Source organism: Tachypleus tridentatus, chromosome 13 (genome assembly GCF_004210375.1).
Source record: "Tachypleus tridentatus isolate NWPU-2018 chromosome 13, ASM421037v1, whole genome shotgun sequence".
NCBI classification, from domain to species: Eukaryota; Metazoa; Arthropoda; class Merostomata; order Xiphosura; family Limulidae; genus Tachypleus; species Tachypleus tridentatus.
Genome location: NC_134837.1, coordinates 179,073,280 through 179,145,368, shown reverse-complemented (window position 1 = coordinate 179,145,368; position 72,089 = coordinate 179,073,280). Strand labels below are relative to the sequence as shown.

The 72,089-nt window shown below is 34.7% G+C and overlaps 1 protein-coding gene across 1 annotated transcript; it reads right to left on the bottom strand.

Moving 5' to 3' along the window:
- Nucleotides 1–22,343: 22,343 nt before the first annotated feature.
- On the bottom strand, nt 22,344–54,031 carry LOC143239458 (uncharacterized). The gene is made up of 3 exons (XM_076480541.1): nt 53,933–54,031; nt 26,898–26,992; nt 22,344–24,531 (listed from the first exon to the last, which is right to left on the bottom strand). The coding sequence occupies exons 2-3, from the start codon at nt 26,989–26,991 to the stop codon at nt 22,697–22,699; spliced, it is 1,929 nt and encodes a 642-aa protein (XP_076336656.1). The 5' UTR covers nt 26,992; nt 53,933–54,031; the 3' UTR covers nt 22,344–22,696.
- Nucleotides 54,032–72,089: the final 18,058 nt, after the last annotated feature.

The following is a 72,089-nucleotide window of genomic DNA, read 5'->3' as shown; positions in this document are numbered from 1 at the left end:
CTTCCTTTTTAATGTTTTTCATCATTTATTTGTTCATTCTGAATGATGTATCAAGTATTTGTTGAACACACACCTCTAATTTCGTCTTTATGTTTCACTTTAATGTATTAAGTGATATATTTTTAATTTATCGTAAGAAAGCTTTCTACGGTGTCTTATAACCAGATAGAAACCTGGTGTTAATAATTAAAATTACTCAAAATTCATGTTGTGGTGCTCTGTATTACTCACGATGTCAATACATTCCCGAGATGACCAAAATTCTACTTGTATGAGTTTTGTCATGATGGGGTGGTGGATATATAATTAATTATTACTGAATTATCAAGGCTAGACCTTATATTTCCAAATACTGTTATTTTATTATAGTTATTTAAAAGATGGAGTTATACAAATGCAGAAATATAGGATGGTTTATTTCTATTTCAATAACTCTTTGTTATATCAAATTATTAGATGAGTGACTGTCTTCCAACATCTGTATACAGACAGCGATAGGGAATAGGAGTTGAGACGTTGTGGATTAAAGCAATCAGCTTCTAACCCTTACACATAAATTTACAGTTCCTTTTGGATTATATCTGATATATGGAATATCTCCAACGTTTTAAGTTGCTATGACCACAGACGTCTTCCGTTATGAGTTAATGAATAACCATAGAATTGACAACAAAAAATAGTTAATACTTCTAGGTTAAAATTCCATAATACACGTGTCGTTTTCCTTACATTAACTTTTATCATTGCTACATAGTACTAACTGAGTTGTCAAATTAAATTTGATGTAATTTACAATATTAATACTATTTAATTACTTATATGATATATATATACATATGTATATGTTGACCTATCGTTATTTCATTTGTTTCTTTACTTGTATAAATAAAAACATAGTAGTGCTATTCTTACTTGAATATTCATAATTTTTATTCACTTACGTAATAGAACATTTATTTCTATCATAAGATTTTTATTAGCTCTGGAACCAAAATTATAGAACCATTTCTTTTTATTACGTGATTTTTGTAGATATAGAACAAACATTTATTAGTGTGTATTTTCTCTCATGAGTTTTTATTTTCCACAGTTCTAGAACAAAAATTGTAGTAATATTTATGTTATTTATTATATGTTTTTTCAAATAAAAAAACCAGTACCTATAAGGACGATGAATTTTTCACCCGTGTTTTTCTTTTTTTATTCTTTTCGTGTCCAGAAACTGAGGTATCACAAAATTTATTTTTCTTATCAGTTTTCTTTCGTTTTTAGCACAAAAAAACCTCACTTGTAATACCAAAAATAGAAAAAAATTTAATAAGTTTCTAGATACAAACATAACGTAACAAAGCCTCTGAATTGTCTTCAGCATTAAGAGAAACAAATTTATATCAAAATGTTATTTCTTAATATTTTTATGATGGTTTAATATAAACCAAAATCTACATATTTTTATTCTTTATGTAAATTAGTAAGATACTGAGTTTCTTGACACGCTGCTGATAGATGTTTTTCTGATGTTTCTTCGCATTTTACTAATATTTGTTTTAATAAGTAGTTTTTATCTTAACGTATAAAGTTTATATATCGCTAATCCTGCAGTTTTATCGATTATTTTGATTCAGTCACGTCATTGGACGTCTTATCACAAACAGTAAAGGTTGAATGATGCTGTCAAAATAATGAATGGAATTATTTAAACTTTAACGTAACTGACGATCCATCAATACTAGATGAAAATCATTAGATACTGTCTCTATAAAAATAATAGATTCAACAATCTGTAATTTTCGGAGTTCATCTCTAGGAATTTCAAATCAATTTTTTTCTACAGAGAGAGCTGCAAAATCGACACATAAATTCTGTTCATTCAGAAACATCTAATTCCTCTGAGTGAAGAAAATGAGAAAAATCCCTAATAGATACAGACTAAAGCCGTTTATCGTTTCAGTCCACATATTTTGACTGACTGGATTCAGATTTTAAACTTGTTAAATAGCAAACTAGTTCTTAACAAAATTCACAGATCTCTATTAGACATTTGTATTATAAATTTAGTTACTTTACCATCTTTTGGTTAGCTGAAATTCTTAAAAATAGAAAGTTTTATTTATTTCCCTACAAGTACGTTTTTCAGGATAGATTCGCCCTCTTAAACAATCTAATCCTTAACTGCCAATACAACAGTGTAAAGTTGTTGTTGTTGTTGTTTTGAATTAAGCCCAACCTACACAATGGGCTATCTGTGCTCTGCCCAGCACGGGTATCGAAACCCGAGTTTTAGCGTTGTAAGTCCATAGGCATACCCCTGAGCCACTGGGGGGGGGCAGTGTAAAGTAGACGAACCACCTTGTTAATATTTAAAAACAATTCTTCATAAAGAGACGCCAAACGATAAAATTATTTAACGTACTTCTGCGTTTTGTAAAATAACAATTGATATTGTTACGTTGTTGGTAACAAATCACTGTTGTGAAGCTTTAGTCTTTAATAAGAAGGAAAACGTATAGTTTTATATTGATATAATTTAACGATAGAACATTGAACTAAGATAAGACTACACTACATTAGCGGCCTCGAGACCTTGTTTTTTTTTGTTTTTTTTTGTCGGTAATGCGATGTAACGTAATCGAGACTCGTCCACGTAAAATTCTTTATCGGTATAAACTTTCCAGTTAAGTAGAATGTCAGAGAAGAAACGAAAATAAACATAAGAAAAGCGTGGATATGTGGTAGATCTTGTTACTATAACTATCGTGATCTGAGTGTGAAGTGTGTGGATATTTCGTTGCGCAATAAGGGCTGTTCTTTTACAAGAGTCAGGGGTAACAAGAGGTATTCGTTCAGGATAAATAACTCACTTTTTAAACAAAAATTTTTTTATCATATATTTGAGTATATTTATAGAGAACCATGAAGTGGATTTGTTGGTTGTTTTGAATTAAGCACAAAGCTACAGAATAGACTATCTGTGCTCTGCCCACCACGGGTATCAAAACTCGGTTTTTAGCGTAGTAAGTCCCCAGATACACCACTGAGGGGCGCATTTGTTGGAATGAACAAGTGGGTAAGCAACTAAAAGAGATTTTAGAAACATTTCAAATAGTTACCTCGATGAAGAGCGTAATCATTACAAGTTTATCTTATCACTATTACATGGTACGGCATTTTGTACGTAAACATTAAAATATAGATATTTATGAAAGCGTATTTATTGGAATGAAAACAAACGTTTATATGACTGAAGGAGAGAATAGAAAAATATTTCAAAATCACGTTTGGAAAAAAAATGTTTTTTTTACAAGCACGAATATATATGTTAACATTTAAATATGAACCACAACTAAGAATAAATAAATAAATACTGATTGTGAATATTTTAATTTTATTTCTATAAATGCATTTTTTATCGCTTTTTCTGACCACCAGGGGTATCAAGAATACAACAAATTAGGGTTTTGTTGGTTTGACCTGTGTACGTCGGTCTAAAGATGTTATTGTGACATGAGTCCATACCTGTCTTCAGGTACCTTTTATCAATACATTGTGTAAATGTAATGTTTCTATAGGTTAAGTGGTTGAAATACTACCTTTTGTTTCAGTGTTTTTATTGGTTTATGTTAAAATATTAACCTTTGTAAGATAGTTTAAAGATACTTTTCAAAAACAGTCAGAAGTTATGTACGACCGAAATATTTTGCTAAGCAAATTCATTAATAATCTGAACAACGTATAAGTAAATCATTGCAATGTAAATGATAATATTAGTACTTTCGAAGATTGAAAATCTTACTTTTCTATTTTTAATTTAGTTAATAATTGCTGTATATTTTTAACGGATACAAGTAAAATTATTTGCACACTGTTACCGTTAAAATGTAAAAGATTACGTATCTGATAAGTAGGTCAGAGGTGGCCAGAGGGTAAAAAAGTTCAGGGCTGAGTGTCAGAAGGTCAATAATTTGCCCTGCGATGCCCCTTAATGTGCTCTACACTTTCAGCTATGATTGCGTTTTTAATAGCGACTGTAAATATTGATATATTATTTACGGAGCAGGTACTGAATGGCAGAATTCCGTCTGACCAGTTGTTGAAAATTAGTGATTGCTGTACATAAAATGTGGAAATCTGTGATTGGCCGTTTAACCAACGTGCGCCTACGGTATTGTTCAGTGATGTCATAATAATAAATTGAGTTTAAATATATAACATGTCACAGAGGGACTTCGTTGTAGACAAACAAACGAACTGGATACTGGTTTATCAGCAAAATTGATAATTAAATTACGCATGAGACAGCATGAACTATGTGGACACGGGTTACCAGTCGCTGTTAGATGGACACGATGTCGTCATCAAACTTGCACCTCTGAGTTTACGTAGTGAGTTTCAGTTTCTTTGAAGTTAAGCACAAAGCTACACAATGAGACATCTAGAGTGTTTTAGCCACAGCAGCCCGACATGGCCAGGTGGTTAAGGCACTCGACTTGTAATCCAAATGTCGCGGGTTCGAGTCCCCGTCACACCAAACATTCTCACTCTTTCAGCCGTGGGAGCACGTTATAATGTTACGAGCAATCCATTTATTCATTGGTAAAAGAGTAGTCCAAGAGCTGGCGGTGGGTGGTGACGACTAGCTGCCTTCACTTTAGTCTTACACTGCAAAATTATGGACGGCCAGCGCAGATAGCCCTCGCGTACCTATGCCCGAAATTCAAAACAAATTAAACCACTACCCGTTGTCTGTGTATTACCGGAATAGAGGTCCGACGTTTACCTATTTTGAGAGAATAGTAGATGTGGTTACTGTTTCTGCGAAATGGTCGTTCTGGGCTAATCTTGGCGCTCCGATTGACAATCATAATTGCTTTTCAATATTTCCCTCTGTCTCCCTTTCTAATGGACAGAAAGATTGGTCTTATTTGTCCGTAACACGAGGACTTTCTGGCTAGTCGTCCCTAATTTAGCGGTGTAAGATTAGAGGGAAGGCAGCTACTCTTAGGCTACTCTTTTGCCAACGAATGGTTGGACTGACCGTCACATTATTACGCCCCCACGGCTGAAAGGGCGAGTATGTTTGGTGTGACGGAGATTCGAACCCGCGACCCTCGAATTACGAGTCGAACGCTTTAACCACCTGGCCATGACGGGACACATTTAATGGATTTGTATTTTTACACTAGAACAGCAGCGCATCTTTCTATGAAGTACACAAACGTTTTTCTGTCGAAATCAGACCAAAAATCACATCTCTGTCTACTGAGGACAAAATCAGATTACAAGGTATTCATTAAGAATAAAAAATGTGACGTCACAGACATTAAAGAAAAGTCTCTTCAGGCCTGGGACTACAAGTTGACTTGAGGACTACAAACTGATGTACAGATATTTGTCCGCTCTTCTTAGAATTGGTAATACTGTGAACTACTATGATTTATAAATCTGTTTGTGTACCAATCAAAACAGTTTGTTATAAATCAAACATGTTCAACAGATGTCACTGCTAGCAATTTTTTGTCAACAATAAACTTACTTTTATTGACATCGTTATGACTTAGTAAAAAACATACGTGATAACTGTAGCAGAACTTTATGCCTATTTGTCAAAACATACCGGTTACTTGTATGTACGTCACGTGCTTGTTATCAAGTCTCGTCTTTTGTAACACGGGAAGAGATTTCTAACGTATATACTTTATATTCTATTCAAAGTTTTGAATACCTTAAATAGCTTTGCCCATTGCGTTAAAGGCGTGAGTTGATAAAAAGTTCGCGACAATTGTATATAATAAAGGAGGAAATAAGTCATGATTAATAGACGTTTCAAGACATTAATGTGCCTGACTGAAGTGATTTCTGTAAAGAGTTATTTACGATTTACAATAATGAATAAACATTTCCGTGTTATAAGCTATTTACTTTCGTGTCGACAGCCTTAATAGCTTGTACCTAATTAGTATAATGACTGGTCTAACATGCATACAAATGTGTCACAAGAAACATGGCTAAAGAATGTTAGCTTATACTTGCATGTAAATTTATTTGCTGTCTGGCGTTTATACGGAAAATTTTAAAAGCAAACTGTAGGCTATGTACCCTAAATCATAACCTGGTATTTATCATAACGGTCATGCGCACAAACAAATTATATGGAAATTGCTTGCACTCAAATTACGCATATCTACATAGAACTTTAAAAAAAATCAAATCCAATGTATTTTATAATCATTTGTCCTATTTTTAGTATTAACAATGGTTTATTAATGTATATACATAATAATAATAGCTGACTTAGTTAGAGTTAACTTCTTGTTCTTAGAATAATGTAATTGTAATTAATATCATACTCTAATGTAACTCTTACTTATATGATACTGGAAAATCGTATTTATTACACGATGTGCAGCCCCCAACTTTGCAAAATGTTTATCCTGTGTGCATTTATATTTGCAGCAGGGGTCATGATTTTTCCTGTTTCGCTTTCGTTTTCTGTCGCGGAGAACTTTATTGATTACGTCACACGTGGATCAATTGTACAATCTTTATAAATATCATAGTATTGTTTGTCGTATATCCATGTAAATACTTCGTAGGGTGTGGATGGGTCTTTACCAAAATGGATATGAAAGCTTATTAGGTCCACGGAGAAATACACATAAATTTTCAATTTTGCATATTACGGTTTTCACGAGTCTTTTTGCGTATTTTTTACCAATACTTTGCCCCTATTGATAGATCTTCGCCATATTTTGGCATGAAGGTTTGTTGGGCACATGAAGAGATGAATACAAAGCTACGGCTTCAAATTTTGTGTTTCGCTGTTTTTATGGGAGATTTTTTTTAACTACATATAAAGGAAACAACTTCTCATGTTCTAATATAAACTTTCATTCTTCATGAATTTACATAACTTCCATCCACGGTTAGGGTGCCCCAACTAATATCTATAATGAAGTAAACCATATAGCTAGTTAGTTGTAACTAATTCAACTATTCAACCATATAACAGGACAGCGCCCTCTTGTTCAACTTATAAAATTTTTCCTGATGTCATTCTTACATTTAGTGACAACTTCCTTGTGAGCTTTGACCCCAGCAAGGTCACAGTTAGTAAGTGACTGGTGCCAGAAGTACAATTATCTAATTTTCGCACAAGGACCGTCTACGTTCAGCTGGCCATAATTTTAAACGGATAGACTAGACAGAAGGCAGCTAGTCTTCAGCACCCTCCGCCAATTTTTGAGCTACTCTAATCTAATCAAACTGTGGGATTTGGCTGTTACTCGTTTCGGTAGATTCAGTATGTGAACTTTGTGTTTGTTTGTTTTTGCTGTTGTTTTTTGCGCCAACAGATTGTAGGATTCACATTTGGACATGTTAACTACTTAGCCAAATTCGGCCTATTAAACGAAAATTACTAACGTTGTTATTTTTTGGTATTGGATAAGGAACATAATGTGTAATTTGTAAAACAGTAAATGAGATGATTGGTTCTGCTTGTTATCTCAACTTTCCAGTCGAACTTTTATATTATTTTGGTTGTTTTAACATTCATGCGGAACTCAATTTCTCATTTGGAAAGCTACTTAAACTTTGTTATCTGAGAATCGAGATGCAAATTGAGAATGCCTCATGATGAACTAATTTTTTCTTTGCTTTCTGGGGTTAGTTTTAATCAGAACGGTGACTACTTCAGAGGTAATTGTAATAATACACCACTTTCTGGTTACACAGTGATCTGAAATGTTCAACAACTGACAATCTAATATGTTGTGGTTGTAACATGGAATCAAACACGGGATGTTAGCAGTGTACGTCTGTAAACGTACCACTGTCTTATAAAGGTTATAATAATAATTATTGGTGTTATTTATATTGATTACAAACGCGACAAAAACGCCCAGCTGACACACATTAAAATATAATGTATCATAAATTGTATCATTTTCATTACACATAAAAAATAACAGATAATTGACATTTGTAAACTCATAGGCACGCCATGGAAACCAATGCTATAAAATAATATTAATCACTGTCCCTCCACTTCAGCTCCTTGTCATTGAAATTAGGCGCCTCATGGAAATCCATACGATGTGTGTAATAAATAATTTATGACCTAGCCTACATTATAGAAAGTAGTGTCGCATAGTCTTGATACATGCTTCACTTTGGACCAAATAAACTTCACATAAAACATCTCAACGATTCTGTTACATCGAAGGCTTTGAATGTTGCAAATGATTCAAAGTATCGTCTGTAGAATGTTTAACCACTTCCGTAATAATGGTTTAGTTGTTTTAACAGATGAGCAAGGCACATCATTGGAATATGTAACCACTTCCATAATAATGGTATAGTTGCTTTAACAGATGAGCAAGGCACATCATATGATCATTTACAACATAAACAGACCCGCTATCTATGGATTCAGGCTTATCTCAATTGTAAGGTATCTACTCTAAGACTGAACCAGGTTTTCCCAGCCGTAACTGGACGCCTTTTATTAGAAACAAACTTCACAAGGTTAAACAATATTCCATTCTTTTCCTAGCAGTTCGCTTTCAGTGATGGAACAACGTTTCGTGAATCGTGACAACGTTTCTTTTAGGATTTATTTTTTCAGACGGGTCACGCTTCCGTCTGTAACCAAATAACAACAAACATATTTAACGAACAAAATAAACAATCGTAGAACTAAATCAAAATTCATTTTTTATGCAGGAACATGTAGTATGTGAAGGTAATGGAGATATAGTATGGTTACGAAGAAATAACCATTTAATGCGTATGCTGACTGGTACCTTCTACAAAATGACCTCTTTAAGACCCTTTGTGCTGGTGCGATTGGCTCGACATTTATATCAATGAACGATGGCATTAAACCCACCAGCTAGTTACCATATATATCAACGGAGATGCCAACACGTTCGGTTCCATTGATCATGTATGGGAGGATACATAGAGTGACTCCAGACAGTAAATGTGTCCTTAAAACACATCTTCTGATTTACATACGGTTTCATTGTTCTCCATGACGATCATATTTCACACCAACATGGCCTCCAAAGATACAAAGTCCAGGATGGAACATCAATCACCTGCATTTTGTGTGGTATGACCAATTATTACTTCTTTTAAAAGAAAGTGGAGCACGTGAATTACAACAGAAGCTATTGCAATATTATGTATTCCAGCTGATTTTTAATTGGTTTGTGCAATGTGTGTAAAACCACATTCATGAAAATTAATAAATTTTTCATGTCCGACCTGGTGTCTGTGTTTTCATTTATAATTACTTTAAAATAAGCTTCATATTTATTAAGGAATACATCAATCTAAAGAGCTTTAAGTTAACGTGCTAATAATTATATAGGATATTATCATTTGTTAATCTGACTGACACCTTATAAACACAAGGTTAAATGACAAGACCAGACATATCTAAGTTTCGAATGTGGAGCAACGTTAAGTCTATGGAGTTAGAACGCTAAAATCATGATTTCTTTTCTTTTCGGTGGGCACAACAGATACCTCGAAGTGGCTTTGCTCTGATACAAAGAAACAATCAAATAAACACGACTATCGGAATAAGTTTGTTTATTTGAAAGCAAATGCACATTGGGCTATTTTCTGGGTGCTAAATTAAAGACGGCTGATAGCCTTCGTGTAGCTTTGCGGAAAATTAAAAACAAACAAACAAATAGAACAAAATACTAACCACTGCATACATAGTACCGAGAAGTACGTTAATACAAATATTCAAACATGCCTTACAAATCTGACAGACTACAACATATGACAATGAAGTACTTTCTTAAAGATCTTTAAAAAATAACCATGTGACAGAAATTGCAAAATATCTCACACATGATGATGTAGTACCTAAGTATTTCTCCGGTTAATTTATGTCATAAATAAACCACTTATTGTTTGCTATTAAAATATATTATTAGGTTAATACAGCATGAGTGTATGTTAGGGTATATGTGTGAAAACATTCCTAGTAAATTAACCTGTGAAAAGTGTGATTATTTGGAATTAAGCACAGAGCTACAGAATGAGCTCTCGAAACCTCATTTCTAAGAGTGTGAGTTCACAGACAAGAGGGCCTAGCGATAAGAGCGCAAGTGTTTGCAGAAATGTTTGTGAGTGTGTAGAACGATCGTATTGAGAGAATTTGAGAATTGTTCACCATACATACATATTAAAAGTGTATTATATATGGACGTGGTCTACGAAAAGAGTCCCAAAAGCTGTCTGTTAGAAAACTAACCCAGGTCCTCGTATTAATACATCATTAACATTTACAATAATTAAAACAATCAACTCTACAGGAGGAGGGAAGAGGTCACAAGTGAATATGGCGACCCGCAAAAGGTTACGACCTAAATACCGACATTGATCGATTGATTTATTGTCACACATAAAACCAAAATTTTGCAGAACGAACTACCTAGAAGACGAATTAATGAATAATTTTTGGGTGGCCATATGTGTAATAGTTCTGTTTTACTGTCGGTCACATTTCACATGGCCTGGTGGCTCGCGATCTGAGGATTGTAGATTCGAACCACTGTTACCGAACTTTCTCGCCCTTTCAGCCATTGGGATGTTATGATACGACGATCAATCTCACTGTTAGTTGGTAAAAGAAAAGCTCAAGAGTTGGTGGTGGATGCTGATAACTAGCTGCCATCCTTCTAGTCCTATCCTGCTAAATTAAGGGCGACTAGCGCAGATAACACTCGTGTAGCATTTCGCAAAATTCGAAACAGTCCAAACTCTGAAAACAATTGCGATACTAAATTCTTTAGTTTGCTGTAATAACTCATGACTGAAAGCAAAAGAGAATACGTTACTATACGTCAGTCACGATATATGTGACACATCCAGCTTTGACGAGGTCTTATATATAATGACAGAGAAAAATCAACCTCACTAAGATATAATACGTAGAGGTGTGTTATAGGTACTCTTAACGTCAGCAAGAACGATCGATGTGTGTGAACTAAGTTAAGGTGTGAATTGTAATTAATTGTTTAACAACGTTAAACCATATAGAAATCACATTTTTAAGGTACGAGTCATATATTCATTTTATTTTCAATATCGATTATTTATTTATTATTAGTAACGTATTTGAATTAGATCCGGCATACCCTGATGGTTAGGACTCTCTCACTCATAATTTGAGGGTCGAGGATTCAAATTCTTGTCACTTCAAACGTGTTCGCTCTTTCAGCCATGGAGGCGTTATAATGTGATGGTCAATCCCAGTACTCGTTGATAAGTGTAGTCCAAGAGTTGGCGGTGGGTGGTTATGACTCTCTGCCTTCCCTCTAGTATTATACTGCTAAATTATGGACGGCTAGCGCAGATAGACCTGGTGTAAGTTTGCGCAAAACTTCAAAAAACAAAAATAAATTATATGAAATAATTTACTCATTCCTGAGAATTGACAAATTAGTAAGACAGTGTTCTTGTGCTGGAGAAGCGAGTAAATCAAATACAGTTTCATCTGACAAAAGACGCTGACATTAAGATTTTGATACCCTTCGTAGGATGACAACAGACAATCCATTGCGTAGTTTTCCACCTAAAAACAAAATCAAAATTTGTTACCTACTTATGCTGCCATCTATTGGTAAGACAATAATACATTCTGTGTTAAAGAATGATTTTTTTTTATTTCAAAAATTACAATTTGTTTTAATTAGTTAAATTAGTCATTTTTAGTCATGTCCCTCAGTAGCTCAGAACCTGGCAGTTCCACCTCTCATCGGCCTCTGGACAAACAAACCAATAGCAAAATATCCAGTTTGTAATTAGAATAATTGTTGTTGTATTGAATTAAGCACAAAGTTACACAATGGGCTATCTGTGTTCTGCCCACCAAGGGTATCGAAACCTGGATTTTTGCGTTGTAAGTCCGCAGACATACCGCTGAGCCACTCGGGGGCATAATTAGAATAGTTACAATCTTCGAAACAGTGTTTCCGCTAGATATTAGAAAATAATTAAATGAAACGATAATGTTATTCGTCTTCAACGGCAAAAATAGTGACGTATTTGAAATTAATAAACCTAACTTAATTTCTATCACTATTATTATGCAATATTTTAGTTTCTATTAACTAATACAGACTATAATAAAAATTACTTGTGGATAATAAGTGTCATTGCAAACATCGTGTACACAAAATACATATCACAAATAATTATTATGTTCCATATGTAACTTGTTATCATTACTGTAAAGTTTCACTCTGTTCTTATGTCTTTAGTTTACTTTTAACATTCTACATTCAATTATTCACTTTAATATGTGGGAAAGGTCATTAATACCATTAAAACATGCTCAGTATCACCAATGAAACATACTCAGTATCACAACAAAAACATACTCAGTTTCATAACTACAACATACTCAGTATCATCGTTAAAAGGTATTCAGTATCATGACTAAAACATTCTCAGTGTCATAAGTAAACCATCCTCAATGTCATCATTAAAACATACACAGTATCATGACTAAAACATACTCAGTATCATCATTAAAACATGATCTAGTACCATGAGTAAAACATTCTCCGTTCCATGACTAAAACATTCTCAGTATCATGACTAAAACATACTCAGTATCATAAATAAAACATTTTCAATGTCATCATTACAACATACTCAGTATCATAACTAAAGCATAGACAGTATGAAAGTAAAGATTCAGAACGGATATTGCTTTAGTACTAAAGTATACCGCTTACTATCGGCGAGGTCCAAATATTGTATTTGCAGTTTTATTTGTTTACCTGTAACCACCTCAGAGGAAACATGACTGAAACATTGGATTAAAGGATTCATTTTGTGAATAAAATAAGTAGGAAATTCCACAAAATGTCTTGGGATTGAGTGTAGTATGAATGGTGGTTTTGTTTGATTTTTGTTTTCTTGAGATTCGTAGGTCATTAAAACTTGTTTGTTTCTTGAATGTTGCCTAAAGCTATTTGAGGGCTTTCTGCGCTATCTGTTCCTAATTTCGAAGTGATATATCAAACAGAAGGCAGCTAGTCAACATTATACCCACCGCCAACTATTGAGCTACTCTTTACCGATGAACGTTATAAAATCCCAACGGCTGAATGAGCAAGCATGTTCGGTGACGGGGATTCGAACCAGCGACCCACATAGTGTAGGTCGAGCACCCTAATTACCAGGCCATGCTAATTCCTATTTTATGTAACAAATCATTAAAAAGTACGTAATATTATGACTTTAAACAAACTAGAACTTATGCTTATTAGATCGTAAAATTTACTATTTTAACATACCGGATTGTAACACAATTTTCTGTCGTAACCCCAATACTTCGTAAATGTAAAGGAAAATAATAATAATTTTTAACGTTGTGATTTGTCATTAAATCATCAAGAAACACATAATTCATAATTCAAAGCGTAAACGAAAATTACTTATTATACAGCACTTTAATTTAAATAATCACTTATTAACAATTTTGTCGTCAATTAATCACATAACATGCAAATAGATAGTACTATAATAAGTAAAACCTGTCTAAGCCGGAAATATCAAACTTTGCAGCATTATCTTAAGATTTTTCTTGTAAAACGCCCTCTATATGGTGGAACCTGAGTAACGCAGACGGAAAACATACTCAGTATCATAACTAAAACATTCTCAACGTTTTCCAAGAAGCAGAATTAAAACCTGAGTAAGGCGGAAAAATGTTTTTGATTAAATATTAATTTTTATTTAGTTAATATTTTCATTAAATATTAATAAATTATCATACATTTTGTCACAGTAAGTATTGGTTAAATATATTATGTTATATTCTTTGCTGTCATTATTTTTGCATTTAAACTAGATTCACGATTTGTAGATATATATTTGTCTTTTAAGTATAAAATCCCTGTTTTTCCTAATTTTAAAATTTAGGGAAAATTTACTTAATACCCTCATTTTTAGAAAAACTACTATATACCCTCATTTTTTATAATTGTTTGTTATGTCGATTCTAGTGAAATCCAAATTCTGATAGAGAAGATTGATTCAAATGATTCTGTGAACGCGGAAAGTTTTGTGAACGTTGACAAGAATGTTTTAACAGAAACTGATGAAATTGATTTAAAATCTATAATAGAATCGCAAGACGATAACAGTGTGAGAGATTCAGAAGATGAACAAAATGGAAAAGATAGTGAGGAAATAGAAATTCCTACTTCATCGCAAGTGTTAAATTATATTAACTTGTATGCTAAAATGAAGGAGGAAAATGAACTTCATGAGAAGGCCGTAGAATTGACGTTCTCTTTTAACTGCATGAGAATGTCCGTTAAAAAAACGAAACAGTTAAAATTGGACACTTTCTTCAAGTAAATTTAAGATTTTGTGTACTTATGTGTATTTTGAATGTCTGTTTTTGTCCTTATTCTAATAAATATAATATAAACAGTATAATAACTTTATTCACAAACGTCTTACTTCCCTTGAGTCAAGCAAGTATAACGTTCTGCTCAAAAATGTATATATAATTAAAGAAATGCATGTTGACTGTCTAGGCCGGAAAACCTGCTTCAGCCGGAAATTTTACTCAGTCCCGTGTGATTCCGCCTTAGACAGGTTTTATTGCATTAGGTTACAACCTCATTTTATTGTTTCTTCTCCAGACAGAGATGGCGTCACGATCTAACTCATATTTTTAAACTTGAGAAACTGTAGAGCATGCTCTTTAACATAACTTTTCAGTAATTTTGATAAAAAAAAAATGGTCTAAGAGTTCATTGTTCGCTTACTAATATCTGAAAGGCTGCTGAGCCTAAAGTTTTAGAAAAATTATTTTCCATCTTATGTGGTTGGAAGTCGAGGGAAAGTAAAAACAAATACTAGTAAGGGTTGTTTATTCAAAACTAAGTTGATTCAAAAGTCGGAGTTTGACAAATGATAAACAACACTCATGATTGAATAGTATGTCTGGTGTTAGCATATTCTTATTTTTTTTACATTATTTAAAATATAAAGTTTAGCCCCAAGGAAACTTGTTCATGTGTCCCTTAAAGTTAACTTGCCCAGATTGAGTGTTCGAGAACTCGGGGGTTTCCGAGCCGTTGGTTTGGTTTTGTTTGTTTTGAATTTCGAGCAAAGCTACTCGAGGGTTATTTGCGCTAGCGTCCCTAATTAGGCAGTATAAGACTAGAAGGAAAGCAGCTTGTCATTACTACCTACCGTCAACACTTGGGCTACTCTTTTACCAACGAATAGTGGGATTGACATACACACACAGGTTGCAAATAATAGCTTTCTGAACAATAACCAAAATGAATAAAACTTCCCTTCTTCAAATATAAACTATCAAATTTTGATTTTTCTCTGGGACTAAATATTTATCATTATTCTGCCCAGCGATCACATTCATATCATTTTAAATGGTCCGACGTTCGACGCGGATTTGTTGTTTCTGATGTTTCGTGTCCCTAGTCTTCCCTTTACACACACTTGTCATAGACAATCCCCAGAAAATGAGATCCATGGGACTCGAGTCTGGAGATCTTGGGGCCCATAACTGGGACTAAACGTCTGTCTATCCACTGTGCTGGAAAGGAGTATTTCACGAAATCTGGAGTCCTCTCCCCCGTGAGTCTTCAGATTTACAACGCTCAAATCAGGAAATTGATTCACCTCGATGTACATAGCAGAGGGTGACTTTGCTATATAAAGCTACACACAAATTTGACATTAAGAAAAGCTATAAATTACCCAGAGTTCCAGACTTATTCTTCATCCCGTAGATGGCTGTAAATGGTTTTAAAAACTGTGGTCTCGACGGTTGGAATAATTTACAGTGAAATATATTGTTTTTATTAGAAGAAGAGATGTCTACGTCAAAATATCGAGTTCAAACCATTGAACTTATTTCTTTCTTATGTATTTGATATGAAGAAGTTATTTATAAAGGCGAATACTGTGCTCCTTCTGCAGCAAATAGCACCAGGTGACTTTGCTGAATGCAAACTCACTCACGTGATCCTCTGACAATTTATTAAAGCAAAATAACTCTTTTTGTTAACCTGAAAATGACCTAAGTAGGTCGAAACCTTCTTCTCTGCTTTATTAGTAGAAGCGTTAATACCCGTACCGGCCGTCGTGAGATACAGTTTAACTTCAAGTGAGTTTCTTGTCATCACGAAATTATTAACTTTGTTGTTTTTAAGAATAAAATTATATAAATGGCTACCTGCACTGTATCCACAGTGGAAAGACCAGTCCTTGGTTTTAGTATAAAATTTCAGAGAGCATTTTTTTAATGAACAGTTTGAAGTCGCCCTCAAATAAAGACCAAAACACACTTAATGATCCTTATATCACTGGAAAAAACTTGATAAAGACAACGCCACTAACTTACTGTTTTTATAAGCATTTTTGATATTTTGTAGATGATTTGAAAAGAAATCGAGCTCGATTAAAATGAAGTGTTTAACTCTTCTTTCTCGCATGTGAACCGAACCTCTCTTTAAAAAAAACTGTCAAGCTTATAGGTCATTTCTTCATGAATAATTTGACACCTCTGATACGTGTAGTTATCAGATTCAGAGAAGTAATTGATTCTTTTGTTTTTCAGCACATCCTCTAACTAGTCAATTCTTTTGTTTCCCAGTATTTAACTAATTCTCTCCTAGTCCAGTGTTTCCTGTGGCTTATAGCGCCCCCTGAGAACGCCCGTTGTGACAGTTTTGTGTTTAACGCAAAACCAACAAGCGAACAGACTGATCGTTTCATTTCCCACATGTTCCTGTGACTAAACAGTACTATCTTTTCTCAGTGCTTTCTATGACTAATAACTTTTTTCATTCCAGAGTTCTTTTGTGACTAAAGTGTTGTCTCTTTCCCCAGTCTTTCCTTTGACTGATTAATTATTTCCTTTCCAGTGCTTCCTGTGATTGAATGATGCTTTCCTTTCTCAATTTTCCTTTAACTGCAGAATCTGTGCGGACTTATTCTGCTAGAAACAGATAGCTCATTGTGTAGTGTTGGGATTAACTGCAAACAAACAAGCCTTTAACTGAATATATCCTTCACCAGTGCTTTCTGTCACTGAATGTTCAGCACGTTAATAAATTATAAATAGATTTGTTTGAATCATAAATGTGATTGTTGGTAAAACCTGGTACGATAATAAGTTTTTTAGTTTGGGTTTGTTTGTTTTTGAATTTCGCGAAAAATTACTCGAGGGGTATCTGCGCTAGCCGTCCCTAATTTAGCAGTGTAAGACTAGAGGAAAGGCAGCTAGTCGTCACCACCCACCGCCAACTTTTGTGCTACTCTTTTACAAACGAATAGTGGGATTGACAGTCATATCATGACACCCCCACAGATAAAAGCGCAAACATGTTTGGTGTGGCGTAATGGTAATTCGAACCCACGACTCATATTACCAGTAAAGCGCCCTAACCACCTGGCAATGCTGGGCCTTAAGTGTAAATATGACAAATTATTATGCTTATATTTTAAGTAATATGGACGTCATGGTTGAATTTTAAAATAATAAAAAATACGATAACTAATGACGCCTTTTTTATGACTAATGTCCAAAGAAGATGACTTTTGACCAAGTGAAAATGGTTTTATGAGAGAATCCTTATTTTTAACATAGTTTTTTTCTCTTAAGCCTATTTATGAAATAGAATGAAAGTAGTTAATAAAAGAAAGACGTTAGTTCAAAAACTAAATCGCATTTTGAAATATTTGTAGAATTAATCGCACGTTATAAAAGCGACATTCCATGTTCTTTGCGTCTCCCTTCCTCGGCCGTTGGCATTGTGTTCCACTATTCACTGATACCTCAATTTTCACTGTAATGAGCGTCTACCCAGAACAATGAGATCAGTCTTCCCAACGACGCAATCTTCACACTGAGACATTTCTTTCAAGGGCGGAGAGGTAATTCTCAGAATGGGCTCTTTTTCTATCTTTCTACACGCCTTCAACTCTGTGTAGACATTGATTTTTAAGACCATAGTTGAGAAAATATTGGATGAAGAGTTACATGACATCGCGGGTACGTTGGAAAAGGGGATAGGAAGAAGATCATAAGAACACCATATGGATGCAGACGTTTTATTTGATGCGTTTTCTTGACGCACCTATAATTTTTTTAAGCATCCTAACTACAAAATGCGGGAATTGCATCTCTCATGATTGACATCAGCACTTTCTTATGATGGTAACCATAGTAACAAATTTTCATTTTTGCATCACCAGGAACGTTTGTGAAGTGCAATTTCTTGTTATATGAGAAACATGTAATAATCATAAAATAGGATTTCTTCAAATTGTCTGCACTGTTTTGTTACGTCCTTACCGCCTCGCGTTTAACATCACATCTCACCCATCTCGTTAAATGCTCGCATCGAGTGTGGCATCAAACTTTGCCCTGCAACATGCAACATATTCTTCTTCAATTTCCCTTTTCTCTGATTTTTCTGTTTGCTGAAGAGATTGCACGTAGGTCTCTGTAGGTCATCTTGTACATAGAATGTAGCTGCTTAACAGTTCGCCCTTGATGCCACCGCAACGTGCATCTACTGTAACACGCCATTGTATTTGCACATCTGTATCTTTCATTAAAGGTATGGTTAACCTTTTAAAAGTATGTAGCAAATCTTAACAAGCCAATGAAATAATGTTTTAAAACTTACCTGTATAATATGCTTCTGGCACGTGTAAGTACAAATTTTTACATACGTAGGAAATACTTACAGTGCAATAATAATTCAATTCAAACACATTTAAACATATTCATCTATATAAAAGCCATAGCGTCATATAATGTATACGTCTATAGGATTAACATTTTTACGGTACACGGATAGAAAATTACACACAAGTAAAATATAAATAGTTATGAACGTGAGGAAAACGGATTATTTTCATTAATCGTTTGTTTGATTTTTTGAAGCTTCTGCATTTCTTCAAGGAACAATGGAAGTGACATTTCATAATAAGTTCTACTAAAACAACGTAAGCTCACCAGCGATGGTGTAAAATGAAAGATATTTACCGAACAAGCACACCTTGGCCCAGGCATGGCCAGATGGTTACGGCACTCGACTCATGATCTAAGAGACGCGGGTTCGCATTCCCGACACACTAAACATGCTCGCCATTTCAGTCGTGGAGGCGTCAAAACGTGACGGTCAATTTCACTATTCGTTGGTAAAAGAGTAGCTTAAGAGTTGGCGGCGGTGGTGATAAGTAGCTTCCTTCCCTCTGGTCTTACACTGCTAAATTAGAGACGACTAACGCAGATAGCCCTCATATAGCTTTGCGCGAAATTCAAAACAAACCAAGCAGAGCTTAAACCTGAACAAATGCTTTGGATAAATAAGGACATCACTTAGTTGTGCAAATTGTCGCCAGGTGTGAATGATTAAAAAAAAAAATACCGAACTGGCTTAGATTTTTAGGAGAAGTAAAATTTTGAACCGGCAGTTCAGTGACGTAAATAAAACAAAACAAACCATTTTGTAATTCTTTTTATTTTAGTAATTTTATCAGAGGTTAATTAATAAAACAAGTTGGAGAACTAAACACGCCAATACTTCAAAAATGTAATTATAAAGTCCTTATTAGATTGTGATTTATCATTACTAGGCTGCTCAGAAATATGCTTCTTCTAAACGACGTGATTCAAATATCATTCAAGTTTGTGTTTTTGTTTTCGGATTGGCACGTTTAATGCACTTCAGTTCGAACACCATTTTCGTCTCTTGCATCCATGCCACGTTTCATTTTATCTCTCAAACAAGGTTCTCATTTTTCTCTGCGTGCTGCCAACACACACATCATTTTATATCTCTTCAGTAAAGCATATTTTTGAACTTCTAAAGATAATGCCTTCTTTGCGTAATAAATGATACATGGTTACTTTTGTTCTTAAACATAACGCGTAAAACGTGTTACCTTAAAATGGTGTCAGGAATGGTGAAAGTTGGAGCGAGGACTTTGTCTCCTGTTTATGCATGTTCTGGATTCGGTGTCATATTTCAAAAGTTGTTTCTTAAACTAAATGGTAAGTGCAAAATATCTTGAGACAAAAACTAGAAACAGAAGGGGACAAAGAACCTAAACATGTACTAAGTTCTTATTGTAATGTGTTTGAAACAGGATTCGTGTTTTCTGACTAAAACATAAAAAATCTGGATTTTCTTTCACATAAAAGTTAGAAGAAAACTGTTTTCTTTAACTTTGCAAACATGATATAAACAAACAAAGATGTCTATAATTTATCTATATATATATATATATGTATATACACGAAGATAGACGTAAATATTTTCTAGCTTGTTCATACTTGGAAGATCTTAAACACTTTTATGCTTCACTTACTTAAATAAAAATGTTATACCTTCCTTTATTTATATCGATGTATTTATTTATTCTCGTGTCCATGTTTAATGACAATATACAAAGTTAGTTTTAATTGGCACCCCCCTCAACCGTGGGACATGGCATGGCCAGGTGGATAAGGCTCTGGACTCGTAATTCGAGGGTTGCAGGTTCGGATCTCCCCCACACCAAACATGCACGCCCTTTCAGCCAAGGGAGCGTTATAATGTTACGGTCAATTTTGTTTATTATTTTGCAACCTATTCAAATCACCAAAACAAACAACACATTTTACAACTTCAAAGAACTAACATTTCACATTTTATTATTCAAAGGAGAAAAGCCTGTCGCTAGTTCAGTAGTACCTCTATGAGTTTATAACGTTAAAAATCGGATTTCGATACTCGCGGTGGGCCTGTTGTATAACTTTGTGTTTAATTTTTTCAAACGTGGTCTACTCTTCATATTAGGCCCGCCATGGCCAGGTGGTTAAGGTACTCGTAATGCGAGGGTCGTGGGTTCGAATACCCGTCGCAACAAACATGTTCGCCTTCTTAGCCGTGGGAGCGTAATAATGCGAGAGTCAATCCCCCTATTCGTGACTAAAAAAGTAGCCTAACAGTTGACGGTGGTTGGTGATGACTAGCTGCCTTCCCTATAGTCTTACACTGCTAAATTAGAGACAGCTAGTTCTAGTACAGCTTTGTGCGAAATTAAAAAAACAACAGCAAATAAACAATCAATCCTGGGGGGGGGGTTAAAGGTATGAAAGTTAATCCTTTTATTCGTTGGTGAAAGTGGTGGCGGTGGGAAGAAATGACTAGCTGCCTTCCCTTTAATCTTTTACTGCTAACTTATGAACGATTAACGCAAATAGCCTCGTCTACCTTTACGCAAATTTGAAACCATCTTTTATTTCAGACTCTAATTATCATTCAGGGAATTTTTTTTTCTTGGGGAATCAAAACTTTGTCAACTGTTAATAAATTTTGCAGTAAAATTACGGGTATTTTTATCCACCTAAAAATTGTAATAAAAATGTTTATGAAGTAATATAGATATTCAAAAAGGGTTTCCAACTTAATTACCTGAAACTGCTTCAGGTAATTACTTAATGAAACCTATAAATGTGGCTATGCTTTACATTATCTTCATGTATAGATCTAAAATTTGTTGAAATCTCCAGTTGCACTGATTTCATATTCACGAACTCTTTCTTATCTCGAAACAATACAATATGTTGTGTTGTGTTTATTTTTCCAAATACTTTAATGTACGTTTATATGTGGGGATATTATATTTTGTCTACTGTTAACCTTTGCCATCAGATATGGCTGTGGATAGACATGTAAACATTGAGGAGTACGTACTACGCAATGCTGACCCTATTGTAACGTAATATTTAATTTTACAGTATATTTCAAATTTTAATAGAAGTACAAATTTCAGTAACCTCATAGGACACCGATAGATTTGAATTATTGTTTTAGCTCCCATATGACACAACGGTATGTCTGCTCACTTATACCGCTATAAACCAGGTTTCGATTACCTTGGTGGGCAAGGCACAAATAGTCCATTGTGTAGCTTTGTGTTTAACTATAGAGAAACAATTTTTGTTTCTTCCTGCAATGAATTTTGAATGTTATCTTTGTCGTATTAAATGTAAAGATGTTTTATACCTTGTCCAAATTATACACTTTAGTTCCTTTTACCTATATTTTAATAATGTCACATTTTCATATATAACGTATTTACGTTTAAATAAACAATATAAAATAAAAAGTCTACTTTTTAGTAATAATTAATTTGTTTCACAGTTACAGGCATATCTCTGGCGGAAAAAAATCTTAAAAGTTATGATTTTATTTCAGGGTTTATTTGATAAAAGAGGAATTCAATCACAATTTCTGTAAAGCTAAACAAATGCAACACGAATAAAAGATCTATATTTCAAACAATGATTTCACTTTTATTTTACACGGATTTCCACGACAAGCAAGAACCCAATATTTGAACTGTGAGAAACATTTATATTTTGAAAGTGTTTGAACTTATATTTACCACTGGGTTCTACCATGCAAAGTTTTAAATCTTTTAGTTTGTAATAAATTACAAATAAATAAAATATGCAAAAAAAGAACAATTCACATTAGAGACAAATTGAAGTTCTAAATCTCAGTAAGTATTTCGTGGGTTACAATTGGCAGAAGTAAAAATACTACTTTTCCAGGTACACCTTATGACGTCACTTAGAAACACCTTTATATCTGCAGAGTAGCTTTACCTTTTAACCAAAGTGAAGAAACACGTTTTTGTTGATTTTTCGCGGAGTAGGGTTTGGATTACCTCGATCCTGTCTGTAATAGGGAGGTGTCAGACTTGCCCACAAATTCGGCCATTTTTCATCAATTCCATTTTCCACCTCTTTTGTCAGTTTATCACCATCAGTGAAGAATGGAAAATCTCGTAAATTTGAGGTCCTCAAATCTCCTTCCAGAGCAGGTAATTGTTGAATTGTTGGTAGAAGCAGCTCATGGTGTGGTGACAGGTATTTCAACACAATAAGGTTTAAGTTTTCGATAGAGTCTACGCTCCTTTTCTGTCGGTGTTTCTTTCCTGCCTCCGCACCCTGAAAAGATGTAGACCCAGTTTCACTTGCAGCGTCACCTGGAGATATCTCTAAGGGTTGCAAAACAAATGACTTCCCACCTTTCTCTGGATTAATTGCGAAGGTTCCAGCGTTTTTTGGAAAGACACGAAAATCACCAAAATTTACTGAACGTTTTCCGAAATGAATCACTGGATGTGCATTCCTTTTATCCTTAGTCTGGTTCACTGTAGGCGTTAACTCTTTCACAGAATCGATACAATTTGAATGATAGAAGACATCACTATGGAATCGCTTTCCAAAGGATATTATTTGATATCCATGAGTTGGATCTTCTACAGTTAGCTTTTTACCAAAGTAAATTATTTTTCGACCATCATTCTTTTCCTGTATTTTTGACTTTTTACCAAAAGAGAGTACCTTATGCCCTCTAGCATTATTTTCTTCTTCCAATTTTTTCACAAAATGTAGAATATTGTATTTATTACCTTGATTTTCCTCTGATTTCTTACCAAAGTACAACATTTTGTGCCCTTCTTGTTTCTCGTCATCGTCAGACTTTTTTCCAAAAGATAGTATTTTGTGACCTTCGTGTTTTCCTTCGTCGTCAGACTTTTTTCCAAAAGATAGTATTTTGTGACCTTCGTGTTTTTCTTCGTCGTCAGCTTTTTTACCGAAAGATAATATTTTATGCCCTTCCCATTTTTCTTCGTCGTCAGATCTTTTACCGAAAGATAATATTTTGTGCCCTTCCCATTTTTCTTCGTCGTCAGATCTTTTACCGAAAGATAATATTTTGTGCCCTTCCCGTTTTTCTTCGTCGTCAGAGTTTTTACCGAAAGATAATATTTTGTGGCCTTCCTGTGTTTCATCACTGCTTACATCTTCATTTTTAAGAAGTCGTTTTCCGAAAGATATAATGTTGTGACCACTTGGACGTTTCCTGAAAGACTCAATAACATTTTCTGGTTTATCACTGCTTGAAGTATGATATACATCTTCAAATTCTGATACAGATGGAGGTGAAACATTGGTTTGATCTGATCTTTTACCGAAGAGCATAATTTTATGTTCACTGTTCTGTTTCAGACCTTCCGGTAACAGTCGTTCATAGGGTCTATTTTCGAGTTGGTTGAGTAAAAATCGGAAATGAATTCTAGGCTCATAGGGTGCAATTCCAGAATGTTTGATACCACCAGGGACGCGACCACTTTTCCTGTAACCGTTTGATTTTGCAGTATCTGTCATAACTTTAATAGATTGGTTTGATTCATCCCGTTTTCCAAAGTGAAGCAACTGGTGACCTTCATTAGTCGACTCCTCTGTCGTGGCCCGTCTTCCAAAGTGTACAATTTTGTAGTTTCTTTTGCTGGCTTCAGCTAAAGCTTTTAGCAAATCAGCAAGAAAGATTGAAGAAAAATTCCTGTACTTTTTCTGTAGCTTCGAAGTTAAGTGTTCTGTTTCTATTACTGGTATTAATGTCACAGTTGCCGATTCCAGTGACTTTGTATTTTCTGAGAAAACAAAACGAAAAAGGTGTTATCAATCTTTGAATTAAAATACACACAAAAGAAAAGTGTTCCATAAACAAAGAGACATTTAATAGTTTTGAAATATAACTATTATATGTTAATTTGAATTTCTTAAAATTGTATGCGATTTTGAGATTGAATTTGATGACTGTCAATAGCGAGAAAATCCAGAATTATAAGGTTCGTGGTTTCGTACTCTTAAAAATATTTTTTATGTTATTTACATGTTTATATTGATGTTTCACGTGTTGTTTGCATTAAGCCCCTTCTCGTGACATGCCTCAGAAACCTAATAGTAGTAACTAAAGTAAGTTTATAAATATATTTTGTATGTTATTCACATGTTTATACAGATGTTTCACGTGTTGTTTGCATTAAGCGCCTTCTCGTGACATGCCTCAGAAACCTAATAGTAGTAACTAAAGTAAGTTTATAAGTATATTTTGTATGTTATTTACATGTTTATATTGATGTTTCACGTCTTATTTGCATTAAGCCCCTTCTCGTGACATGCCTCAGAAACCTAATAGTAGTAACTAAAGTAAGTTTATAAGTATATTTTGTATGTTATTTACATGTTTATATTGATGTTTCACGTCTTATTTGCATTGAGCCCCTTCTCGTGACATGCCTCAGAAACCTAATAGTAGTAACTAAAGTAAGTTTATAAGTATATTTTGTATGTTATTTACATGTTTATATTGATGTTTCACGTCTTATTTGCAATTAAGTCTCATCTTGTAAAGTCCCTTCGGTGGACTCAGCACATAGCCCGATATGGCTTTGCTATAAGAAAACACACACACACGTCTTGTAAAGTTTCTCGTAAAACTAGCAATGATGACGTAACTTAGTTCCTAAATATATTTGATGCTTTTGTCATGACTACAAATAAAAGAGTTGAATTCAAATAATTTGATGCTACCAACTAATAATATGATAAAGTTTTTCTAATCAACATAGAATCAGTTTAAGTGCGTTACCTGGACTCTTCCCTAAATTAGTTACACTTAAAGACAAACTACCACTTTAGTTAACCAACACACATATTATTTTTCTATTGTATAATTAAGTAAAGTATCCGTTAGAATTCAAAAGATTATATAACACGAGTGAAATCGAGGTGGCCGAAAGATGGTTTGGTTTGATTTGTTTTAAATTTCGCGCAAAGCTACACTAGGACTATATGCGCTAACCGTCCCTAATTTAACAGTGTAAAACTAGAGGGAAGGCAGCTAGTCGTCACCACCCATCGCCAACTCTTGGGCTATTCTTTTACCAACAAATAGTGGGATTGACCGTCACATTATAACGCCACCACAGCTGAAAGGGCGAGAATATTTGGTGCAACGGGGATTCGAACACACGACCCTCATATTACGAGTCGAACGCCTTAACCTACCTGGCCATGCGGGGCCTCATACAAATGAAGCACTAAAGATGTAATCACAATTCACCATTTCTAAGATTGGTTATTTTCACACAAGTCTTTTATTGTAATTTGGTGTTTTTAACTTGAGCCACACTGCAAGCTCTACGCAAGCCAAACGGCTGAATCAGAGAATATAAGGCTCAGACGTAGTCATATGTATAATTTCTGATCAGGAGTGAAGCAACCATTCACTAATCTTAGTCAAATGACGAATTTGAATTCATTTTCATAACACGTTTACGTCTAAAATGCAAAACTGTTTCGCATTATAATCAGTGATGTCGAGAAAACCCACTTGTAGAGAAAAATATATATGTAAAAACGGCTTGTTTGGGTTGAGAAAATTTTTTACGTAGAGGAGCGAACAACGTTTCGACCTTCTTCGGTCATCGTCAGGTTCACAAAGAAGGAAAGAGGTAACTGACCGGAAGCTGACCACATGTTTCAAAGAGGTCATGTAACTGAGTATCGGAATATATCTTTGAATATATCATTTTCGCTCCTATACGTAAAAAAATTTCTCAACCCAAACAAGCCGTTTTTACATATATATGCTTAGCATTATATTGTGGGCTTCAGCCTTAGATCTTTCGATGCTTAACCCAACATGTTAATTTCACAGGCAACGTCGTTGATAATTTCCACCACCAGAGGAGCTGTTCTTTCGTTACAAGGTAAGATACGATATTTTCATTTTTCTTCGAAATAAATGTTAAACGAGTGTTATAAGGGTGTTACAAGTACTTCTGCAGTGAAAATACTAGAGTAAAACTCTATTCTTATTCAATATTTTGGGAGGGACAGAAGGATGGTTTTTACTGAAATAATTTATGTTTAGAAATCTTCTTACTATGTAATAAGTTACTTGCACTAAAAATCTTTTGACAAATTCATTCTTTTATTACATAATACTTACTGTCACTTTCTTTTGGAACTTCACTAGATACTACGGCTATGCACGTGCACAGGAGCATCACTATAGAAGTTCCTGGGACCATAATGTTAGCCATGCTGTTAAAAATAAAACAAGATCATTGCTTTAGTGTAAACATGTTGTACAAACTTACGAAGTACAAATATAACCATTATTGTTAGGCCTAGTACACTTTTAACGCTATATTCTTGTTTTCAGTTCCTTAAGAATTTTCAAGAATTAGAAAATTGTATAGTAATAGCATTCTCAGCACACCATATTCAACATATCCATAGTCCATGACGCGTTTCGCTCAATTCAGAGCCTTTCAGATCGGTTGGAACACGACAGACAAATGGCTTATATAAATAATGTTCTAACCACTACTAAGTTTTTAGTACTCCAGGTAACTTAAAGAATTCGTCGCCAGGTGTATAAGATCAATATAATGCGAGTAGAATACTATTATTATAAACTCTTCTAATTTTTGAAAATCTCTAAGTAATTATATAAGAAATGCAGTTTTAAAAAATATAATAGGCCTAATACGAATATCTTCTGAGAAGCATAATAGAATCACCACATAAGTAAAAATAAAGTAGGAAAACAATGAGACCAGTTCATCGTTAGTTCTTATAATATCACAAAATGACCTGTAATCGTTTTATCAGTTCTTTCTCTTGTTGACCTCATGTGGGGATCTCAGGAAGAAAAATATTTTTCAAATGCACACTTGACATACGTTCCTGTTATTTGTCCATTACCGGACCTTGTTATGTATTATAATTTATCCCTGACGAGCCCTCATTTTCCTGTCACACCAAATATGCCTACTCTTTCAGCCATGGGAACGTTATTATGTAATGGTTAATCCCATTGTACGTTGGTAAAAGAGTAATCCAAGAGTTGGCGGTGGGTGATGATGACTAACTGCCTTCCCTCTATTCTTACATTGCTAAATTGGAGACGGCTAGCGCAGATAGCTCTCATGTAGCTTTGTGTGAAAATAAAACAAAAAAACAAACAAAAAACCCCCAATTTATGATGTTACGTACTATAATTTTAGGTAACTGTGAATTTGAATTTAGAAGTTAGTTAAATGTTAATATGTATTAAACTTATATTTGCCAACAATTTTTTACTTAACATATATATTTTAATATAAGTCAACAATACAATTTATAGTAATGGTTATTACAGATAACTATTCATATACAAAATTTTTACTAACTTACAAACAATACTCAGTCTTCTATCTGCTTGAGAACTGAATGTTTTATTAACGGTCCAGTTCCACAATGCACAAATTACATTTTTGTTGACACACAGATACACTTCATTTGATGGGAATGCTAGCTCACTCTATTCTTCACACGTGAGTTTTTTCCCTGAGACAATATATAATTTTCTCGTTGATATACTAACGTTCGAAGTTAATTCATTAAAGCTGAACAGTTTGTAATGTTCAAAATCTATAAACTAGTCAAATCTGTAGTTTTCCAATTAATAAGATTTAATCATAATTATAGCTCCCGAGGCTTATAATATTCTGAATGTAGTTTACCAATAATATTCTTCTCTGCTTTCTGGCACGTTGGTTTATACAGTTTAAGGCGTGATTCTTGAATTTTCAACAATGTTCGAAAACACGCTAGCGTTTTCGTAAAACAAATATTGTTGATTCTTACTTTCGAAAATCTTCAACAAACTTATAAAATAGACTGGACTTGCGGAATACACATACAACAATATACGTCATATGTATCAAACTGAAACAAGCGTAGGTATTAAAATAAACGTATAACGACAAATCCATTACAACTTCTAGATATCACCTGGTTATAACAAAGATAATATAATGTAACGTTAGGAAACAATAGGGGCATACTGGCCCATCTCGGCTGTCCCATTCTCTAAGCTAAACTAAAACTATTTTAAAATGTTTTAAAGGTAGTTCTCATCATTTATACATCTCTCAATGTCTCTTTTAAACTCACGCAAATTTACTGCTTGCATAACAACCAAAGGCCATCTATTCCATAGGTCAACTACCCTATTTGAAAAATTAAATTATCTAAGCTGAAGACGGCTTTTACCTTGTTTAAACCTATGTTTGTGTTCCCTAGTTCTTCCTGTTACGTATCATTTTACCTTGTTTAAACCTATGTTTGTGTTCCCTAGTTCTTCCTGTTAAGTATCATTTTACCTTGTTTAAACCTATGTTTGTGTTCCCTAGTTCTTCCTGTTAAGTATCATTTTACCTTGTTTAAACCTATGTTTGTGTTCCCTAGTTCTTCCTGTTAAGTATCATTTTACCTTGTTTAAACCTATGTTTGTGTTCCCTAGTTCTTCCTGTTAAGTATCATTTTACCTTGTTTAAACCTATGTTTGTGTTCCCTAGTTCTTCCTGTTAAGTATCAAAATTAGTGCATCAACATTATAAATTTTTTTCACAGTTTTAAACACTTCATTAATATCTTCTCAAGGGTTTTTTTTTTCAAGAAGTATTAATTATTAAGGATCTTAATCTCTCCTCACGTGATAACTTCTCCATCCCAAGTACCATTTTGATAATCCTCCTCTAAGTCCTTTACAACAATTCAATGCCTTTCCTAAGATAAGTCGCCCAATACGGAACACAACGGCCCCCAGCGGTACAGCGCTATGTCTGCGGACTCACACCGTTAGAAAACAGGTTTCAATACCCGAATTGGACAAAGCACAGCTACTTTTGTGCTCGATTTTAAGCAACAACAACTGAGCACAATATTTCAAAGGTGGCTAATCAGCGGCCTATACAATAAAATTATAATATTTTTAGACTTGTATTTAGCATTTCTGTAGATACAACCTAAAATCCTATTTACCCTATTACTAGTAACAGGACAGTGCTTGAATGGTTTAAGAGACTGATCAACCATTACACCAAAATCATTTTCTTTCATGACACATTTAAAGCTATTTCTACCCAAATTAGGGGCCCGGCATGGCATAGTGGTTAAGGCACTCGACTCGTAATCCGAGGGTCGCGGGTTCGAATCCCGATCACACCAAACATGCTCGCCCTTTCAGCCGTGAGGGCGTTTTAATGTTACGGTCAATCCCACTATTCGTTGGTAAAAGAGTAGCCCAAGAGTTGGCGGTGGGTGGTGATGACTAATTGCCTTCCCTCTAATCTTACACTGCAAAATTAGGGACAGCTAGTGCAGATAACCCTCGTGCAACTTTGTGCGAGATTCAAAACAAATCAAACCAAAACCAAATTAGGACTCAGTAGATAGCTCGACGTGCCTTTGCTCTAAGGAAACAAACACACACACATTCAAATTATATTTAAAATTATAATAATCTACATACAGTATGTTGCATTATTTGTAATTGTGTATGTCTGTTTTCTCATGACAAAGCCACATCGGACTATCTGCTGAGCTCACTGAGGGGAATCGAATCCTTGATTTTAGCGTTGTAAATCCGTAGACTTACCGCTGTTGTTTTTTCTTCAAAAATCTGCTGTTTTTTAGTTTTTGGCATTAGTAGAAAATGTTAAGTTACAAAAGTCATTTACAAAAAACTTACATTTAAGTTAGCATACAGTGATTTTACAGGAAAAACAAAACGAAAACCACAATAATTCAATTATAGTACATTCTTACCATATTTACATTCGTCATACTAAAATAATTAACAATTAGCAAAGAAAAAACGCCACCTACATTATCTTTCTTGACAAGATTAAATCCTGATTTACAACGACTCTGTTCTACAGAATTTTAATTCTGACATATCGGTATAAGTTGTCATCTCCAAAACGGCAGTGTTTGTATTGAAAACATGTGTGAGTAAATATCCTAATTACACTTCCTTCAATAAAAGTAATTACACTATCCCATGTTGAGGTTCGTCTGATAAATAAGTTATATTTACGGGCAGTGTACGTAGGAACGTGGTGACGCCACTGTGGGTGACTTAGTTCGTGAGAAGCCTAACATGGCCGCGAAATGTCAATGTGTCATCAATAAGTGGGCCTGAGAATTAAACGTCTTCATAAAATTAGAACAACTTTAGTATTTTCATGATACGTATCGTGACTGCATGCTATAAACGAGCCATAAACTGTTAAACATCAGTTTTGAAAGTCTTATTTCTGGCAACAAAAAAGCCAAAAACGTAACCATTGTCATAAAAACGATTTTTCTTTTTCACACTTCCGGTCATTAGTTAGCGAATTTATTTAGCCTTTCGTGATACTTCCCTGCTATCAGACCACCTTGAACTAAAATAACACGTTATTAAAATATAATCGAAAGGTGTTATTTTTTTATTCAGTGATCCATAAGAGTAAATTGATAGTTGATTTCGAGAACAAAAGGCATATTCTTGAATTTCTTAGAAGAACTGAGCTTAAAAGGTTTGAGATTATATCCATTTCCAATATATTTGGATAAACAGTTTATCATGTAACATAATAGCTGTTGAACGCCTGTGTAAAGAGATCATATATAAATGTTTGGATTTTGATTCTCGAAAGATGTAAGAAAAGTTTCAGATAACGAACAATATATTTCCTGTGTTTGCTATGTTTGTGGGTTTTGTTTTTAAATCGCCTCTCCTCTGAGAATCCTCGAGTTAAGACGTTTTTAGAACAAACTTTCTTGATGCATAGCAACCACATTCTTCGACAAAAACATTTCAGCGCGTGCTTTAGGAAAAGTCGAAACGATTAGATTTTCCGTTCCAATGTGAAAAACATAATTTAGTATTGTTGTTTTTACCGCTCTGTTGAGTATCAGAGAATATTAAAGTGAAGAGATGTTTTTTAATCTATTTATCAATACATAGTCTCTACACGTGCGTTATTCAATGTAGTATTTTTTGATCCCTTGTACTGATACAATATAGAAAACCAGTTTCACCGGTGAAGCATTAGCTAATTACCTCTCAAACGTCGCTATCAAAACGTTTTGCTATCGTGGCATCGAATATCTGCAGAGTATTACTATTGTGTTTCCAGGAGTTACATCACTAAGAAGATATACTTTTTAACTTTTCCTGTTATAACGTACAGATAATTACACTGCACAACAATTTTTTTGAAAAGTTTTCCTTCCTGAAAAGTCTTTGCTGATTGTGATAGATACCTGGTGGGTATGCACAAATATAGTTTTGGTTTTGCTTCATCACGTAGGAACGATGAGAAATAGACAGTTAACTGTTTACCGGCAATAACGTGTTTAATTTAGTTTATGTTTCATTGTAGTGACAACTCAGCAGTGTCACAAACATGTGTTTCACAGCTTTATAAAATGTGATTAATTTTAAAAAGTTAACATTCTCCCCGTTTTTACCTTCGGCTATTCGATAATTATAGAAGTATGGTAATAACTTACGTTTCTAGGATATGACAAATAAATGTATTGAAAAATAGATACACAGTATCGAAAGTAGTTATTGGAATATGACTATGAATATAATACGAGAATGTCACGTGTTTATCGTGTGTAAATGAACTAAAGTAGATGAGAGTTACGGATTAGTCTACACTGTTATTGGTTGTCGTCCAGTAAATAAGAAAGAACTAACTTTATTTTAAAGCCTATGAGAGCACATGCAGTAGTACTATAGTCAGTAGCAGTAGTGTATATACATTCATTGGTCCATGTACTAAATACCGCATGCGCAAATCTCTCAATAAAGACAGAGCTGAAACTGTTGACAGCAAAGACGGTCAACGTAGAAAGCCAAGACGTTTCAAAAGTGACGATAATTAGCCCAGATCACGTTCTTCACAAATGCGGGTCACTTCAAAAGCAATAAAACACATATTATCACCGACTGCTCTCAATATGTAGCTACTCGAAAACCACTCCATAAAAACAGCAGCTAAACCAAAACAATCAAATGAACATCGAACTACAGGCAATGGAATGACCGCATCTGGAGATGTAGGCTCTTTACAGGTGAATCCCAGTTTACATTATTCTACAACAATGAATACCTATTCATTTGATGGAGCTCACCTCCAGTGGACTCACACTGCTATAAACCAGGTTTCGATACCCGTGATGGGCAGAGCACAAATAGCCCATTGTGAATCTTTGTGCTTAATTCTAAACGAACAAACATCATTTGATGGTGGGGGAGGAAATAAGAGAGTAGTCTAATAATCAATACCCAACATCAACATCTACAGTGGACTATGGTTGAGGATTAGAACAAGGTTGGAGCTGTACATCCGCCAGAAGTATCGGTAACCTACACAAGACTGATAATACCCTAACTGCTGTCACGTACATGCAGATCCTGGTCTCTCAGGAACGAGATTAATCGTGCGATCATCCGTAACCATGGATTGGTCTGTATAAGTCTTAATATAGAGTGTGCTTGTGTGAAGAATGGGAAGTTAGGAAGATGTTGAAAGAATTTTGCTAAATTTTGAGGTGTAATATCAGGCCATCTCAAAAGTAATGTCCGAACATTTAATAAAGTGCATCATAATTTCTGTCATTATAGAAGGCTTTAATGACTAAAATATGTAGTAGGGCGTGTATAAAAATGTTCAGACAAATAAAAGAAACTAACCCATTTCAACTTTTTCATATCATTAATCAAATAAACCCTTATGAAGATGTATGTGTCTGAGGAGCACATTAGGCATATAATGCTTTATTACTTTAAAAAAAGACATTACTGCAGCAGAAACTACATGAAACATTCAAGGTGTTTATGGTGCGGAGTCTCTCAATGAAAAAAAAATGTCGAAGGTGGTTTCAGAAGTTCAGATCAGGTGACTACAGTTTAAGTGATGTGCCACATTCAGGTCGTTCTGTTGAGTTTAATGATTACTTGCTGTTGGCTGCACTTGATGAAGATTGTACTGTAACAGTTGAAGAACTAGCACAGAAGCTCAATTCAACAACTTGGAAAAGTGTCATCTCATGAACGTAACTCACCTTTTTTGGACAGGTTAATGACTAGAGATGAAAAATGGATATTTAATAATAATGTTAAGCACCACAGACAATAGCTCAGTGCAAGTAAACTGGCTAAAGCACAGCTCAAAATGGACCTCTACCCCAGGAGTCTTGTTAAGCATTTGTTGGGATATTGTTGGTGTGATCCACTTTAAGTTGCTGCCACTCAATGTCGTTACATTATATTAGACTTCTACTGTCAATAGCTAGAGTGACTGAACGTTGCACTGAAAGAAAAGATGTATGCTTTGATCAATCGTAAAGGTGTTGTGTTACACTAGGATAATGCACGGCCCCATACAGCAAGGATCACATCTGCAAAGATTGAAGAGCTAGACTAGGAAAAACTTCTGCATCCTCCTTATTCTCCAGACCTTGCCTTATCTGATTATCATCTATTCCAAAGTTTCCAGAACTATCTTGATGGAAAAGAGCTTGGAACACATGAAGATGTCAAAACTACCCTCTCAACGTAGTTTTCCTCCAAACCCCAAGCATTTTAAAGAAGTAGCATTCAGAAGCTTGTGAATCGTTGACAGGAAGCAATTATGAAACTTTGTAGAGTGGACGGCAACTGCCTGTTGTGGAGACACAAGTGTAAAGGACGACGTTTCGAAAGTCTTCCGCCTTTCAAATTCAAATACTCTGCCTGAACAATCTATCAAAGGAAGTAATTAATAATGATGGAACATACATTATTGATTACATAATATTAAAAGCTTTTGAAATCCTTTATCTTTTTTAGAACCTAAAATCGGATATTACTTAAGGGTTAACCTGATAAAAGACATTGGTTATTTTCTCCAATCGTACTTCATAAAACTATGATAATAAGTACACAATAGGACTCATTCACTTTTATTTTGTGTTCTGAGATTATGTTTTGCACCATTCATACACTCAACATATACATAGGCTGAATACATTTAATTAAAGTGATGTGGATCCTCACCACGTCGTTATAGTCCATGTCACTATGTCCAGTTCTGCACTGTGTGATGATTGATTATCTTGACAATAACTCTGCATCATAGTTTTCATTCCAAGATACTCTGTCGTAAGGCTTTCATGTCAGAAATACATAACTATTTCCTGCAAGCTTTCTGTAACACACACAGTGTACAAGAACGATTATTTTCAAGTGCCTATTTCACCAGTTTGATCACACTGAAATCTATACGCGCTGCGTGTGGTGACTTGACTGTTGTTTCTTTGTATGAAATGATATGAATATTTGTTTAATTTTTCAACTGTTAGAAAAAACACTGACGGTTGAACTCATACGTCGTGAAAGTAACTAGTGTACATATGTGACTTATGTTGCTTTTCCAGACGGAAATCCTTTCTGATTATGCTCTGCATTGCTTCCTAGTGCAGAGGCCAACAGCTTTTACCAATTAATTTTGTGCTCGTGAACAGGGCATAGCAACTGTACGACTTTTTGCAAGTCCATTTCTAGATGTTCTTGACACCTCAGATTGATCTATATTAGTTTGTTTCAAGTGATATACTTGTCTTGAAAATTCTGTACACCTGATCTTAATATATTTGAGTTAAATATTGTATTCTAAAGATGTCTGTTATGGACATTAAAAATTTATTTTAATTAAATTATTAATACACATGCCAGCCGTCTTTAGAATACATTATTACTTCAAGTAGGTTTCTCATAATCACGAGTTAAATATTGTGAGCTGGAAAATAATGTTACACATTATTTCCAAAAGAGACCATTTTTACTTGAACCATACAACCCAAAAGTCGCCCCAAAAAAGGTCAAGATAAAGTTTAGATACATAACATTCCGCTGCGACTTTACATCACTGTGTTTGTAGAGCGACTTGCTAACTTTTAGTTGTCATTATTCATAGATATGTGTGTCGTGTTTTGTTTTCAGTCATTTACATTACTGTATATTCGAATTTTGTTCTTGAATCAGCAGCTTATTGGCCCAGCATGACCAGGTGGGTGAGACACTCGACTCGTAATCTGAGGGTCACGGGTTTGAATCCCCGTCACACAAAACATGTTAGCCCTTTCAACCGTGGAGGCATTATAATGTTTCGTTTAATCCCAGTTGACGGTGGGTAGTGATGACTAGCTTCCTTCTCTCTAGTCTTACACTGCTAAATTAGGGACGGCTAGCACACATGGCCCTTGAGTAGCTTTGAGCGAAATTCAAAACAAATCAATTCCTCTAGTCTTATTATATAAAATTAGGGACAGCTAGCTCAGATAGCCCTCGAGTAGCTTTGCGGGAATTTCAAAACAAACCAAGTCAGTAGCTTCTTACCACTTATTTCTGCTTTTCATTTTTAGTTCCTACTCACTGATGCTTCTGTTACCATTAGCAATGGCTGCTCGAGTAAGTTACAAAACAGAGAAAATACCTTACTTTGTGATATCTACTAAAGCACATTATTAGAATTTCCTACAATAGTTGTATACACTTTCAATGGTAGAAAATCCGTTTAGCTAATTGAAGATGGCATAAGTTTGGAAAAAAGCTATTAGTTGCAAGTTACTAATTATGTCTCTTTTCCTCAGTCTTCTTTTCCTTTTATTTACGTAAAGTATATGAAATGTAATAATTTACAATATTAAAACAAATTATTATTGAAATCTTCAAAGAGTATTAACACTTTTATTTAAAGAAATTATCTTTGAGAGCATCTCATATGTTTTATGTAAGGATTAATATTCCTCTGAGACAGAATTGTAATATCATCTACTGTTGTATATCCCAAGAGAACTTTAATGCATGTGCGGTTCACTATTTCCTTTGGGGAAACGCTGTATTAAAATATGCAACATCAACTTTTGTGTCAAATATGTATAAACCTGTTTCGTGTTCTGGTATCCAAACAGGTTTCATTCAATAGCCATGCACGTAGCAGATTCACATGCTAACTGCACCATGTAGAACAGACATGCTTCGGGTATAACTCTAAACAACGATAAATACACTTTTTTCATTCTTTCATGAACTAACAAATAGAACTTGAAGTTAATAGTGTCTACAAGTATTAACGATACTAGAAAGGAATTATAATGAAGGATTAAAAGAAGGAGAATATATTAAAACTAAAATGTTTATGCAATGTGAAGGTTCTTTCCCTTCTGGGATGGATGAATTAAATACATATCTCACGTATCACTTGCTAGAAGAAATCAACTTACCGTATTGCAGCTAACACTAACTAACCCTAAAAAGCAAACATTTCCTTACGTTATATCATTAACAAATATTTAGAATGTAATCATAAAACATGTCGTTATGTTTATAATATGCATGAACAGCTTCCTTCCAATTAAATCCGTTTTTCCTTTTTAGTTTGATGATAGAAAATATGTTTTCTTTATCGAAGACGACATGAGTGTTTGGTATGTTTGAGATTAATCATAAAGGCTATGTGTGCTCTGTTCACCATGGGTATCGAAAGCCGGCTTCTACTGTTGCAAGTCCGCAAACATACTGCTGTGTAACCGGTTGGAAGGTGGGGCACGTAAGTGTGAAAAAATTCTTTATCTTGGTACCAGGTAGAAATGTCTTCTTTCTGTCTGTCTCTATTCCTCTGCCTTCTTTTCCTTCTATTCATCAGATATGTAATGAAATATAATAACCTTTACCTTTGTTTAGAGAAAACCACACACATATATGTGTGTTTGTGAGAAAGAGAAATGACCTCGTGGTTAGAGTGCTCAACCCGCAATCTGTGGGGCGTGAGATCGAAACCTTTCATCAAACGTGTTCAATTTTCAACCGCGAAGGCGCTCTATTATGACGACCAACTTATTTGTTGGTAAAAAATAGCTCAAGTGGTAGCTATATTTCTAGACTAGCTGTTTTCCTATGTGTTTATTACTCGAAAACTAGGGACAATAAATTCAACAAACAAACAAAAGACGTGTGTTTGACCAGGAACAGCAGAAAGTTTGAACATAATAAAAATAGTTTAAGACTACGGTTTGTTTGTTGTGAACTTGGCGCAAAGCTACACGAGGGTTATCTGCGCTAGCCCTCCCTAATTTAGCAGTGTAAGACTAGAGTGAAGGCAACAAGTCACCACCTCCCACTGCCAACTCTTAGGCTACTATTTTACCAACGAATAATGGGATTGACCGTCACATTATAACGCCCCCACGGCTGAAAGGGCGAGCATGTTTGGTGCGACCCTCGGATTACAAGTCGAATGCCTTAACCACCTGGTTATGTCGGGTCTTACATCAGGAGTTAAATGTTGGAATTTTTACTTGCAACTTTTAATATTAATAATAAACGAAATCAGTGTGTATGTGTGTTTTATTTTCTTATAGCAAAGCCACATCTGGCTGTCTGTTAAGTCTACTAGGAAGTACAATAGGAAAGTAATAATACGAAGCATTTCTCAAATATTTCTGAATCTTTAAAATCCCATCTTTTGTAAAATATAATTCTGAATATTCTGACATGTTTAACAAATAATTCTGATTATAAAGCTCGTGTTTTACTTTATTACTAAATTATATTTTCCGAAATATTGTTTGTTTTGGAATTTCGCACAAAGCTACTCGAGGGCTATCTGTGCTAGCCGTCCCTAATTTAGCAGTGTAAGACTAGAGGAAAGGCAGCTAGTCATCACCACCCACCGCCAACTCTTAGGCTACTCTTTTACCAACGAATAGTGGGATTGACCGTCACATTATACACCCCCACGGTTTGGAGGGCGAGTATGTTTAGCGCGACGCGGGCGCGAACCCGCGACCCTCGGATTACGACTCGCACGCCTTACGCGCTTGGCCATGCCAGGCCTTCTTTCCGAAATATAAATCGATAAATTTTAAAACTCTTTCAACATCGAAATTAAAAGAATATCTTGTCGTTTTACAGTTTTGTGTTTTACTTCACATGACACTTTAATTAGAGCTATTTCAACGTACATGTGATTAAATAAAATAAAAAATATGAAGATTCAAGTTATCTTATTAATGACTTATATTACCATACAACAAAATGTTTGTTAACTGCTTCTCCTTCTGATTATGGCCCAGCATGGCCAAGCCTGTTAAGGCGTGCGACTCGTACTCTGAGGATCGCGGGTTCGAATCCACGTCGTACCAAACATGCTTGCCCTTTCAGCCGTGAGAACGTTATAATGTGACGGTCAATCCCACTACTCGTTTGTAAAAGAGTAGCCCAAGAGTTGGCAGTGGGAGGTGATGACTAGCTGCCTTCCCTCTAGTGTTACAGTGCTAAATTGGGGACGGCTAGCGCAGATAATCCTCGTGTAGCTTTGCGTGAATTTCAAAACAAACCTTCTGGAAACTTCTGCAGTATGAAATTACTTGCAACCGTCAAAAATAAGTAACAATATTTTCTTATTCTCTTAAGTGTTTGAAGATTCGTTAATCATTTACGTGTTTGTTTGTTTTTAGTACAAAAAACTTCAATATTATAACGCGTTTTCTAGGTATTTGCCTGATTCGCTTCTTCGAATGTTTAAATTATTTTTACCTCATCCTTTCTTGACTGAGATTAACTTATCAGTTTTAGTTTTTCTTTAAAGTGAGAGTAACAAAAATGATTTGTAGTAGAATACGTTCATCTTTTTTATAAAAAAAAAACACATCAAAGAGCAAAATGGCTTTGATATATAGCTTCTTTTCTGATTAAAGAATGTATACACGAGGACAAAAGGGTTTCCTGAGATCAAAGCTAAGGACAAATTAAGTTAATGAATAATTAGGAATACAATAGGAAATATCTTAGTTGGAATAGTCGTCAGAAAAACTTTATTGATATAGAAGGCGTAGAGTGCACAGTCAGAAAACAGACGTAAACAGTAAATTGTATCAAAACTCAAGTTACACCTACACTGAATTCATCTTGAATAAGTCTTTTGAATGCCTGTGAAAAATGACGAGGCGTGTATTTGCTAGAAGAGAAAAGAATTTCATGAAAGAGACAACAAGAATTCACTAACGTCGATAAAAGGAAGAAAATCGGATGCTGGCAAATATTTAACTCTTTTGATGAAACAACGTGAGTAATGGATCGCATTTGGCTTTCCAACCTTTCCTTTGAACACTGTTTATTACATTACACATGTTAAAGCCAAGAGCAACTAGAAAATTAGTTCATTATTTAGTGGCCTGCACTAATTATTTCACAGAAGGTTTAAGATCTCTTTCATACCAAAGACTAGATATGAGCTTCACTCATAAGTTAGTAGTAATGTTTAACAAATGAAAATCTGAGAACTGTTACGTTATATAGCAAAAATGTGAAGTAATTGGCATCGTTTCACTTGGTTTATTATTTTTAATATTTACTTACATACAGCCGAAGGATGGAAAGCCACGTGTACCGGGCCGAATCAGAAGCCTAATGTTTATTTTAATTTGTGTGTGCTACAGTTATACTATAAACTGCAAGAATGTAGTCAGGAATCATTGGATGTACTTGTGAATGTAATGTGTTAATGAAAAACGAGAAAACTAGAGATCTTTTTGTAAGTATAAACAAATGTTTTTCAATAAATTCGTTAATAAACACGTTTGTCAATAAATTTGTTCCTTAACACGTTTCTCAAAAATTCCAGTAATAAACCAACCTAGAACAAATATAACAATAGTAGCAGTATGTGGTACATTTGTAAACTAAGTTAGAAGAAACATAACAATAGTAGCAGTATGTGGTACAATTGTAAACTGAGTTAGGAGAAACATAACAATAGTAGCAGTATGTGGTACAATTGTAAACTGAGTTAGGAGAAACATAACAATAGTAGCAGTATGTGGTACAATTGTAAACTAAGTTAGGAGAAACATAACAATAGTAGCAGTATGTGGTACAATTGTAAACTAAGTTAGGAGAAACACAACCATAGTACCAGTATGTGGTACAATTGTAAACTAAGTTAGGAGAAACACAACCATAGTACCAGTATGTGGTACAATTGTAAACTAAGCTAGGAGAAACATAACCATAGTACCAGTATGTGGTACAATTGTAAACTAAGTTAGGAGAAACACAACCATAGTACCAGTATGTGGTACAATTGTAAACTAAGTTAGAAGAAACATAACAATAGTAGCAGTATGTGGTACATTTGTAAACTGAGTTAGGAAAAACATGACAATAGTAATAGTAGGTGGCACAATTGTAACTATCTTAACAGGAAACCTGTGTCGTATCTAAAGCAGTGTTTAAACATTAGTGATTTTAATAATACGAAATTAGTATTCGTGACCTAATAATGATTATCTAGATTTTATATATAAAAATATCGCTCTTGAAACAACACGGGAAGATAAATGCGACTACGATAACTGAACACAGCTGTTCTGGAACATCCTTGTTTAATTATTTTGTGACAACATTTTCCATTTTCATGTCAAAACTGAACTTGTAAATATAAACATGTATCCTGAGACTTATATAAAAGCTAAATCTTTATCATTACAGCATTGTTGCTATAAGTGAATCAATCAAAATTGGAAAATATCAAATGATTAGTTTTCATTAGTAGTAAGTCATTAGCATCGGTTTCTAAAAATATTGTAATATCCTTCATATGTCATATATTCATCTGCTATCTCTAGTGGGTGAGCAGTGAATCTAAAACTTATATGACTAGTAATTGGATTTAAACGCTTCTAGTAGACACAGGTGTATCTTAAGATGTGTGTATATATATATAGATATATATTAAAACTTAGTAACACTTGGATATCATAATATCATTCTGTATTGTCGTATTAAACTACACTAAAAGTAACGGATTTCAATTTTTCTAGTTTGGTTTGACAGTTTGTTTGTTTGGAATTAAGCACAAAGCTACATAATGGGCTATCTGTGCTTTGCCCACTATAGGTATCGAAATCCAGTTTTTAGTGGTGTGAGTCTGCAGACATACCGCTGTGCCATTGGGTGACAGGTATGACAGATCTAGAAATTTTTGTGAAGTCTGTAAATATCATTCATATTTCAAACACTATCTACTATTAGAGGTAGGTATTAAAAACATATGCAAATGTTCCTAGTTTTCAACGCAAGGCTATACAATGGACTGACTACCCGCTTTCTGTCCACTTCGTGGAATCGTACCCTGGATCTTAGTTATGTACTAGTAAACTTACAGTTGGTCCATCTGAGAACTTACATTTAAGATTTAGATATATAACTTTAAGAGGTTCCTGACGACAAAAATATGAAATAGTTTGAAAGATATACTGTAACCATATATGCGTGTGTGCGCATGCACACACCTATTATACTGTAACCATATGTGTGTGTGCGCGCATGCACACACCTATTATATATATATATAATTAAATGTACTAACATTTGTAAAACAGTTTATTATTTAAGTTAAACATCTTATTAAGTTACTAGTGAAAGACGTGATGAACTAAACCAGATCCTCTGACACAGAAAAAAGCATTCTGTACTCTTGTTAAGCTAAGTTAACAGAACATTTTTTCTATTGCCTACACTCGATGCACGCTAAGAACAGAAAGTATAAGAAACACCTGATCTAGTGCTCTCCTGTAACACACGTTTTAAAGAGTCACCATGTTTTTATCTTGTGACTAATCGCCACCAAACTGTAAAACAATATTGGAGAAATCAGATCTGTTTTCATTCTCCATTCGGAGAAGTTCTCTTAATCTCATTCTAGAATTGATGTGCGGAGAGGACTTTTAGAAGAAACACGTGGACGTATTTATTAGGTCCAGACAAGCTTTCTACGTCTTGTTTTTTTCAAAAATATTTTTTCACGCCTTGGCTGTCACTTAACAATAAAACAGTTATTGTAAGGGAATAAAAATGATTCTGTCCAAACAGATTCAGAATTTTTGTGATGATTTAATAACAAAGTAAGGTCATATTTTCGGTTTCTATCTCTTTTGTTTATCAGACTTACACGTTCGTAAAGTATCCCCGGCAGAGAAAATGGTGTTGTGAATTATTTTTTTCCTGTTATATCAGAAACGTATTTCACACCAAAACAAAATTTCTCGGTTTGCACTTTGGGTTTGTAAACGCCTTATAACAACGCAATATGTTAGTCAAAATTATATTTGAAAAAAACCTTCTATACAGAGGATTAGTTTGAAAACTAAAAATGGGCTAAATATCATATTAACCAATAAAATAAGTCAATAAAATTGATGTTGTTTCGTGTGATTAGAATTGAGGAAAATAACTCATGTTAAACTGTCCAATCATTTGTCTTTAAGAGGGAAAATTGAAAACTAGTTAGTTGTTACGCATGTTATTTTCAAATATAAAAGTCATCTCTGTAAAATACACTTCTCAGTTGAAAGACTGCGTACAAATTAAAATGGGTACCTTCGATACTGCTTGTTACTTCCGACTATTGGTCTTAAGCGAATAGTTTAATTAATGTTTTGTAAATCGCATAAACTGTCCTTTAAGTAGTCATTTAGTTGGTGATATATGGATATGTTTGATTTGTGCAACGGTAAGTCTTATAACCAAAATCTGATTAATCAGTTTAGAATTGTTTTTATTTTCGCAATTTCGCAGTAAAAATAAAAAAGTCTTTACTTATAAAGCGCTGAAACGTCACGTATTTGTGTAATGATATAATAACGGAATACAAGTACTTCTAATTGTATGTATTAAAATCAACTTTTCCATTTTTCCTACTGTTGCCTTTTTTATCTGATCCCGTACGACCACGTGGATGTTGGCACTTGATTCGCAATTCGCGGGTTCGAATCCCCTTCCCACCAAACACGCTCGTCATTTCAGCCGTGAATACGTTATAATGTGACGGTAAATCCCGCTGTTATTTAGCAAAACGGTAGTCCAAGAGTTAGCGGTGGGTGGTGATGACTAGCGGTCTTTCACTACTAATTTAGGATGGACAGCACGGGTAGTTCTTGCGAAACCCTAAAACATTTCCTTTTTATGTTTTAATCAGTGCATACTAAATATTACTGAGCAAATAATCAACACTGAGATTACAACAGGATATATAGCCATTATAATCTTAAATAAATGTCAGCACTTGTGTTCTGGTTTTACAGAGTTGATTACATTTACTTTGGAAAACCCTCCCACCTGCAGCACTGTGAGTGTAAACATACTAATCTGTACCCTCCTCGTTTAGTATTAATACTATAGTACTTTTATACAAGGTTCAATGACTGATTTTTGCGATTATAATATTTTTAAAAATGAATTTTCAAATTCCTTGTAGTATAATTTAATACTATGAATCCCCGTTACACCAAACATACTAATTCTTTCAGCCATGGAGGCGTAATAATAATGTTACGGCCAATCTCACTATTCGTTGGTAAAAGACTAGCCCAAGAGTTGGCGGTGGGCAATGATTACTAACTGGCTTACCTCTAGTTTTACACTGCTAAATTATGGACAGCTAGCGCAGATATCCCTCGTGTAGCTTTGCACGAAATTCAAAAACAAACAAATAAACAAAGAAATCCCTTTTATTCCTATAATTCAATATTATGACGGGTGTGGATAGGACCTTTAATAGAACTCTGAAATTCGGAGTTCAATCTGTGGGATCGAATTCATTCAATAATACTAAATATTTCCTACAAGTTAAGCTGTAGATGCATTGTAACAGTATATTCCTAAGCGCAGATGGTAGATGGCAGGGAACTTTTTACCAGCTGGCTTATTTTAGGTCAGTAGGTCAAAAGTTGGGATAGATGAAGATGGAATTAGTACCGTTGCCATAAACACCGAGGATTTATCTCTCTAGGACATTATTTTAAAATATTACGTGTTAGTGTGAGTTTGCACGAGCATTTCTCCTGTTCGTAACAGTTTTCTATTACTGATACCTGATTTTTCTATCGCTGAAAAAAAACTTCCACATTTATTTCTCACCATTTTAATAGAAAAACGAAACAAAATCAAGAAGAAATTTCGTATTGGATATTATGTATACCAAAATAAAACCAAGGTGAACTTGGTTTCATGTCGCTTTTGTAATTGATGGAGAAATGGTTCACTTCGTGTTTCTCAGCATGGCGCGCGAGGTTTCTTTTCATCTCCACAACACTTTCATAAACTGTGAAGACGCACACACACACGCACGCTATCTGTTGCTCAGACTCGATTGTTCAGAAACAAGTATTTTTCCTTTAACCCCCCTGTGAAGGATAAAATTGAAATAGTTTGGGAAATCAGTTTGTTCTGAGTTCGTTGAAAGTTATTTGTTAACATGTGTCTGCAATTGAAGCCATGGGTACTTTTTATAGCTATCATGGGACAATGGCACGCATATGGTGAAAAGGACGCTTTTCTAAACGTTTCTTATAACTTAAAATAAGGTAACATTTGGACACGTATATAGGGTATGCATAACTGAATATATAATATGTAGAAAACGATAAAAAGCTTGCACTAGCTAAGTTTAACATAAAGTATTATTTAGCGCTTTTTTCATATTAAAGCTTTATTACACTCAACAAACACTTGCACTCATTTCCCAATATACTTGAACAATGTTTCTCATTCAACAATACTTGCAAACTTTCCTCAGTTCACTTGAACAATGTGCTGAATAGTCACTACCTCCAAGTAAGATGGTCTACGATATATTGTTGAAATCCTTAATGGTTACGTATGGTGAAACAAAATAAATTCAATGTCTACAAAAATCTACTTTGTGAAAATGGATTCTAATACTGTTAGAATGAAAGGTTTTAACTTTATTGTTTTGTTGAAGAGATTATACAGTCTTTCAATGTGACTTTCAACGTGTCATTGGTAGAACCTTGAGCATTTGATCTCACGCAATTTAACCACCATTTTATCTTAAAATACAGGGTGGATGTAATGGAAACCTCATATTCAATACAATTACAACTTAAAAATTATATACCCTTAGGAACTAAGTTTCACTAAAGACTTAATGAAAATATTAAGCTTTATTTCGAATAAGTGTATATGATACAGGATACTTCATAAACCAACCACATTAAGGTGTTAAATATGTTTTACTTCTTTCTCAGTCATCATATTGAAATAATTTCCAAGTATACTAAGAGCATAACCTGTTTTTGAAGGTGCTAATTACCCCTGTAATTTTATTTCTGATGCTACTTTTAAGTGACCCAACTTGCGTGAGCGAATCCAGTGGGCATTATCTTTGAAGAAACCTCAGAACCAAAAATCTTCTGGTGCACAAGGTTTCTGGTAACGAATACCTTTTACCATAACAATTTGAACACAACCACTTTCATTAAAAAATTCTACAAAATAACGATCTATCTGGCAAAACTACGTCGTACAAAAAACTCGAATAAACAAAAATAAATGCTAGTTTTAAATAATAATAATAAGACTTATGTGTATGGTATAATACAGTCACTAAACATTCTGCGCCATGTCCAAACTTTTCCTAATTACAACAAATAATTATAAATGATTTTTTGATTTTGTTTTGGTATTATGCAGAAAGCTAAACAAAGGGTTATCTGTACTTTGCCCACCACGGGTATCGAAATACGGTCCGTAGACATACCACTGTGCTACTGAGGGGTGATTATAAATGGTGAACTTCATTTTCTCTCTTGGAAAAGAACGTTTCAAGAGACATAATTTTAAATGTGATGGTTCTCTTGTAATCAATTTTCCCAGTTTAGTTTATCTAAGAATGTAGCATTGTTTTTAGTAAACTAATTAACGCCTTTTTGGTAAGTCCTTTGTGTAGATGACCAGGAATTGGTAGAATTGGTCTTCAACGTGGATTACTTTGTTCATAATGAAATTATGAATGGCATTCACTTTCTGATCACTTTTACAAACTGTCATGGTTATAATACATTAAGGTTAAAAGACATGTAGTGATAACATCTTTTTTAAATCAAAAATCAAACTATTAGCCAAGATGGTATTGTTTCCTTGAGATAGAAATTAAACTTACATAATCACTTGTTTGCTTCCTAATGTTTGGAAAACTGAGGATCTAAGATAATCTATGACCATGGCTAAATAAGTAAACCACCTCTTCCCACCACCCGACTCCATATTCTCAACATTCATGCTTCAATTCAAAGCACTTGGTTAATAAGAAATTGTGATACAACACTTCAGTATTGAGAAAAGAAATTTCTGAGCACCCCCCAGTTAATCTGTTCCTAAGCACTAGTGACAGATATACATAAACAGCTACATCAATTGTACCAGTTAAATCTGTTCCTAAGCACTAGTGGCAGATATACTTAAACAGCCACATCAATTGTACCAGATAAATCTTACTGGATTCTTCACGCTTCCTTAGTCCAACGTTGCTTTTGGTTTCAAGAAAATTCTTATCAATAGTTATATATACTGTTTATTTTCAGATATTTACACAAAATTCCCCAAGGGCTAGCCGTCATTAATTTGTAACTGGTACACCAGACCAGTCTTTCCCAAGGTGGGCGTTGTGGTCCCCTGGGGACTGTTAAGCTTTTCTGAGAGAGTTCTGTCAAAAATGAGCCGAAAACAAAAATGATGTGTTAATTTTCATTCGGAATAAGCAATAATTTGATGATAAGAAGTATGTTTAATTAATTAATGACACAGTGTGTCGAGAGGTGTTATTACTTTCACTACGACAATGTTCTTTAATCACAATGCTAAAGTTATAGGTTGGGGGAGCAACAAACGTTTTTATTCACATCAAGGGAACCTCAGACTAAAGGAGTCTGGGAACCACTGTACAAGACGAAAGGTAGCTAGAAAGCAACAACTATATCCAACTCTTGGATTCCTCCCTGTCTCACTAATTAATGGGATTTGAATGTTACTCTTTTAACGTACTAACAGCTATACAGTATATATCTCAATATATTTAAAGTAACTGGACACGGATATCGTATCCGCAGATCCATAGTGCGGGATGTCAGCAATTGGTCCATGCTCGGACCTCTTACATAATGAGCTGTGACAAGTAACACATTATGCATCAAATTACATGCAAAATTATAAATAGTCAATGAATGTGTTTTCTTATAGCAAAGGTGCATCGGGCTATCTGCTGTGTCCACAGAGGAGAATCAAACCCCTGATTTCTAGCCTTGAAAGCCCGCAGACTTATTACTGTCCCAGCGGAGGACAAATAGCCAATGAACACTTGTCTTTCGGTGCAATACATTTGAACTTAAATAGTTGTTTGTTACTAATAACTGATTTTAAACAGCATTTCAATTGAAATCCTGGATGTTTCGTATACATTGTCCAAATAATGTCATTAGCTCATGGAACTGTTGAACGTCTTCTAGTAGTTTACTAAAACCCTGTACTAAATCAGTAAAGTGGTGCATTACCTGTTCAGTTGTAGTGTAGTACTTCATTAAAACCCTGTACTAAATCAGTAAAGTGCTGCATTACCTGTTCAGTTGTAGTGTAGCTGCCAAGATTTTCTTCAGACTTTAGATTGAAGAAGAAACAAACAAAGTTAGAACGTATTTTATTTTCCCTTTTTAAACTGAAAACGAAATCGTCTGACTTGATCAACATCGCCCTCTACAGAAAATATGCATCATTAGTTTGTTTCAGATTCTTCTAGTTAAGCTACATAAGGGTTAACTTCCAATAAGTGTTTCTAGTGAACAACGTCCATCGTCTCCAATATTCTTATCTGACAGAAGATGGGATTTGTTCATTACTTCTTTAACGCAACCATTGTCCCATAGTCAGTTCGGCGTCTTTACTGCAACCAGACGAGAAACATGAACTCTCAGATTCTATAAGTACGAAATATTTATAGAGATAAGCACAACTGATAGGAAAGAGTCAAAGTAGGCTCACTGCACTGCTGAGACACGGCGAAATTTATCTAGCTTTTCATTTTCTACAAGCATATGCCCCTCAGTGGCACAGCGAAATGTCTGCGAACTCACGCTGCTATAAACCGAGTTTCGATACCCGTGGTGAAAAGAGTACCAATAACAATTAATCAATTCTCTAAGCACGAGATTTAGTAAGCGAAACCTCATTCTAATTCACTTGTTTATATAGAATCTGATTGGCTAAAATAACTAAGCGCTTACAAAATTAGGTGCAGTTTCTCGTTATTGTACCTTTTGTTCATACAGTGTATTCTGAAATCTTAACTTATAAATATTCTTATTGCGTGCACATGAATTTTTATTAAATTACAATCTAGGTTCCAGACTAAACGCGAAAATATTACATATTATAGCTAATTATATATAGTACATGACTCAGCAGTAATCACATACATCAAACAGATTGATTGCTGACGTGTACTTTCAGAACCTAAGCCTCGTAGTTAAACGGGTTAATGCTACCGAACCCGCAGTGAAGGTTAACCTTATTGTAAACGCCACGTGATTTGAGGCGGTTTTTACTTTTAAAATGTAATAAGAACAAATAAAACAGTCTTCCTACACAAAGTATGAGTTTATATTAAGAAGTGTAATGTTTGTTTTTTAGCATAGCTACGTACAATAGCTTATCAGCATTTTGTCCACCACGAGTAATCGAACCAGTGATCATAGCATTGTAAGTCCGTAAAATGACAACTGGACTTTTTTGGATGCTATGTTAAGCAAACTGCAAATAAATTAAGATAAACGAACTTAACAACGTTTTATGTGTTAAGAATGGATTCGTTGGATCTAATGAATTTCTTCTACTGTTGATAAATAACTGTATAAACGTTCTTGGAGTTTACGAGGAAGGTTGCCGAACTTTTAGCTTGCCCTCTAGTGTCTGCTGTTACTGTCAAGGCTTATAACGCTAAAAACACGTGGACGAAACACAGATACCCCATCTTACAGTTCCATGCTTAACTGCAAACAAAGCCAAGTTTTTATTAGCTTCAACCATCGCTAGTTTACTATGAACACGTTGTAAGAATTTTTGCAAAACACCACACTACTTCAGTTCTCCGCTGCACGGCGTTGCTCTAGTTTCAGAGATCAGGATTTGAATATTGCTCGAGGAAGGGAACCGTTTCTCACTACGGTTTGTCGCTATCATTCTTTATGTAACAACGTCTGTACGTACTTTAGGTTCTGGTTTGATCGTTTTCTAAAAGAATCAGTTTCACTTTCGTTAATTATCCAGTAAGTAAAACATCTAGGCTATTTTAAAAGCCTAAAATGTAATAACTTTTTTTAGTTCAGTAGCCGTATAGCTTCAGTTGAAATACGTAGCGGTGGAATATATTTTAAGTACAGTTACATCCGATTTTACACGAGAGTGACAGAGGTTTTTGTTTTGCTAGTCGTAAGATGGTTTTATTCTTTCAATGAGCGTTTTAGGAGAATCACCCAATGTAATAGTAATATTGTTCAATGTTGGTTTGTTTGTTCTTGAATTTCGCGCAAAGCTACACGAGGGCTATCCGCGCTAGGCGTCCCTAATTTAGAAGTGTAAGACTAGAGGAAGGCAGCTAGTCATCACCACCCAACGCTAACTCTTGGGCTACTCGTTTACCAACGAATAGTGGGATTGACCGTAACATTATAACGACCAAAGGCTGAAAGGGCGAGCATGTTTGGTGCGACCGGGATTCGAACCCGCGACCTTCAGATTGCGAGTCGAACTCCTTAACCCACCTGGCCATGCCGGGCCTATTGTTCAATGAACTCGCATTTATCTTTTTTGCATACATTTCCACGGAAATATTAAGAAAAGTTTTCCTGTTTTGAATCCCAGAAAAAAAAAAAAACATTCTATTGTAACATGATGTTTGCACTATGCTATAAAATAAGTCAAAAACAGCACGTCAGGTGTCTCTAGTTATCTTAACTAATTGGGATAATTCAAATTTATTTGTTTTCATAAATTTTAAGCATCTGTATTCTATACAACATACATATGCTTGTGTATGTAAAATGTACGCGTTAATCCAACTTTCTACGAATTAAGAAGTGTTACCTGACGCAAATAATTTGAGTTTCTAAGCTCCTGCGTTATATTTGCAGCTTTTACGTATATTAGTCAAAGCAGATAAGCATTATTTTGAACATTAAAGGTTGTTACAAACTGCATAACCGAAAATTTACTAAAGCTACTCATATGAACATTAGAAAAAAAATAATTTCAAAAAGACTAAAAAAAATTTATGATTGTTTTTTTAATTTCGCGCAAAGCTACACGAGGGCTATCTGCGCTAGCCGTCCCTAATTTAGCAGTGGAAAACTAGAGGGAAGGCAACTAGTCATCACTGCCAACTCTTGGGCTACTCTTTTACCAACGAATAGTGGGATTGACTGTCACATTATATAACGCCCCAACGGCTGAAAGAGCGAGCATGTTGATGCGACGGGATGCGAACCCACCACCCTCAGATTACGACTCGAGTGCCTTAACTACCTGACCATACCGGGCCATGAGTCGCGTGCCCTAAACACCTGACCATGCCGGGCCGAAATTTCATGAGCTTTGGTGCTTCAACTGGTTGAAATAAACTAAAAACATAAAGTCCAGTTTTAACACTTTCATAGACGGTTTAAGAAAATTGGTATAGTTATTTGATTTTGACCAAGTCTGTTTTAGAACAAAATGTTTTTGAGTTATTGGCTGTGTCCACCGCGAAGAATCGAACTCCGAATTTCAGCATTGCAAGTCCATAGACTTACCGCTGTTAAACAACGAAAATATTTTTAAAAGAAACTTTAGGCAAACAACACAAAAAATTTTTTTTTTTGGGGCGAAGAATGTGTTGGTCTTAAATATCAATTGAACTTACAGCAATTCGGTTGTTAATTATGAGAAAGATCTATGAGTGTAAATTTCAATACAAATGACATGATAAAATAAACTTGACACTTTACAAAAGCAGAAAATTAATCGTTCTTATATATACGATCTAAACGACGATAACACATCAAAATAATTTCATGTTCTCTTCTGTCATCTCAGTTGAAATCGTGAACAACAGAACATCTTATGTTTTAATCAAGTTCTAAGTGTACTAGAGATGTCAAAGCTGAATGTTTATAGACCACAGCTTAAAAGTATACTTAATGATAGAGATTTATCTGAACAATGGAATACCTTATTTTGAGGGGACATACCAATCCGAATTAACGGATTAGTGTAACGTTTTAGTTTGAGATATCTTGCAATGAAAGAAATCTTACAAATTAAAATGGTTTTTGGTCAACAAAAAAAGAATGAAATCCGAACAAACTGTCAAACATAACCCAGAAAAAGAGATTGATGTACCAATAAAGTGTACAGAAATAAATGTTGATGTGAGGACAAAATTCTAGACTTTTCTCACAAAGAAACTGAAACTGATATAAGATTACAGTTTTCGGTGAACATTGGAGGTTAAAACAGAACTGAAGAGAAATAAAAGATTGAAGGAATTTTAATTTTTGGTTTAATCACAGAAGCTGAAAAAATTTTCAATCTGCATAACTTATTTGGAATGAAAAATACACACGAGTTGTTGAAAACATTGTTTTTGAATGTCATGCAAAGTTAAACGAGGGCTATCTGCGCTAGCCGTCCCTAATTTAGCAGTGTAAGACTAGAGGGAAGGCAGCAAGTCATCAACACCCATCGCCAACTCTTGGGCTACAACGAATAGTGGGATTGATCGTAACTTTGTAACGCCCCCACGGCTAAATGGGCGAGCATGTTTGGTGCGACGGAGATTTAAACACGCGACCCTCAGATTACGAGTCAAGCGCTCTAACCATCAGAAACTAGAAGGAAGACAGCTAATCAACACCATCAATCACCAAGATTTTACTAACAAATATTGAGTGGAATTGATAATCGCATTATAACGTCCTTACGTCAATGGGAATTCGATTTAGCGGCCTACAGATTGGGAATGAACTGTCATAGCCAGCAGGCCATGCTAGGCTCCTACTATTGTTCAGTGATAAATATAAATAACGTAATTTATTAGTAAATAATTCAAATTTATTGTTTGTATACCGATTTTTCTTCTTAATAAAAAACTATTCATTAAATGTTAAGACCACAGAAAACTGTTTGTTTGTTTTTGAATTTCGCGCAAAGGAAAGGTTCACCAGGGCTATCTGCGCTAGCTGTTCCTAATTTAGTAGTGTAAAACTAGATAGAAAGCAGCTACTTTTGGGTTATATTTTACCAAGTAATAGCGGGATTGACCATTACATTATAACGTACTTACGGCTGAAAGGGCGAGCATGTTTGGTGTGACGGGGATTCAAAGCTGCGACCCTCTGATTACGAGTCGAGAGCAAAATACAGAAGTGTGTTGCGTATATATTATCTAATCCTCTCTAGGATTTCAACTATTAAGTCAAAAAAGGTTATTAGTAAAGCATTTGATAATGCTGACAATTCGAATATTTTGTTATTGTTATAGCACGATTCAGGCTAAAATTTCGTTCTTAACTAATCTAGAACTAGTAGTTCGCGTCCTATTAATTATTCATGTGTTTTTGTTGTTCATTTACCTTTAAGTGTTTGTTTTCCCTAAGGAAATCCAAGGAAAGATTTATAAATACAAGTTACTGTTCACCCCGAACTTTTGTTAGGATATATATATTTTTTTTCTTCTTTTTTTACGTTCTTATACAATATCCAAAATAGCGATTTGGAGAAACGGAAAACATATTTGCGTACTGTATTTACATTTTTGTATAAAACTTTGAATAAAGACCAACAGCTACTGCAAACGTTGACCATCGTGTTACTGTTTAATTAGCTCAAACTGTCCAATGACAAAGAGAAAACTGTTCGTACAAATTCTACACAGTTAGATATAAAACTGTTTACTGCTAGAAATGTAATTGTGACAATTGTGATATTGGTACCTACCTTATAACATAAAACAAATCTAAAAACAACAGCAAAACGAATAGTTGATATTTAACGTTAAAAAAAATCCTTGGGCGTTTGCATTCAACAGCTAAACACGTTTAATGAAACGACTGTTCTTTTAATTATTATAATTCATTTCGGTATCTTTGTAAAGTTACTTTCTTCTCGGGTAGTTTCCTTATAACAATTATTTAATACATCTAATTTTTTCTCTTTTTATTACATATACACAAATACACAACTGTGGATTCTACCACATTAACGAGTTACACACTACTGCGTACCTTGAGTCGAACAGGACACTTGTTGCTATGGCCGAAAATAATTCTGAGTCTCTAGGCAACGAAAAGACGAGTTCCCAGCTGAAGTTCTGTAAGGTGTTAGATGTCTCCAACTATAAGAGCGCTCCGACTTTTGAAGAGTACACGGAATCGCGTAGGCGCAAAGATTCATTCTGATTGGACAAATTTGAGAGTTCAACACCTAACTTTGCTTGGCAAGAGTACGTGAAAAATCACGTGGTTCACAGATTCTTATATTAAATGAGTGCTATAAGGACCTAAATAATAGAGATTAAAATGAAAGAAGCCGATTCTCCACAATTCTCCGTAAGCAATGTGAATTTTGAGAAGAGTCTCACATTCTAAGCCGTTGTTAAGCCGTCTGCCGAAACAGTGAATGTTAAAATTATTAAAAAGTCTTGCTCCGACACCTAAGGTGATATACTGTGCATTTAAAAAAGACAAAACAAACTACATTAATTAAAAAATAGACTCTTTGAATTTCCAGCAAACAATAGTCGAACACTGTACATTTAGTTGGTATTTACTCAAAATGGAGAAAATCATTTTGAGATATAAAGGAAATACAGCAAAATTTTATACGCGTGTGCTTATGTATTTAAAGACGATTGTAATGTTTGTGTGAATATTAATTGTTTCTCTTACATTTAGATGTTTGCAGAGATAGCTTAAGTCTTGTTGTATGGCCAGGTGGTTAAGGCGCGAGGGTCGTGGGTTCGAATCCCCCTCACACCAAACATGCTCGCCCTTTCACCCGTGGGAGCGTCATAATGTACGGTCAATCCCACCGTTCGTTGGTAAAAGAGTAGCCCAAGAATTGGCAATAGATGGTGATGAATACCGGCTTTCTCTCTTGTTTCACACTGCTAAATTACGAACGGCTAGCGCAGATAGTTCTCGTGTAGCTTTGCGCGAATTTCAAACAAACAAAACACAACTCTTGTTGCAGTTTACTGTGTGCATAACTTGCTATGAATCCATTTTGACTTACGCTTATTCTCAGTTATTGCACATTATTCGATGTGATTTATTTTAAAGTACAAAGAGGCATCCATGAATATATACAAAAGTTGCCTTAGCAAACAAATTTCGTTGTTTTTCTCGTGTATATATAAATTTAAAATATACATTTGACTCACATAGAAGCTAGAGCGCTATTTGGTGGAGTAACTTCAAATGACAGATAAAAAAGTTTTTTTACTTATTTTGAAAACTATGATTTTCTTATTAACGACCCGGCATGGATGTGATTAAGGTGCTCGACTCCTAATCTCAAGTTCGCATGTTCGAATCCCTGTTGCACCAAATATGTTCGCTTTTTCAACCGTGAGGGCGTTATAATGTTACGATCAATCCCATTATTTGTTAGTGAAAGAGTAGCCCAAGAGTTGACGGTGGGTGTTGATGAGTAGTTGCCCTTCCTTTAGTCTCACATTGGACGGCGAGCGCGGGATGGGCCTCGTGTAACTGTGTGCAAAATTCAAAAACAAACAAATTATGTTTGAGTGTGATTTGGAGTCCATTTAAGTCTTTATTTTTGTTTGGTTGCTATGAAATACAAACCTACACAAGGAACTGTCTGTGCTCTCCCCAATGAGGGTATCGAAACTTGATTTGTAGTGTTACAAGCCTTCAGACTAACCACTGAGCCACTGGGAGGCACCGCAAGCCATGACTACCTACATGAGTTTGTGTAAGTAGTAATTTTGTTTCTTCTTTTAATGTTTTTAAAGTTACTGTACGATGTCATTCCTGAGTTCATTGAATATATTTATATAATGTTATAATTATAGGATGTTATAGCTATATAAATACAAATATATTTCACACCACTATGATTATATACACTACTGGCCAAAATCTTAAGGCCAATAGACATAAAGAAAAAATATGCATTTTGCGTTGTTAGACACAACCATTTATTTGAGTAGAGCTTCGAAAGATTAAAATAAGAGAAAGGAAAATAAAAATAAAAAACTTATTTAGCATTTAATAGAGAGAAAATGTGAACACTATGAAATTAGCCTAAATGATAGCTAGTCAAAAGTTTAAGACCATACTGAAACGAATCGTTACTCGGTAAACAAGTAACGAAATTTAGTCATTTGTGTTCAAGCATTAGCATTGTCAACATCTCTCACTGACATCTCCTACGTTACATTGGGTAAAAACACGGCAAAGGCTAAAAAGTGGACAGAGTTCAAAAGTGGCAGAATTGTTGAGCTGCAAAAGCAAGGTCTCTCTCAATGTGCCCTCGCTGATGAGATTGGGTGTAGTAAAACTGCTGTTGCAAATTTCTTAAAAGACCCTGAGGAATACGGAACGGGAATTTTAAGCAGTCGGCCCAAGAAAATTTCGACGGCGTTGAGCAGAAGGATTCGACGGGTTGTCCGCCAAGACACCAGCCGATCGTCGAACCAGATTAAGACCCTTACGGACGCAGAATGCAGCTCAAGAACAATAAGACGGCATCTACGAGAGAAAGGCTTTAAAAACCGTAAACGTCTTCACAGGCCACGCCTACTTCCACACCACGAAGAAACAGCTCGGTTAAACTTTGCTGAAAAGCACCTAACATGGGACGTAGGAAAGTGGACGAAGGTTTTGTTCTCTGATGAGAAACAGTTTGATCTAGATGGTCCAGATGGCTTCCAACGTTACTAGCACGATAAGGATATCCCACAGGAGACATTTTCTACACGAAACAGTGGAGGAGGATCCGTCATGATCTGGGGTGCTTTCTCCTTCCATGGAACAATGGAGCTTCAGGTTATACAGGGGCGTCAAATAACAGCTGACTACATTGGAATGTTGGAGAGAGCATCCTTATTGACTGAATGCCCTCGCTTGTGTGGATATGTCTGAATCTTTCAGCAGGACAACGCTGCAATCCACAATGCCCGCAGGACAAAGGACTTTTTCATGGTGAATAACGTCATTCTTTTGGACCATCCAGCGTATTCACCCGAACTGAACCCCATTGAAAATGTTTGGGGGTGGATGGCAAGGGAAGTCTCGTATAGAAATGAACACCAATTCCAAACAGTGCATGATCTTCGTGCAGCCATCTTCACCACTTGGAATAACATTCCAGCCAGCCTTCTGCAAACGCTTATATCGACCATGCCAAGGCGAATTTTTGAAGTTATTCACAATGACGGCTGTGCAACTCACTACTGAGACCTCTTGTTGGGCATTTCCTACTCTGTGTATGACTTATTTTTGGTATGGTCTTAAACTTTTGACCAGCTAGTATTTAGGCTAATTTCATAGTGTTCACATTTTCCCTATTAAAAGCTAATTTTTTTTTATTTTATTTTTATTTTCCCTTTTCTTATTTTCATCTTTCGAAGTTCTACTCAAATAAGTGGTTGATTCTAACAACGCAAAATGCATATTTTGTCTTTACGTTCATTGACCTTAAGATTTTGACCAGCAGTAATTATTTTAGTAAATCATAAGGTTGCCATGACAACATGTATTCTGCACTCTGCTGACAGCGTAGTTTTATCAAATTACACACCAATGAGTAATGAATATTCACTGGAATTATATGAAACTACAAACTGACATATGAATAATTCGAAACACATGTATCTCATAAAGTAGAAACTTTCTAAAGCAGAGTAACACAAACACTAAGTCAATAAAGTACAACTGAAACTTGTTACCGAGTTGTTGTTTCTCTTTAAAATCAACAGGGTTTTAATTAAGACGTTCTTGCAAGAGATGTTGTTATGTCTATTGTGTTGTGTAAACAGATCTATTCTTTTTACGTACAAAATACATTATACCATACTTTTGTGTGAAGTGGTGTCTTTTACCAAAATAATTTTAGTTTATTTAATCTGGAGCTAACCAGCAACACCGTGAATATGTTATAAAGCAATTTAATTATCGCAAGCAACAGATGGCAGGTAATCCTCTCCGATAAACGAGTGCTCGTCATAGTTGAATTGTGTGACATGGCCGACCTTCTACATCCAAAGTACTAATAACACAGTTAAAAAATAATATAGGTTTCTGTTTGTTTGTTTGCTCTGAATTTTGCGCAAAGCTACACGACGGCTATCCGCGCTACACGTACCCTCATTTAGCAGTGTAAGACTAGAGGGAAGGCAGCTAGTCATCACCACTCACCATCAACTCTTGGGCTAGTCTATTACCAACGAATAGAGGGATTGACCATCACATAATAACGCCTCTACGGCTGAATGGGCAAGCATGTTTGAACTCACGACCCTCGGATTACGAGTCAAACGCCATAACACACTTGGCCATACGGTACTGATACTATTTTGTAACCAGCTAAAAAACAAAAAAATGAGTTGGGTTCGAACCCATGATGATCCGAACTGTGAAATGGTACAAATTTACTGAAGCTGACAGCGGAAAATTGAGTTGTTATGTCTGCAGACTTATACCGCTGAAACTGGGTTTCGATACCCATGGTGGGAGGAGCACAGATAACTCTTTGTGTAGCTTTGTGCTTAATACCAAACAACCGTCGAAAGACTAATATAATTTGGATTACGACAGCTTTTTAAGTACTTGATTAAGTGCATGTACATATATTGTACATACAAATGTATCAAACTTTAATATAATGATATTTATATATCTCTATGAGTAATGTGTATATACGTTTATGTATATATATGTTTTGTAATTATTCAAACAGTTATCGCACAATTATAAAACAATTATATCATATTTTTGTTTACAGTTTCGTTAGAAATGTAGACAATATTACAGTCTTACCATTTAGTGCGTTTTATTATCGCTGAAAACTTTAAACAATATATTATAAACTAAGGTATCAAACAATTGTATAAAGATTCCAAATACAACGTTATGCATTTTTACTGTTTTTTTATAAACGTTTTTACTTAATGTTTAGTAGTTGATTCATGTTGCAATGTTCCTATTGAACACTGTTTTGAAGTCTCATTCTAGTTTAATCATGTATAAATATAGTTGTTTGTTAACGTTCCTATAGTATGATGTTTCCAAGACATCGATAGTCAGGCAATTTTTATCAAAACCTCGGGTCTTCGTAATGCTCTCTTCATCTTTTAATCGGTTTGACACCTTGTATGAGCGACAACAAACGCACTCGCTCCTGGTTGGCATCTGCTCGCATAAACCACACCTATACCTTGCACAAGCATACAGAATATGTCATATAAGTTATACATTTATGGTAAATATTAAATTAACTATTCAAACTGCTGCAGCTAGTTTGATTTCATAGACAGAATTATGACGTATAATTGAAATTTATTTTGATACGAGTCATAAATACCCGGAACAATGATTGTGGAAGGGTCAAATATTAGTTACCATAGTCGGCAAAGTATAAAGCCGTCCCTAATTTAGCAGTGTAAGACTAGAGGGAAAACAGCTAGTCATCACCACCCACCGCCAACTCTTGGGCTACTCTTTTACCAACGAATAGTGGGATTAACCGTCACAATATAACGCGACCCTCGGATTACGAGTCGCACGCCTTACGCGCTAGGCCATGCCAGGCCCGAAATATATTAATATAAATTAAATATATTAATACTTTTTATGGAAAATAATTTATTTTATTTCAACCTAAAAATCGATATTACCTTTTTAACTATTCAAAGTGATAAATGTTCACACTTTTTCATATTTACTTTAGTAAAAAGAACTATATTTCAAAATATATGTTTTACTTATAAACAATGTCATAAAAAACAGTTGAGTAACTTATTCTGTACTGTGAATAGAACATTAAGTTCTTTGGTTTGGTTTGTTTTGTTTTGAATTTCGCCCAAAACTAAACGAGGACTATCTGCGTTAGCCGTCTCTAATTGAGCAGTGTAAGACTAGAGAAAATGCAGCTTGTCATCACCACCCACCGCCAACTCTTGGGCTACTCTTTTATCAATGAATAGTGGAATTGACCATCACATTAAAACGCACCCACGACTGAAAGAGCTAGGATGTCTGGTGTGACAGGGATTCCAATCAGCGACCCTTAGATTACGAGTCGAGTGCCTTAACCACCTGGTCATGCCAAGTCTGATTAAATTGTGAGCTTCTATGTAATATATTATAGGCCTATTGTATATTTATTATAGTACTCAAATTGTTTGAGCAAATCCTAATTGTCAAATATTTCTTTCATGCTGTTCATTAACTGACTGTAATAACTTACAAAGTTTTCTTCTTCAAAATAATATATTTTTTTCTATTATTACATTTGTATTTTCCTGGTTTCAACGTAGTTTTCCACTGTACTTCTCTGCAGCGAGTCTGTCAATGTGAGTATAATGTTTTCAACGGTTTTGGGAGGAAATTTGTTGATGTTGATGAAATGTTGTTTTATATTGTTGATTTCATCGTTTTAATTTTAAGTGTCTGTGTTTATTTGGTTTTTTAATATGTTGAGTTTTTGGTTTGTTTTACATGCTGATGAGTTCTTATGATCATGAGGTTGAGAAATACTATTTGGTCAGTTTTTTTGCTGTTCACAGATGAACTTAATGTTAGGGTGTAGAGAGTTAACGTGGTTGAAAATACACTCTTGTCCCTAAGACATGTGCCCGACAACGGTCAGTTGTAAACTCTCTCTTTGTCAACCTGAAGATGACCTAGGAAGATCTGCTTTATTAGTAAAAGTGTTAATACCTATACCAGCCGTTCTGAGATACATTTTTATTTCAAGTGGGTTTGACGTTATCAATAATTTCCACTTGGTTTATATTTACCTTGAACAGTCCCATTACAATCAAATACTCAACCACTATTATTATATAATGAACACTTACATTCCTATGTGTAATATGCATTGTACTTATTTAATACAATGAATTGTAAGGTGATATAAGTTACTTGTGTATTTGATATTATGAACTGTGATTGGATGCAAAATAACAGGTCCTTTTTGTCTACTGGAATCCTATACTTTAACAATAGGCATTTTCTGTTTAATTTAAAAAAATAATCAGTCTAATTTTTTTTAAACACAACTAATTTATAAATGTTAACTGGTTGTTATTACCAGCATATTCTTTCCCATAGTTTTAATAAGAATGCATATCTAGTGATAACAAAAAACGTTCTCCTGACGCTGGTGAAGACAGAGTGGAAACAAAAGCCTATAACCTTTGAATCTGTTTTAAAACTCGCCTCATATCCTAAAGATGACCACTGAAGTCGAATATAGACAATCTTGCCATTAAAAAAAATATGTTTTCCCCTGGTTATTTATCTTTACTTCAATCACACAACCAAATTCTGGCAAGTAAGAGTCGTCATACCAGAGTGCTAAAATACACCTTTCTCGAAAGGAACATCCATTTATGTCAACCTGCTTTGTTGGATATGTTTTCTAATCTGTGAACGTGACATCTGATCTGCAGTATCTTCTTTCTTCTCCTTCTAAAATCTCATCCTCTGAGTACAAAATATTACCTGACATCTGACTCAGAGCACGAATAATTTGTTCACGCAACCATTTTTAATTAAAATCTGACCATATTAAGAAGACGATTTCTGGAATATTTCCATTTTTTTTTTTTTGAAAATAAAACGTGTTTAGCATCACACTTCATACACCAATGAAATCTTCCAGAGCCTAATTCCAAATAACGTAATTTTATGTTTTTCAACTGGAGTTCCTAACGGATTGACAACATAAAATCAGTTACACATATCTGAGGATGACGACGGAAATTTGAGGAAAAGTCATTCCCGCTGTTCCACCAAATTTTCGTCACAAATATTTCTATGAATATAATATGTTTGTCTAAAATGATGTTTTATCCAATATAGAAATTCATGCAGATGACATAAGATCTTAATAAGTTTTTGCAATTATAGCCAAAATCATAAATTCCTTTTGCGACACCTATTATCTTCTTCAGATGCTTCTTTGAGGTTACACATAAGATGACGTTCCATCCAATATAAAAATTCAGGGAGAAGATATAAGGCCATAATAAGATCTTGCAGTTATATTATATATCCAACCAAAATAGCAATTTTTTTTAACGACACCTTTTACTTTTTTCAGATAATTGTGTTTTTGTTTGAACTTAAACACAAAGAACTAGCTGGATACTTGTGATGTTCTCATCACGGATATCGAAAGCGGGTTCTAGTGTTGTGAACCCGCAGTCATACCGCTGTGTCAATGAAAAACTGTACAAGCGAATGCATACAGCAATGTATTACAAATAAACGGTGAAATGAAAAAATGAAGTCAATTATATTTATATTTGAACTAACGAAATTCTTAAGACTTATTTTCTTTTTGAGATGAAACCCTAAAAATGACAATAGACTGATCATTTGAAATATTTTTCATAGAACTAAACGTGATTTGTTTAGTATTGATATTATGTAAGATGATATCAATTGACATATTCTTTGAATTATTTTCTATATCTGGATGTTCTCTTTCAAGGATCTGCTGTTCCATCAGTTTTTGTACATTGTAAAATTGGTTTGGTTTAACTTTCGCGCAAAACTACACGAGGGCTACATTTGCTAACCGTCCTCAATTCAGCAATGAAAAACTAGTAAGAAGGTATTTAGTCATCATCGCCAGATTTGGAATGCTATTTTACCAACAAATAGTGCGATTCACTGCCAGATTATAACGTCTTCACGACTGAAAGGGCAGACTTGTTTGGTGGAACGGAGATTCGAACCCGCGCTCCTCCAATTGCTAGTCGAACATCTTAACCACTCGGCCACGTCGGGCTACATCAGAAGATATTATTCAATCTGACAAACAAAGGTTTTTCAGCTACAAAATTAACTGTTGTTTGTGAAAGATTGTGCCTTGACTAAATAATCAATACCACAAAGATCTTCAAGGTTTTATAAATCAAAAGTCTTGAAATTACGCAATTGATCTGCCTGAATTTCATACCCATTATCTTGAACTCGATTTTTATATAATATTAATTCATGATGAATATTTTTATTATATCGACTGGTATGAATTATTATGCCACTTCTTAAACTATAAACACAAACTCTTACTTGATAATAAATTATGAATCCTGGATCATTTTTGAGAAGCCTGGAAAGATTAACGATTACCCTCCCGTTTCAAGTACAATTGTGAAAACAGTCAAAAATCACTGTCATAAAACTGTGTTTCGTTTCAGTATAAAAGTTAAATCAAAACTACTTAAATTATCAGGTTACATTATTCTTGCTTAACCAGGATTTATACCTTTGATGATGTATGAAAAGTTTGCTCCACAATCAGGGTCTTAGTCGGACTTCAGGCCTTATATAGACCTGGGAAGGTCAGGTGCACACGTGACCTGCTATATTTCTCTCACGTGATCATGATTTATGTATTTGAAGACCTAGAAGGGTCAGGTACTCGTTTTGCCTATTCCTCCTATCAGACCTCTCTTTAGTGGAACAATGAAAAATGTCTTGTGATGGGCAGAGTACAGATAGCTCTTTCTGTAGCTATCTGCTTCATAACAAACAACATTATCCTTCCTGTTATATCACACATCCGTTTCGAGATTTCAGTCTTGTTGATCAGGGAGGATCAGATCCTCCTGGACCTCTTCTTCCCCCCATTATATTTACATGTCTCTCGGCATTGGGATTTGGTTATTTAAGACTGGATTATTTTGCACATGTTTGTGATTTTTAATTTCCTACACAAGGAATATCTGCGCTAACCGTCCCTAATATAGCAGTGTAAGACTAGAGATAAGGCAGCTAGTCATCATCACCCACCGCCAGCTTTTGAGCTACTCTTTTACCAACTAATAGTAGGATTGACCGTCACATTATAACGCCCCACGGCTGAAAAAGCGAGCATTTTTGACGTGACGGGAATTCTAACCCGCAACCCTCAGATTGCGAGTTGAGTGCCTTAACCAAGTGGCCGTGCCAGGCCTCGTTTAATTGTTATGGTTTGTAATTAAGCACAAAAATACAAAATAGGACTATCTGTGCTCTGCCAAATACGGGTATCGAAATCATTTCTAGCGTTATAAGTCAGCAGATACACCGTTGTGCCACTGGGGGGCTGGTCTTTTAATGCCTCTTCATGTTGAAATCTTCATATGAATTTCAAGTGGCTTTTATTAAATATATTTCTTCTGCCCACTTCACAGACGTTTGTTTTTCAAAATAACGTGTTATTCTTAAATATGCATTCCATTCCTGAACAATGTTTGCCAATAGTCTTATAAAACAAAGAGTGTCTTTTGATATATCACTCCCTCTAGGTAGCTTAAAAATGGCGGCATCTTGACATCATCAGATTGTCTGCTGTAGAAGGTTGTTTACATCAAGAGAACACTATGAAGATGTGCAAATAAGACATGAATTTCGAAAATGTCCCTTACAAAGTACTACACATCCATTAGACACACGGAGCCGGTATGGCCAGGTGGTTAGGGAGGTCACCTAGTAATCCGAGGGTTGCGGGTTAGAATCCCCGTCGCACCAAACATGCTCACCTTTTCGGCCGGGGGAGCGTTATAATGTAATGGTCAATCCCACTATTTGTTGGTAAAAGAGTAGCCCAAGAGTTGGCAATGGGTGGTGATGACTAGCTGCCTTTCCTATAGTCTTACACTGCTAAATTAGGAACAGATAGCTTTCGAGCAGTTTCGCATGAAATTCAAAAAAAGGAAACAAACATTAGCTAGCTGCACGTTTTTAAAAGGCAGAGCAGCCGTCACTGATGAGTTTGAATAGTAAATAACAAGTGAAGTGATTACAATGGAATTTCATTAAGACTGGCTATAGCTCACTGTATTCGTGTTAATTATGTTGACAATTAGATAGCTTCCAGGTGAAATTTTTGAACAGATACTAATTGACTCAATTTATCTTCTCCGCTAAAAAAATAGAAATCTAGTCATTAGACGGTCTGCCACTCTAGGTCAACACAGACGTCTGTTTATCTAAGATATCACATTATTATTGTATTTGTTTGTTTGTTTGGGAATGTTTAAGCACAATGTCCCCAATTTTGAAAGGATAGAATAGAGGGGAATTAGCGAGACAACAACACTCACCACGAATTTGTAGATTAAATTTAACAGATCCAACAGTTGAATTTGACCTTAACTCTTATAACGCACCTATGGCTCCAAAATATGGAACGCGGTTTTTCAGGCAAAGAACGCGAACAGTGAAAGTCACTTAATCAATCTTTTATTTTCTATAGAGGAAATATAAAGAAGAAAGATAAAGACGTCTGTGGTTCTACAGAGGTGAGTATCCTTCTGCAATACGTTATCAGGTAAAGAAGACATTGACTTCTGGTTGATGAAGTTACGTAACATGAGTTATGTTACACAAAATTTCCTTATGAAGAAAAAGAATAAACAAGCAATAGAAATATTTAAACATTTAAGTTTATGATAAATTCACCAGGTGAATACTATGGAAAAAGTTTAATTAGAACATCTAACCAGTCTTTCATTCTTCATGGAGAAAACATAAAGAAGCGAAGGAAGTGTCCTTTACTCAATTTTATATTCTCCATTGAAGAAACATAAGGAGACAAACGGAGTATTCTAATCGATTTTATGTTCTCGTTGGGAGAAAAAAAGAAAAACAAACAAACAAGGGAAAGGTCTTCTAATCAGCCCCACGTTTTCCACAGACGATAAAACATAAATAAAAATACGTCCACTAACCAGACTTTACATTCTTCTAGTAAGAAATGATGAAATGTCTTATAGGCCTAACGTTCTCCGAGAGAGATAACTGAGTAACATTTGGAATATTCAACGAACCTTATTTTCTTTCAAATTTAAAAAAAAAGTTTCGAGTGCTCTCTAACTAGTTTTAAATTCTTTGCATACGAAAAATTAGAACTATAAGAAGCATCATTTACTCCACTGAAAAACATAATCATAAAAAGTGCCTTCTAATTAGATCAAACATTTCTCACTGAAGTAAAATAATAAACATGAGGAGTTTCCTCTGATCAGTTCAATATTGACCATTGAAGGAAAATGAGAAACATAAAAACTAAAATGTGTTATAATGCATTAGTTATAATTTTACTTTTGTTTGTTTGTTTTAAATTTCGTCCAAAGCTACACGATGGCTACCTGCGTTAGCCGTCTCTAGTTTATCAGTGTAAAACTCTTAGACTACTCTTTTATCAACGAACAGTGGAATTGATCATTACATTATAACGCTCTCACGACTAAAAGGGCGAACATATTTGGTGTGATGGGGATTCGAATCTGCGACTCTTAATTACAAGTCGAGCGCCTTAACTTCCTTGTCATTCCGGGCCTATATTTTTATTAAAAACGAATTTCAAAATGAAATTATGAGAACTCAAAACGTAACTCATACAAAATAAAACTACAATTTACAACTAATATCAAGTTACTCTTCTCACTTAGAGTTGATGTTGTGCAAGACCTGCATCGTGTTAACAGTTATAAAGACATAAAATGTTCTATCACCGGTGAAGATATGCGACGATGTTATGTTTTAAGCGCTAACATGAACAAAAGCACTAACATGAACAAAAGCGCTAATATATAAGCAATACAAGAAGCTGACCTCAAATAACCTTATCAAAACGAACAGTATTCTAAAAGAAGCAAATATTCATGCATAGCTTGGCTTTTTCAACTTCTAGTTACGGATGCAAATTTTACGGAAAATGAAGTTCACAGGTTTCAGTCAAGTTTTATAAGTTTACCATATAACATTCAGAAGTGTCTATCTCATGGTTTCCCACAAAGAACCAGTGGTAAGTCAATAGGATTATAACATTAAAAACCGGATATTTCGATACCCGTTATGTTACAACACAGCTAGCCCACTGTACAGAGCCCGGCATGGACAGGTGGTTAAAGCACTCGACTTGTAATCTGAGGATCGCAGGTTCGAATACCCGTCGGCCCAAACATGCACATCTTTTCAGCCGTGAAGGCATTGTAATGTGTCGGTCAATCCTATTATTCGTTGGTAAAAGAGTAGCCCAAGAGTTGGCGGTGAGTGGTGATGACTAGCTGCCTTATCCTTAGTCTTACACTGCTAAATTAGAGACGGCTAGTGCAGGTAGCCTCGAGTAGCTTTGCACAAAATTCAAACCACTGTACAGTTTTGTGATTAACAAGAAACAAACCATTATAATTTTGACTAGATTTTCGTGAGCCCTAATCAAAGGGTGAACCATCTAAGAAAAAATTAAATTCAAGATTTCTAAATTCATTGTTTTAAGTAAGTAAAATCAAAATAATATTATTAATAGCGTCACTACTAGCTCAAAAAAGAGCCAATAATATTAAACCACGATTGATATGTTCTGCTATTGTTGTTACTATTAAACAATAACAAAACGATAAAATTAATTAATATTGTTATTACTAACTGGAATTGTTATCATCAGGACAAAAAATGAGCCACCGTTGCTATGTTACACCTGAGAGTACCACTAAACAACGAGAAAAGAATGAAAATAACATTGTTACTGCTAACTTTGAGTTTTTAACCTTAGGAAAATAATTAATTGTTACTGCCAAATTACGACTGAGAGTTTAGTAACACAACTAATGAATCAAGACGTAGTTTCCAGCTAGTTTCAAAACTGGTAGAGCCAGTATTAAATAATAACAATAACTTCCGATCAGAGTGAGCTTGAATAATTGATTGATTGTTTGGAATAGAGCACAAAACTAAACAATGGGCTATCTGTGCTCTGCCCACCAAGGGTATCGAAACCCGGTTTCTAACGGAGTGAGCCCATAGGCATTTCGCTGTGCCATTGGGAGGGGTCAAAGTATGCTATCTACTTAGAGAGGTACGCCAACCTTTAGGCTGGCCATCAGTGTAAATAATAATCACAACAATGGACTGAATCGAACAGTTGTCAACAAACCACTCATACCATCGTCGTATCATCTTATATGGTGCAAATAATTCAACAATGCCTGATAAACAGGTGCTTATTTCAAGCCCATTGAAGTAGGCGTATAATTAACTTAGTTCTCTATATCATGTTTCTTCATTACAAAGAGTTCTAACGCTGTGAATAGTCTATATACTATATTTTAGTGTCTCTGTTCTCTTGAATATCAAGTTTCTAAACCCGAATCTCATTTTATTACAACTCAACCACCATGGAAGGCATGTGTACTATTCAACCTTTCAATTACAGCAATTGTAGTGAACAACTATCTTAAACTTTAGTATAAAGAGAGTAAAGCGTAGTTAAAAAGAGGTGTAATAAGACAGGGTGTTTTATGACAGAAGCTGATTTGGTGGAGAATATAAAATGAAACAAAGATGATTATTGGTTGCTCCATGATGTGCGTATTTTTACTTTTTTGTCGATAAATTCAATAAATTGTTTTTTAGTAAAATAATTATATTATTGATATTTAGATATATGGTTCTTTGTTATGTAATTAGTTTAAACATATTTCCTGTTTTTTAAGGATTACACATGCCTGCTATGGTTTTATTATCTTGAAATTTTTACAAGTTCTACAGTAGTTCGTGTATGCTGAATCCGAAAATAATATCAATTTTTTTTATAATGTACAGATTTTTCACAAAACGACATATGTACTTTGACATAAGGAGATCAGTTACATTAAAATCGGGTTACGTTTTGTTGTGCTTAAAATGTTGACAACCACTGGCTGTAGATTTCTATAGAACCCAAATATAATAAATATTATAATAAAAAATGTTCATTGTGGTAAATGAAGTAATAATATTATCCAAGTAAGAGTCTGCTTTTCCTCTAGATTTGTAAAAAAAACAAGCAAAAAGCCCTTATGTGATAGAAAAAGGTAAGTATTATTTTCGAAATCTGCTTAGCTGAATTACGGAAAATTCGTTATTAAAATCAGTACAACTTTTATGAAGTTTAAATTCGCTGGCCAGTGTTATTCATGTGTGTATATTTTCTCTAGTATTTTTCGTAGATCGATACACATATGTATATTTCACTGTTACCTTTAAGCCTGCATCTACCATGTTACATTGTTACATCAATCCTTTGTAACTATATATTAGTGTTTGGATGTGAGGTACAATAGGACGAATGGATTCAAGGCACACGACCTTGTTTGTTTTATCCTGACAAATTATGCTTCAGTTTTTATGCTACTTCATTGTTTAATGATGTTATATTAATCAGCAGCTGTATAAAAATCTGTGTGTGTAGCAGATAAACAAAAGTAACTGAGGATGGTCTAGCAAAATGTTTCTAAACCATTCAACACCAGCGATCGGCTGATTGCCTCCCGAAACTGTCACGAACCACCAAAATAGAAGTACAACGAAACTGTCACGAACCACCAAAATAGAGGTACAATGAAACTGTCACGGACCACCAAAACAGAAGTACAATGAAACTGTCACGGACCACCAAAACAGAAGTACAACGAGACTCAATTACAACTTACATGTCAGTATTCTGTCAGTTATTGATTGTCCATTTCTTTTCGCGAAATCCCACGAACCATCGAGGTGGTTGAGACGTACTGTTGTTGAGAAACACTGGTGTAATCAACATATTCCAAAAACAGTTATTAGAGAACGATTTGAAGGGTTTTCTAATGTATTTCCAAAAATGAGCTTAAACACCTGATGAGACAGGAAACATAAACAGTGAAATAATGTATCATATGTTTGTACAGGAACGAGTTTAAATTGTCTGTACATACTGGGCATTCATCTATCTTGGGGTCCATACTGAAAACAAAATTATTTCGAATTGAATGTACACATATATAATGCTTTGTTTATTTAATTAAACAAGAGGTATTCTAACGGCTCACTGGCAAGACTGCATACTTACGACACTAAAAAATTCGGATTTCGATACCTATGATAGGCAGAGCACAGATAGCTCTTTTTTTGGCTTTGAGTTTAAAACGCATCATTTGAATTATTACACATGAAGCTTCCTTTATTATGATAAAATCTGGAAAAGGAAATGAATTTACCTAATAAAGAAAACCATTAATATCTGTTGATAATCTCGTACCGACAAATTATGATAAGTAATATATCTGATGTCTTTAATAAGGTTTAATTTTTGTATCTGTTATATTGCAATAAACTAAATTGGAAAAGAGTTCCTTGAATAAGAAACATGGTCATGACTTAACTTTGTTACCTGTTGAAATAAAGTTAGTTGTAACTTAAAAATAAACAAAGATTTCTACAGATCGTTTGATAGAAACAATGTTATTCAAAGATAAATAATAGTACCTTCGTCACAATAATAGAATATCAACCCCAAAACATGCCCAAATCCAGGTCATTTCAATGTCTTGTTCAATGACTCACGGAACTTTCAGCTGGTGATAAACATTTAGGACTTTACGTAGACCTTTTAAAAGTAAAGGCTTAAACGCAGCCGATGTATTAAAAAACAATACACGTATTACTAGAAAAACAAAATCCGCTCCCCAAAGACACAGCGGCACGTCTGCGGACTTACAAAGCTATAAACTTGGTTTTCTTACCCGTAACGGGCACAGCATAGTCAGTTTATTGTGCAGCCTTGTAATTAATTACAAATGAACTAATCGCAGGATTGCGGGTTCGACTCTTCATCCCACTAAATATGCTCGTATTTCAGCCGTGGGGAGCTTAATAATGTAATTGTCAATCCTGCTATTCATTAATAAAAGAGTAGCCCACAGTGGGTGATGATGACTAGCTGTCTTCCCTCTAGTCTTACACTGCTAACTTAGGGACGGCTAACGCTGATAGCCCCCGTGTAGCTTTGCGCGAAATTCAAAACAAAACAACAAGCGATAAATCTTCGAACTACAAACAATCCAAAACACACTCCTCAAAACAGCATACAGAGTTCCAAGAACTACATCATCTCAATTTATACATAAATGTTCGAACATACCAGATAGACTCCTACATAGTACAATAATGTACTTTAATAAGAATTGGATGAACTAGATAGGTACCTCATACATGATGAAGTTAGTCCTAAACATCTCTCCCCCGTCAATTTATATTTTAAACATAAAAAATAAATAAAATTAATAAAATTAACTTAAAACAAAAATGCCACCAACAAACTTGACATTCTGCTGATAGAGCAAAATAACAACCATATATGTACCACAATACATGGACATTGCCCTAAAAAGGATCAGAATAATATTCAGTTCACTCTGACCTAAAAATAAAATAATTACAAATTTCAATACTGCAAGACCACATAAGTACGGGAAGGAGGAAGAGGTCTAGTGTACCTGACCCTCCTGGGTATACAAATATATATACCCAAACACCTATAGATAGATAGATACATAGATCTTCGGACTTACAACGCTAAAATCAGGGTTTCTATTCCCCTTGATAGACACAGCAGATAGCCCATTTTGGCTTTACTATAACAGTACACACGCTCTCTCTACTTGTTGAAAAGCCATAAGGGTCTGAATATAAAATATACTAATACACGTATAATAGGATTGTTTGTTTTGAAGTGCAACACTGTTTCACACGAAAAATAATACACATAAATAGTGTTAACAGGAGAAACAAAACAGTTCTTATTTTCAATGTATCTGTTTCCCCAACAGTTTTTTGAAGTACCCTCTTTGTAATGGGAATTAGCCCATAGTAACTAATAACCAAGTATTGAGCTTGTCTGATAATTAAACATATTGTTGCACGAAATTCTAACAAGGTCTGGTATTTCTAATAACCAGTTTACGATATTAACATGTTAAGAAGCTGATTTACCTTATTTTACCGTCTTAGTTGTCTTAAACTGTTTTCTACTTTCGTCAGAAAAATGAGTTGAATTTTTCTAGTGATTTGTTTCCTAGCAAAACTTCAACTGATTTGATCAATATATATATATCAATAAGTTTGAAAGTAAAAGCGTTCTTGAATATCATAACCTGATGTATGGTCTTCAAAATATGGCGTGCATAAAAGTCAGGTGTTTTCAGCATGAGGATATTGTTAAAATAATACTATAGTAAATGTATCTTTAAAAGAAAAAAGTAATCGAAGCAATTCTGAACATAAGCTATTCAGTTTTTCACCTGCGCGTGTTTTCTAGCGCCAATGAGACATGATATATTATGTATATATGTCTATATATTATGTATAATTATGTCTATATATTATAATTATGTCT

Bases quoted from the DNA above. Each gene is read 5' to 3' on its own strand.
- LOC143239458 (XM_076480541.1), bottom strand. From the start codon at position 26,991: ATGGCTAACATTATGGTCCCAGGAACTTCTATAGTGATGCTCCTGTGC. The intron at 24,532-26,897 runs GTAAGTATTATG...TTGTTTTCTCAG, and splicing joins AGTTCCAAAAGAAAGTGACA to AAAATACAAAGTCACTGGAA.